The sequence below is a fragment of the Perca flavescens genome, chromosome 16, assembly GCF_004354835.1.
Source record: "Perca flavescens isolate YP-PL-M2 chromosome 16, PFLA_1.0, whole genome shotgun sequence".
In the NCBI taxonomy this organism is placed as follows: domain Eukaryota; kingdom Metazoa; phylum Chordata; class Actinopteri; order Perciformes; family Percidae; genus Perca; species Perca flavescens.
Window position 1 is genome coordinate 12,668,212 of NC_041346.1, and position 60,948 is coordinate 12,729,159.

The 60,948-nt window shown below is 40.5% G+C and overlaps 2 protein-coding genes across 4 annotated transcripts; one reads left to right on the forward strand and one right to left on the reverse strand.

Annotated features, from left to right (window-relative positions):
* Positions 1-34,452: 34,452 nt before the first annotated feature.
* On the reverse strand, positions 34,453-55,185 carry smad2 (SMAD family member 2). 3 transcript variants are annotated; one of them, XM_028600783.1, is made up of 12 exons: positions 55,036-55,185; positions 52,244-52,355; positions 51,810-52,130; positions 45,707-45,796; positions 44,497-44,690; positions 41,250-41,384; positions 40,938-41,012; positions 40,337-40,390; positions 39,892-40,104; positions 39,493-39,630; positions 38,196-38,340; positions 34,453-35,472 (listed from the first exon to the last, which is right to left on the reverse strand). In XM_028600783.1, the coding sequence occupies exons 3-12, from the start codon at positions 52,064-52,066 to the stop codon at positions 35,349-35,351; spliced, it is 1,425 nt and encodes a 474-aa protein (XP_028456584.1). In that variant the 5' UTR covers positions 52,067-52,130; positions 52,244-52,355; positions 55,036-55,185; the 3' UTR covers positions 34,453-35,348. The 3 variants fall into 3 exon arrangements, with proteins under 3 accessions (XP_028456584.1, XP_028456585.1, XP_028456583.1); XM_028600784.1 differs by having other exon boundaries at positions 40,950-41,012; positions 51,810-52,355; XM_028600782.1 differs by having other exon boundaries at positions 51,810-52,355.
* Positions 55,186-57,229: 2,044 nt separating this feature from the next.
* Positions 57,230-59,030, forward strand: LOC114570490 (N-acetyllactosaminide beta-1,3-N-acetylglucosaminyltransferase 2). The gene is made up of 2 exons (XM_028600785.1): positions 57,230-57,284; positions 57,410-59,030. The coding sequence occupies exon 2, from the start codon at positions 57,439-57,441 to the stop codon at positions 58,780-58,782; it is 1,344 nt and encodes a 447-aa protein (XP_028456586.1). The 5' UTR covers positions 57,230-57,284; positions 57,410-57,438; the 3' UTR covers positions 58,783-59,030.
* The last annotated feature ends 1,918 nt before the right edge of the window (positions 59,031-60,948 follow it).

A 60,948-nucleotide genomic window follows, 5' to 3' on the forward strand; every position in this document is an offset into this window, starting at 1 on the left:
ATGCACCTAAGCAAAGATTAATGCAATAACGAAAGAAAGTGCAATATAAAAAGGCACATAAGTTAGAAGGAAAGTTAACACAAGCATATTTATACATAAATAACTCATCTTTTCTTCACTTACTGTAGCTCTTATCACAAATGAAGGTTCAAACTAAGACACAAATTACTGTACTTAAACAGTTCAGCTTCCCACGTTAACAGCTTCAAATCAAATGCTGGAATATTCACAAACAGCCCTGTTATCACTTACAAAATTAAACCCATTATGGCTTTTACTTGAACTTTACAAGTCTACTTCTGCCGCTCCATTAGTGTAAGTGTCAACATTCATTTTCCTCTGTTATGCACCTCTGACACCATGCCAAGTAATGGATGATGATGTTTTTTTTTTTTTAAATGTCAACCGGCATACACACAGCCAACCAACAATCACATTAACCAATGTGATACAACAATTAGTGATGTCAAATCAGACATTTGGCCTCTGGCAGATGCAGAATACCTGCAATTTGACTGATGCTTCAGTACTTTCCTTTTAAGAAGACCTGGCAATCCTTGAAATGTCCTCACTTGTGATGGATTCCCTGATCTTTCTAGACATTTGGTCCTCAGAAGTACAGAAATTCAAATACTCTCTCAGACACATTGTACACTGTTTCACACCTTAATTTAAAGCACGTCTCAAGCCTCTTAGTGCATGCTCCTTGCATTGAGCACCATTAATACAGTCATTTAGTCCACTAATACATCAGCGTGGTCAGTGCTGTTACATTATATATCAGTTGGGGTCAGTGCACAATGAACTGTACTGGTGTCCACTCTAACCACATATTGTAAAGACATTATCTGTTTCCCACAGAAAACAACACCAACACAATGGTGTGGGATTTAAGAAGACACACACACACACACACACACACACACACACACACACACACACACACACACACACACACACACACACACACACACACACACACACACACAATGTTAGGTGTAAATATGCAGAATTCAGTATTTACATTGCTAAATAACCGCATGTATCTGCAGTATATTAATACATTTAATATACAGTATCTCTATATACCAACACAGTTACAAAAGCACAATAACACTTGCAGAATGTGAATGTCAGAATTCTATTTTGCAAATGGGAGCAGATTCAATCCAAAGCACCAACGGTATCAATATAGAGGAGACAAGACAATCATCAGTTAACGACACCGACAAGTGGATGCAACGGAAAGAGCCAAAGTACCAAACTTCTTTAAAAATATGTAATAACATAACATTCCCTGATATTTACCATCAGCTTTCTACTGTGAATTGCATGCTTGCAATGACCATTTACAGTTGGCAATAAGTGTGTGGGACTGTCACAAACATGTCAACATGTTGTTAGTTGGTAAATGGGGCATGGATCAGCAAAGGGGGAAAAAAAACCTACACCTGCAATGAAGATGCAGAATGATGATTAATGAGTGTGCACAATCTAAACTGCTCAACCATTCAGTTAACTAGTATGTAAATTATATACGGAGAAGGGAGTGAATGAACAAGAGTGTGATTTCAGACACAGCACTTGTTCAGGGTGTCTGGAGCAGATCCCAGCATGCACTGGGAGAGAGGCAACACCCAGGACAGGTGACTAGTATATCATATACACGGAGAGAGGAAACACATTAAAAGCAAATACCGCACAGACAGGCCCCATCGAGTAAACCCTATTTTCCACCGGGCGTGTCTGCGCTGCGTTTCGGAGGCGGCGCAAGCAATCGCTGCCATCCAAGTCGATGCTTTATATTCTACCAGCCGCGCCACGGCGCGTCCTAGAAGCTTGCGTGAAGCGGCTCTCCGTTCTACAAAAAATACGCGCCGGGTATATTTTCACGCGAGCCGTTAAGACAGCTGGGCAGGAAGTGAAAAAGCGAGTCTATCCAGTCAGTTCACCACCCCCCCCCCCCAAAACATGGTTTATGTTTCCTTTACAACACCACCGACAACAAGAGAATCATCTTGAAGGTTGAAAAATATAATACAACATCAAAGATCTTTTTTTTAAGGACAGTGTGACAGACACACACACACACACACACACACCCCTCTTAACCACACAGTAAAACCCCTTATCTTTTAATCACAGAAAACAACAGCGCCTTAAGGTAAAAAAAAACAAACTCTCTGAAGCCCATTAGCTATTCACCGCAGAGCAGAGCACTTTAAACTGGTGTTTTAGAGTTAACCACTGTTTCTAAAGCCCATTACCTACTTACCGCAGTGTGTGCGTGTGTGTGTGTGTGTGTGTGTGTGTGTGTGTGTGTGTGTGTGTGTGTGTGTGTGTGTGTCTTGTACAGTATGCGTCTCTGACTCATGTGTTTGACCATGTGTATGTGCATTTGAACATCTGTGCGAGTTACGGAGTATGCAAGTGTGATTGTGTTTCCTGTCTGTCTAACTGTGTGTGTGTGTGTGTGTGTGTGTGTGTGTGTGTGTGTGTGTGTGTGTGTGTGTGTGTGTGTGTAATATGACACTTTAATGAAAGGAAGAGAATGATAGGGTGAAAGAGACACGAGAGAGACGACAGAGGAGAACAATATTGAGCGACGTAAGAGGGAACATTTTTTGAGTATATAGACACAGATACACACAGACACACACAGACACACACAACACACGTGGACATCAATACTGTCAAACCACAAAGTCACACCAGACACACAAGACAATACCCAGACTTTGTTACAGTGAGTGACAAAAACCGGGGAAACGCTGCGAGAGTGAAACATACACAGAGACAGAGAGAAAGCAATGTGAAAAGCAGAAATACTGAGTTATTGAGATGTTAGAATGAAAGAAAGAAAGAACACAGAAATGCAAACCCTTAAAGAAACAGAATGGACCTAAAGAGAAGAAGAAACTAAGAGAAACAGCAGAGGCGTGGAGAGAGCACAAACTGTGTGAGAAAAAAAGAAACCATGTTAGATTTCTTTGGCATTTTTCACTGTACTTTTCTCCCCCTTTTATTACTATTAAGAGTAATATCTTTCATGTTGTCATAGTAATTAGTTTATTTGATGTGCGTTTTCTATTATTCTACTATTTCCTTATTTAAACATTATTTCTTTCTTTATTGTAGCTTTGAAAAGATGCCGAATGTACTTACAGTGAGGTCCACTGAAAATGAAAAGATGAAGACAAAAAAGAAAGCGTTTAGAGTTAAATTCAAGACAAATGAAAAGAGACACAGGGAGGGAGACAAAGACAGAAAAGGAGACGGAGTGAGGAAGAGAGAGGAGTGAAAGAGAACGAGTTAACAGTGAAATTCAAAGAGAGAAACTGCGACGAGGCGGCAGCAGTACATCTTGATCAACAGATGACTGATCATATCAGCGCTGGCCATCTTTCACCAGCCGCCGTTTGACGACACAACGTGACCCCCTGTACACACACACAATAATACACAAGCGCGCACACACACACACATACACACGCTCACATCCATTTCCACCGACGTACCCCGAGGCGGGAGCATCAATAACGTATGGCCTGGCCAGGGGCCTCCATTCACACACACAAACACACACAGTCACACACATTCATTCATTCACATGTGCACAAATACACCCCCATACAGTATGTGACATTCTTTCCCATATTCATGCATTCAGTCAAACACACACTCACATCCACAAATGGTGGTCAGGGTAGAGGAGAATAACAGAGGAATAAAAGAGATGCGCGCACACGCGCACACACGCACACACACACACACACACACACACACACACACACACACACACACACAGCCCTCAGGCCTGAGGTCTTTTACCCCCACCCCTGAACCACATGTCTTCGTGCTGCCCTTCTGCAGGGCCTCAGTGTTTAGTGAGAGCCAACATGAGGAAATAAGAGGTGAATTAATAGGAAACATAGTTGTTTCAATAAAGGACAAGGTGAAATGGAGAGATGAGGGGAATGGTAAAAACTGATGAAGGGAGGAGCAGGAAACAATAGGGAGAATAACAAAAAAAGGAAGTAGAGAAAAGATAAAGAAAAAAGGAAAACCGTAAATTGCTGTATATGCTCATGCTCACTTAGTGCACATTTTTTGAAATGTTAGAAAAAATGTATATCAGGCACTGGCAAATACATTTCCTGAGAAAACAATAACAAATCTATTAAAAAATATGTATGAATACCTGTCACGTCTATAAGTGATTAGGGGAAATTAGCGTTAACTAAAAGTACCATGCCTTTCTTTCATCAGTGGGCTGGGTATATTCTAGCATTTGTTAGGGATAGATTGAATAGTAAACAGTAAGGTTACATCACAGTGTATTATTTCACCACTAACCTTCCATGGCTTGTTTTATCTTAAGGACAGTAACAAGTCGGTGACTTTAGCAGCATACTTGCATTGTGGTTTTTAGTTTTACACCAGTGCTTGAGCTACTCGTGTCAGAGCTGTGGTGATGTCTTTCTTTAATTTATTTACCCAGATATCTGACTCAGATTGATTAACAATGAGAGAATCAAGGCCGTAGTGAGAAAAGCATGAACAGACTGATAGTGTTTAGTGATTTCCTACATTTCCCAGAATGCCTCGCATACACATGAACCCTTCCTACACTTCATCAGTCTGATGAATGTGCTACTTGTTTGATGTTAGCCTGTACTTCTACTGAAAAACAACAACATGGCAGCTGTTTTAATCATGCACATTTGTCCTCTAAGTTATCCACAGCAATCAGTAGAGAATGTGTAAAGAATTAGCTTGTAAGATTTAAATGTCAGCATTTGTTCTGCCACCAAGCTCCTTTGTTGCCTCAGTGGACATGACTGACATGATACAATGTCACTGTCCATGCAGCTACAGAAATACGAAAACAGTGACAGTGCTTTACAATCGGATGGATATTTTCCCCCATAAATTCCATTTTACAGGGATTAAAAACTACCAAACTTGTGAGTAAATTTAGCTTAAACTGCTGCTATACCGCAGAATTAATTGTGAATAAAGTAAATATGTAGAAGAGGTGGACTACATAGGGAGGGAGGTAAGAGCTAAAATGGGATTCAAAAAAAAGACAAGGGGAGTTAATGGAGGAGCATGAAATGAGATGGGCATAAAAGGGGAGATCAGGAGGTGGGAGGACGGTGGCTCTGTGTCTCCAGCCTTGTGTCTGAGTGTAATGGGAGTGTACTTTAACACCTGAGTCCACCAGATGCAAGCAGACACGTTGATAATATTCATTCGCTCTTTTTTCATCTTTTAGTTATATTATAGTCTCCATTTCTTGTTTGGTTCTCCTTTTTTCTTATTCCTTTGATATTATTAAACACACCTGGTGTCTAGTTGCACAGGCCACAAGGGTTACATGCACTCTTCAAACACAAGGACAGCAATGGATCAATTCTTCACAGCACACATCCAATCATCGTACATCTCGGTCTTCTTGCTTCTGTGTACGTCTCTTTGTTCGGTGTTTCTCCATGTCTACTTCTCTTACATTGTGCACTGTTGTCCACAATGATGTGCAATAGAATCTAGACAAAGACATACAGTAGGTCTAGACATGGGTCTAGACAAAGGAAGAGAATCAAACTTTACAAGCAGTCTGCGTTGTAAGCACACAAGTACGTAAATTAATAAATGATACTAATCATTCTGGGGGAAAATGTGTCTTTATTTAAAGTGCACATATGTGGTTCACAAAGCTTTTCTGAAGGACCCCCCCTTTTGTAGATATTTCAAGTCGTCTTCCCTCCAGTTAGACATTTGGTTTCTGTTTGTTTTCTTCCAGTTTTGCGCGAGCAGCATGAATCACCATCGACATGCTTGCTGTGAATTTTCACACTTTTGGCTCAATTGAAGATTACACCGATTTTGTACTAGGGAGCTAGACAGACAGACAGACAGACGGATAGATTTTTATTGATCCCAAAAAAATGCAGCAGCAAAATATCAGACACACAGCACACATACAGAATATACTTTAAATAATAGGATACAATATACATGAAATAACAATAGAATAGTATACAATATAATACAAGAACAACTATTTAAAATAGTTGGGAATAAAAATGTACAAATGTTTCACTAGTATTGATAAAGATGTAGATAAACCTAGTGCCCTTTATTTAGAGAGTGTGGCCAACTCAAATCATGGGCGCCATATTGGATACTAACGTCAGATGACTCTACAGTGTAACCTTATGGGGCGGATATGCTATCTTGAAATAAATCACTTATTTTCACCTTAAACAGGCACATGTTATTATCAATGTTTGTCAATATGTAAAAGACCCTTATGGAAATATTCCAGTGTATATTTACCTTCTATATTGTAAATGGGCCTAAAGAAAATGCCCATTGTAGTGAGTGAGCACGTCGCCTAATAAGTTTCTGAGCAGTGTTTACCTTTCTAATGTCCACTAGCATACAGGCTAACTATAGCTAGCTTTGTGTGTAACGTAACAAAAACCCACCAATCTCAGAGGAGCGAAGCTCAACATTTCATTCAATAAAATTATGGTACAAAAGGAGCACTAACGCCACAGGTCTTATGTTGACAACGTGGACGCAGATATAGGAAACTCCGAAGGGGGTCGTAATATTTAGGCTAGGCTAACGCTGTTGCGCTAACGTTCGCAAACATCGGCGTAGCTGTCTAAACTTGTGAAAAGCCGAACAACAGCCCCGTCCAAGCTGTGTTTCACTTTCCCTCCAATATTATGAAGATAATAAAGACACCTGGACTCGGTCGAGACCAAAAGCCATAGCTATGACCGTGGCAAGATCACAAGCATTTAGGTACATGGAGTGCTAGCAAAAAAGCTAACGCTAGCATAAGGCTAACTTCAAACTTCATTCATTTCTAAAAGCAGTGTTAGAACGTTTTTGAACAGCTCCCATACTTTTTGCCTCACGGGGGGCTTGTGAAATCTTTTGCCGCTTCCCTGTCTTTCACAGTTGGGCATTTTTTCAGTGATTTATGTCATTTTTTAAATTATTTATTAAATTTTTCCACTATTCCATGCACTATGTCAATGGGAATCAGATGAATGTTGGTATCAAACATGGAGTCCATGAAACACGTGACCACCTTGGAACCAATTGCATAACGGGATAGCTCAGAAAATTTGATTCCCTAGTTGGCCACACTCTCTAAATAAAGGGCGCTACATAAACCTATTGTGCAAGGTGCATTTAGTGTACCGTATTTTCCGCACTATAAGGCGCACTTAAAAGCCTTTAATTTTCTCAAAAAACGACAGTGTGCCTTATAATCCGGAGCGCCTTATATATGGATCAACCTCTCAAGGATCACGGTCACGTTGACGGGACACTGCGTCGCTGTAACCTCGATTAAACTTCCACTCATTCGCGTTTTTATAATTTTAGCATTACATCTTCAAAATATACAGCCATGCGACACACCAATTGAAAGCTTAGCCTCTAATGATTAATTTAAGCCCACATACAAAGCATAAGATGATTTATAGCAGTTACACAACTGTTACAAAGTAACAGAAAATAAAACAATTCAGCCGCAATCTGTGCAGGTGTAGAGAGTGCATCCATACCTGTTTTCGTTGTCCTTTCAGCAACAAAGTGGTATTTTGCCCAAAACGTGATTTTCATAAATCCACAAGAGTCCAAGGAAATGTAATATCCAAACTTTATATTCCAAAACGATCTGGTCGCCTCACAATGTTGAAGTTTCTGGCCGAAATCACAACGGAAAAACGTGAAACAGTTTTCCATTCCCGTACTTGTTATCGCCGCTAGCTTCTCTGCCCAGCTTGCTACATGATCGATGTGGGGGTCGTCATATTCCCTAGCTTCTCAGCTTTCGATTGGTAGCTCATATTATCCAATCGTTCAAGTTTGCCTCTGATATGGCCAATGGAAGCGGACAAGCCGATGACAACATGTCAGGGACCACGTTGAGACGATCGCCATTTTCTTGGACCACTTAGATTTAAATGCTATAAGACCCGTCTATCTTTTTAGCCAATGAGCAGACAATTCGATTGATATGCAATATGGGCATGACATTCATTAACATTAACAACGTTACCATGGGAGTGAACGGAGTTGTCAGAATGCTTAATAAAGTTTCACTTTATCTGACTGTTTTGTTGACATTCACAGCTCCATCTAGTGGATGTATAACGCAACCCCAGTCAAACGTTTGATTGCAGTATCTTCTATTCTATGCGCCTTATAATCCGGTGCGCCTTATAGTGCGGAAAATACGGTAGTTGTTATGTATGATTCTTATCTAACACTCAGTGATGAAGTGTTAAAGTTTAATTGCCCGTGGTATGAATGATTTCTTTTAGCGGTCCGTGCAACATCGAAACTGTCGGAGCCTCTTGAAGAAGGTGCTCCTCTGTTGGACCAGTTTGGTCGGGCTTATCTAGGATAGATAACAGTTTGTTCAGTGACCTCTTCACCACAGCTTCAAAAGCGTCCTGTTTGCAGCCAATAACGGAGCTAGACTTCCTGATCAGTTTGTTCAGTCTGTTTGTGTCGCTGGCTCCGATGCTGCTGCCCCAGCAGATGGTGGAGGAGAACAGAGCGCTGGCCACAACAGACTGGTAGAACATCTCCAACATTCTGCTGCACACGCTGAAGGATCTTAGCTTCCTCAGGAAATAGTCTGCTCATCCCCTTCTTGTAAACAGCAGTGGTGTTCACTAGGGATGGCCATTCGATTGCATTTTCTCAGTCGATCGTCGTCGGGAGAATTAACGATCGAATATCTATTAATCATTCATATTTTTATTTTAAAATTCATTATTTAACTTTTTATAAATTAAAAATGCAATGAAAATACAAAAATACAGCATGTTTTTCCTCTATGAGATCTTAATTACCAGAAGAACAACTTGTGGCAGTTAAACTGGAGGTTATAGATATAGATTATAGATATATGCACTGCGGTGCTCTGAAGCAGCAGAACCTGCAGCTGCGAGCCGGCGTTCTTAAACAGAGACCCTCGTTTGTTCCAAAATAATAAATCAAAAGAATCATGTTAAATAATAAATTAACCAAAAACATAATAATACTTAGATCTGACAAATGTAACTCAAAACTATCCAAGGCACGGACAAAGCCTAATAACAAAATAACCAGGCTAACTCAGATACAACTTCTGATTTTTGTTGAGAAAGATAAGCATGTTGACATGATCTGGGGTCAGACGCGACCGCTATCTGGTGACCGTCAGTCCAGGCGCCGAAAACACCCGTGTTGCCGGGATGCACACGTACTTCCGCGCCAACTTTGCCAGCCAGGGGAACCTTATTCCGTTCTTCGTAGTGAGTTTCTACCAGTCTGGTGATGGTGCGTCGTGATGGAATGTGATATACTGGTTCCAATATCCATGTCAATGAACTTGCAGGTCCCTTGGGTAATTTTCTCTGCTCGTTGTGCATTGCAGCTCCTCCGTGCTAATGCCGAGTTTATGCTAGGTTGAGACTGAGAGCAGGATGCACCGCAGCCGCCACCGACATTAACCAGGGTCGGATGCACTTTGTTTAGTGGTCGGCTACATCATTTGAGTCATGGCCGTGTTGTACTTAAACACCATCTCAGTGTTTGCAGTGAACAAAGTCGTTTTTTTTTTTAAATCAAAACGGTCCCAGGCCACACTTCACCGTGTCCTCTTCATGATTAGGCTACTTTTGAAATCGAAACGGAAACTCGCAGCCAGGTAACTGAGTATGGAGTCAAATATTATATATTATAATGTTTAATTGCTGCTACACTGTGAAATTGATTTCATTGCTTCAAGACTCACACTACGCAACGCAACCAGCATTAGTTTAATCGATAACAAATTAACGTGATCGACAAAATTCTTAATAATCAATTATCGATCGTCGAGTAATCATGGCCATCCCTACTGTTGACTTTCCAGTTCAGCCTGTTGTCGATGTTGACACCCAGGTATCTGGAGTGGTAGAAGAGGCAGGGAATGGCTGTGAGTTAAACCTGTTAAAGTAACAGTTCAGCTTGTTTGCTCTCTCACAGCTGCCTGGTGTTTGTCTTCTTCTACCCTCACACCCAGTGATCTCTTTCATCCCTGTCCACACCTCCCTCACATTGTTATGTTGCAGATTGGCCTCCAGCTCCTGTCTGTCCCATGACCTGAAAGCTAGCAGGGTAAAGAGCAGTTTATGTCCTATCCAACTGACTTGGAAATGTGTGCTCTCATGTACAGCTCTAACAGGTAGCCTAATGTCTACATAAGTTCAGAACCATCCCAAAAATACAATCTACATTACCGGTCAAAAGTTTTAGAACACCCCAATTTTTCCAGAGGGTACTGCTTGGCGCTGCGGTAGCCATTTTGGTTCAGGGTGCTTTTCACTCTGTACAAATCACCGACCCTGGATCCAGCAAAACAGCCCCAGACCATCACGCTTCCTCCTCCATGTTTGACAGTTGATGTCACACTGAGGAACCATCCTTTCGCCTACTCGACAGCGTACAAAAATCCTGCGTGATGAACCGAAGATTTCAAATTGTGATTCATCAGTCCATAGCACCTTCTTCCAGTCTTCAGTAGTCCATTGGCCCAGGCAAGCCTCTTTCTTATTCTGACGTTTTAGCAAGGGCTTTCTTGCTGTAACTCGACCTATCAAACCTGCAGCTCGAAGTCTTCTCTTTACAGTTGAAACTGGGACTTGCTTCTTACGACCACTATTAAGCTGTACTTGAAGCTGTTGTCCTGTGAGCCGCCTATCATGCAAGCTGTTGACTCTCAGAAACTTGTCTTCTGATTCTGTTGTGGCTTTGGGTCTGCCAGACCTCGTCCTGTCAGAGTTTCCCCCAGTTTCTAAGTGCCTTTTGATGGTGAAGAATACTGTACTCACTGACACCTTGACTTTCTTCACAATTTCTCTGTAGGAAAGACCAACATTCTTAAGTCTTATGATGGTCTGTCTCTCCATGAAGCTCTCTTTTCATTGTTAATTGCCTTTTTCCCACCATTTTTATAGCAACACACTACTTTCTGCAGTACAATACTGTTCAAATAATGCTCAGGAGGGTACGGTACCACAGTGTGTTCCAACAATACTTTTATACAAACAGAGGGGGTTGTAAGTAACCCAGACAAGTTGGAACACCTGTGGGAATTGGTAGCACCAACTTTCAAAGCTTGATCAACCTCCATTGCTGTAGAACAGCTTTACGTTGTTAACCCATTTCTTGTTCCCTAAAAAAGGCCTTTTTGTAAAATTCTGAAATGTACATTATTTTTCAGTTTTGGGTAACTTTACTTTTTTTTAACATCAGGCAGTTCACCACTTTTCTTTGTACCATTTCAAGCTATTCATTGGACTTGAACTGCTAAAATTTCAATAAGAAACAAAAAAAATTGGGGTGTTTGATCGGTACTGTAAGTCACCCCAAAATGAATGTGGACTGTCCCAAATTCAAATTCTTTGTTTTACTACATTATCATTAGGTAAAATAATTTAAAGTCACCATTAATATATAATAAAACATCATACAAATTAGAGGTGTTGAAATTAATCAAATAAGCAATGCATCGAATCGTGGACATGGACGATGCTGCATCGATAATCGGCAGGCTCACAATCGATTATTTCTGTTTTCAATTTAATGTAGGCCTAACAACATTTCTGTTTACATATTATGTTATGCACATTTAGGAAGTGCCATGTGCTCAGTACTGTACTTTTATGTACCGTCTGAATAGTACCGTGCTTTCGGACAGTTGTTGATGCTCCTCCGCTGAGGATTTTAAAATGAATGCGCTGTCGATTCTACACATCTCAATTCTCCAGCGGCAGCCACTAGACGGATCGTGGGTCGGACTTTCGTTCATTTTTGTCAGTTCTTTAACCGCTTAAGGTTAGTTAGCCTACTGCTAATGTTTAGCATCATCTCAGCCTCAAAAGCAAACAAACAAACATACTGTTGTGCTGTTCTTTCTCTACTAATGCAGCATCTATTCAACAAATGAATAACTTTATAATGATATAACAAACCTTTTTGCTGTCGATGCTTTAAACGCGCATCTTATGTCAGCCTTCTCCGCACAGCATGTGTTCTCCGTGCAGCGCGCAGTAACACTTGTTGAAAATAAACAACACGAGGCATCAGTGATAGTTTTTATTTCGCCTCTAGAGGCCGTTATTGTAATGCATGATGCCAGCAGACCCTTCTCAGCCCTCGTGTACTGTGTAATGAATGACAGCATGCGCTTCTCAGCCGCTCCAGCAACGGACGCAACCAGAAAAAACTATCGGCATGGATTTTTGCCGATAACGAAAGTTCCACCAATCAACTATCGGTCAACCTCTATTTATAAGAACTGTGTACTACACAAAATGTGCTGTCAGTTTTACCATCGCTGTTACAATCGCTGTTCATTGTAACCTAACATGGCTTTTTTCTTTCAACTATCATCCCAAAATAGTGTGCACAGGGAGAGGGGCTGTGTGTGTGTGTGTGTGTGTGTGTGTGTGTGTGTGTGTGTGTGAGCGAGACGCAAGTGATGGAGAGATGGAGGGGATCAGGGAAAGGAAATGCAGCTCAACGAATACACAGCGTGATTTAAATAGCGTTAAAAATAAATTCATTAATAACGATACGCAATGTGCGGCGGCAGGTGTTGATTGTGCGGCGCACTGCCACAAATTAGTCCATGTGTGGGAAACACTGACATATGAGGCAAATAAATTATCATAGAAGGTACACATAGCTAGCTAGGTTGACATCTGTCACTCAACACTCGAAAAAGCACGTGATTTGACGAATATTCTCAAACGACTGTAAAGCAGCCAAGTGTAGAAGCGGTCAGTACATGTGGAAGATGAGCCAGCGCTTGTATAGAGAATGTGTATGTGTGCATGTAACTCCTTGTACTTGGCATTTACCTTATTTATTACCAATACAGAAGCAAATTAAACTGATCTACAGTAGGAGAGGTCCAGCCTCCTCTGGTTAGCATGGCCCACCCGTGACTATTTCATCATAGAAACAAACGCGCCATACATAAAGCAGGCTCTGTTTCTTAATTGGACTCTTTAGTTATTCCTGTTAATGTTAAATACTGGCAGAGAGGGTTTAAAGACTCATTAACACACAGATTCACACGTACACACACCTTAAGGTTGTATGGCTGTGTGAACTATGCACACAGACACACACACACACAAAAACGATGCAGGAGGTGAGCTACCACACACACACACAGAGGATAATTATTACCTTCATATGCAAACGCCCGCAGTGCCCGCCTGGCATTTTTTAAAGTGTGTACTTTTCTTATTTAATTAATTAAAACAATTGTCAATGAACTTTAAATTAGTCCAGCATAAAATAATCATTTCCGCTCTTTGTGTGTGTACTGTATGTGTGTGTGTGTGTGTGCATGAGAGTGTGTGTTAATAATTAGCAGGCAGTAAAGCGGCTATGTTAATTGCATTTAGGATCCTGCCTGGGGAAAGAGGGAGGGGAGGAACAGAGAGAGAGAGAGAGAGAGAGAGAGAGACTTTATCTCTCATCTCTTGTTCCTGAAATAGAGAATTCCCATGTATTCTCAGATATAAAATGGAGCGTGGAGCCCCCAGGAACAGGAACACACACATACCCTGTCTCTCACACACTCTCTTTCTCTCTCACACACACACACACACACACACACACACACACACACACACACACACACACACCCTGGGAGGACGGAGCTAACCTTAATTAGCCTAACACTGTGGTAAAATTGATTGAAATGCAGAACATCAATTATTAAGCCTAACTGTTTTCATAACCCCACACACACCCCGCCATGTAGCGCATGTAGGGGGAAGGAGGGATAATAGGGGTGTGGAGGTGTGTGTGATGATAAGAAAGGAAAGGTGTGAATATACATACGTGTATGTGTTGCATGTGTGTGTGTGTGTGTGTGTGTGTGTGTGTGTGTGTGTGTGTGTGTGTGTGTGTGTGTGTGTACGCACAGTTTCTCATCGCTATGGACAGTAACAAGATAAGACTTGAAAACTTACTGTAGATTTTTACACCGTGAAAAACGCAGCATAATTCACATATGGACAAAAACAGACAAGCGACATGCAATAAATCACAAAAAGGATTGTGTGAGCGAACATGGTCACCTCCCTTTTGTAACTCAGGGAGAGGGATGCATGTAAAAGGTTGAAAAGGAAACTACAGAGTGTGGTGACCGCTTTAGATAAAGTCGAGACCATTCTGAAAAGGACCACGACAGAGTTTTGATGATTCTGAAATGCATCTGCACTTTCACCGACTTCCACAATCCTGACTTGACTTATGAATACAGTTACTCAACCTATATCTAAAGTGGCTTCCTTATTTATTTTTTTAATACAACCCAGATCTTTTCACTAGCTGTTTTTCAATGAAACCTAAATGAAGAATTGATAATAACTAATGATGTTATCAGTGTTGATATGAAAATATTGCTTTCAATAAAAAAAAAGTATAACTATAGTATAACTAGGTTGATTCAAGTCCTGATCACCCTGTCGGGGTTGTATTCGCTATAACAACCGCCTCGCTCTACATTATCCCTTACATAATCTGTGTGTCATTAAGCAAAATTAAAAAGGAGTGGGTGCCAATATATCATATATATAATGACTGAACCACCAGTAAGGCATTGCATAACATGACCATTAAGTGTATGCCTACACTTAATTAGTGCTTTTTCACAGCAGACATTTTGAAATTCTGTTGCAGGAAAAGCACAGGTGTAATTAATAACATTAGCAAAGGCTGCATTCCATTTAGGTGTCCCAGTTGCATGGCCTTGGTGCTATGCTTGATGGGTCCTTAGCATGGTTTACTGGGACACTTACATGAGGAAGACCCATCATTTCTGTGTGTTTCCTGCTACCACAGTAACATTGACATGTATGGTTAGATTGGAAGAACTTGACAAAAAAATAAATAAAAAAGAAGTGTTTTACAATTTTTCAAAGACAAGCTAATATTTCCCCATCTACATACTGAGCGGACATAAAGTACACACTACTGTCCGACCTCCTCTATGGCCCATCCTATGTCCCATCAGCCTCCTCTGTGGCTCCATTTCCCTAACAACCTGTCCAGTGACCTTCTGAACCCAACCAGAGTGCAGGTCACGAATGGGTCGTGGTGATGTCATTTCAACCACAGACACACACAGACACACACACACACACACACACACACACACACACACACACACACACACACACTTCCTGCTGGTTGATCATAATGGCTGTGGTTAGTTCAAAATGTAGAACTCACAGGTGACCAATAAGAATAAAAAATGTATTTGAACTCCACTTCCCAAACTGATTTGTGGCAAATGATTGAGCTTAAAAAAAGAAATAGACCAACAATGCCAGAACAATTTGGCAATTACTATAGTGTCACCGATTTAAAGATAGTTGGCTAGTAGGGAGCTTGGATATTTTTGAGTCATCCATTCGGGACTGTACACCGGCTGAAGGTACTGAAGTGGACTAGTTGTGGTTTACCTAATGCATTTAACAGTGACACCTCCAGGCCTAAACCATTGAGCATGGTCCTTAAACAACCATAAATGTTACGATAATTATCAGGAGCATGATATGCAAGTAGGAGCTTGTTTTTAGCATTTTTCAGGTTGTTTGCTGCAGGTTCTCTGCTGCATTTTGAAAACAAACCCACGGGTCAATGATCTTTCCCAATCCAAAGAGCACTGCACATGGTACTAGTGTTTTCATCTGCCAAGGCACAATATTCTTTCAACCAAATGTGCCGTTAGCAAGAGAAAGAGAGCCTATAATATCTAACAGTTCTGTCATTGGCTATAGACTTTGCTCCCACGGGTGGGTGCTTTGCATTGACACTCAAGGGGAAGGGAAGTTCTACCAAGTACACAGTGCAGATGCACATACATAAATTGAACAAAATATTTGGCATTTCGTATATCACCCACAGATTAAACATAGTAGACATTAATACAATCCAAGTTTGGTGTTTAATAGCTTGCCAAAACCTCAGTCCAATTCAACTACTATTGGATCGACTGGAAGACCGATTTCGCACCAGGCCCTATCAGCCAACATTAGTGCCCAACTTCACTAATGCTATTGTGTCTGGGAGTAAATCCCTTCAGCCAGAGTCCAACATCTTGTGGAAAAGAAGAGTGGAGGATTTTTATCAGTACATTAATGCCAGTGTTTTATATAACTGTTCCACAGATGCTTGCATACTGAGAATTATAGGAATAAACAGAATACAGACCAGACTTTTTGTCTTTAAGAATATCATGAAAAAGGCCTATTTTGAAAGAAAAGAGACAGTCCGAGTACATTGCTCAAGAAGGAGTCAAATCAGCTGCAATAAGTGAAATCCCTTGTGTGGTGTGTAACACCTTAAATTAAGACAATGATGGGAAGCTTTTCTCTAATGCAGCTCAATAAAGTGAAGCTGGTAAAATGAATGTTTTATTCCCGTAAAATCTCTCTTTGTACAGCTTTAAAGCAACGACGGTAATACAACTGGTATGGCGCATCTCTCCTACAGTTGCAGCATCCCTTACGGCGCCCCCTCTCTCTTCATAGGACTACAGCATGCCCCGTCTCCCTGACTCCATGACTCCCTGACCTCCAGTCTATCTTTGTCCCAGTGCTGCATCGCTACGACCCACTGAGTCAGTGGAAAACTCATTTAGGCCTAATTACATGGGCTAGGCTTCTGACTCTCTTACTTTCTTTCACTGAAGAGGCACTCTCTTTCTTTCTTTCACCCCTTCGCTGTCCTTTTCTCTTTGCTCTCTCGTTTCTTCTCTCCTTGTGCTCCAGTTACCAGATCAAGGCAGCCCTGCACTACCAGCCAGCCAGAGCACACACACAGGACATCCAAGAGGCCACAGCTAAACAAGTACAAAGGCTTTTTAGATGGTGCATTGTTATTTCCTCAGGGTCAGCCATAGGTTAGGGCCCAGTCTTAATTAGTTGACATAACTTATACATGATTACCCTTCTTCAGTTCCTGTGGCTCGAACACACACACACACACACACACACACACACACACAAAGTGCCTTTCTAAGACCTACAGCCAAGAAGTAATGAGTTTGACCAGGAAAGAAACACACCAACAGACGCACAAACACACACACACACACACACGCACACACGCACACAGTCTAAGGTTTAGAATCTAGGGGTCAGGCAGGTGAAATGTAAGGAACCCTTGGAGGAACCTTACCCCAGGACGTCAGGCGGCACAAAACAACGTCACAAACAAAAGTCATATCAATGATAGATGACAGTCTGGGGTCAGCGCGCCGATCGTATGTCAGGACCTACATTGCTATGTCACCAGGAATCAAAGATGACAGAAAGGAAGAGATAAATGTCCCCCCCGCATGTGACAGGTAAGATTTTTACCTTACATACAGTAGGATATATATACATAAAGACAGAGAGATGGATAGCAACAGATATAATAGTCACCGACGCATTACAAATGAAGCACAGAATTAAAATCAATGTCTTCCCTGAAATGTGTGAGTCAGGAGGAGCAGTACAGCTGAGCAAGTGAAGAAAAAAAAAAGAAAAAAAAAACTGTTCCAAAGCTGAAGCTGAAACTGAACTGATAAGAACAGCAATTCCAATCTAATTTCTTTAACACAGAGACCAATCAAAACCCATAATTACACTCTGATAATCTACTCTTAACGCGATATGATATTGACAGAAATATTGTCTTCTTTAGCAGCAGATGCTTTAGCAGCAAAAAGACATTTGAACCTGGCATCAATCTCCTGGATCAGCCAACCTTATGTTCATACACAATCCATAATACACTGTAGACTGACAGGCTGGTGTCCGCTCACTGTTGCAATATGTATATGCCTGTAATTTACCAACCTGAATTACTCTCATGGTTATTAGAGAGCATTTTGCATTTGCGGCCGATGCATGAGACGGCACGGTTACAGCCCGTCCGATTGATATCTAGGGCCATAAAGCAGACGCCACAGTCACAGGAATTAACGGGCTTGTGTCTTTAAAACGTTCAGAAGCATAAACATAAACTGAAATCCGTTCTGCAACCACAAGAGATAAAAATGACTGCCACTGTTGCCAGTCTATATTACACTTCCAGAAAGTTTAGGTACACTCAGGATATGGTATTAATTTGTTTGGGAAATGCTTACTGCTCTGTACTGTAATAGGGCTCAGGGGAAGGGATGAGATCCAAGGCCAAACCATAAGGAAGGAGGGCAAGCATCAACAACAACAGCTTAATGATGCTCCGGTAATGGAGCACCAGCGGGTCACTTACAAAGAGTATACTCACTCTGGCAGGCAAAAACATACTTTGCACACACATACGGTAGCAATAGGCGCACTAACACAGATGCAAATGGACAAACCCAGTTGCGGCCAAGTATTTGTGCGTGGGCATACAAACGAAACGTATAGGCGTATGCCCCTCCAGAGGGATGAGTAGAATAACGCACGTCAATCGATCCAGGGACTGCAGATGAAAATAAGCCATTTTGCTCAATTTGGTACATTTGCATCTTAATGAAGTCACCTAATGCGAACAACGGCCATAGACATGCACAAACAGACCCAGTCTCTTCACTCTCAAAGACTGGTCCCTCTCAGTCCTCTCAAACCTCTTAACTGCGATGGTTTTTAATGTGTTTTAATGTCTCTGAGATGTTTAACTGTGAGGCCATCATTTCGCTAAGTAGCCTGCTGCACTGCGCACAGAAGGGAGGGGTAGAGGCCTCACTCACTGACAGTAAACAAATCTAAATAATTCAGAGGGAGAAATGAACATTTTATTTGTTATTTATCAATTACTGTTTCAGTGTTGTGATCTGATGTGTGTGTGTGTGTGTGTGTGTGTGTGTGTGTGTGTGTGTGTGTGTGTGTGTGTGTGTGCGTGTGTGTGTGTGCGTAGGAAGAAAATGGAATCATAATTGTGAGTCTTAGAGGTGGAATTACAGCAAGATTGGATTTATTAGACACCAAGTGTTTATCTTTACTAAATCTGAAAAAGAAAAAAAACAAACATGGATACGACCAAGGATAACAGTTTGTGTAAAGAGATAACACTGACAAACAATAGAGACATTCATGTGCATCTACCTCCCTCTACTGGCTATTACAGTGTATTACATATAGCAACACTTCTATCTATCTACACTCACACTGCTACAACTGTGACTTGTGGTTATCCTGTTGTTACATGGATGCCTATCCATCTATATTAACTGCATTTAATTGTATATGTTGGATTTTTTTTTAGTATTTAACGAAATAATGAAAGAAATTATTCCTAAATTGTGCATCTCTTTATGAAATTTAATAGAGCAAGGCACAAACATTTGTAGTGTCCAATGTTTGTGTGCATCTCTACACTAAACATACAGAGGTAAGCTGACATGCATTTATAAGACCAAATATATATATATATATATATATATATATATATATATATATATATATATATATATATATATATATGTTAATAAAACTGACCTTTGCCTCATGCTGTTTAGAATAGCACTGTAAATGAACCACTGATAAGATATTTCTGTGTGCAATCACAATTACGTAATGATAACATAAGGTCCTTGCCTGTTTGTGCCTTCCATGTATGCTATGCCAACTTAATAGCAAATGCTAATACATGAGAGACACACAAACTGGGGCTACAAAGGTCATGTGGAGAAAAAAAGGCAGCTTTGTGTATGAACTTATTGAGTAGGCTATAGTGTTTTCTGATGACGTGACGTTGGTGTAATTTTCTGTTGTTTAATATATCAAAATAAAAGGCAGTATGTGTCTAGAGGGCTGTGGTCTCCCTTAACATAAACTGTTTGTGTATCTCCGTTGTTTATGTGGATTAATACGGAAGCGTATTGCATTCATCATAGAAAAAAAAATGTAGACACCTTATCTCATAATGAGAAAGATCTCGTAATTTTGAGAAAAGATCTCATAATTACGAGATCCTCATCTCATAATTACGAGAAAAGATCTCGTAATTACGAGATAATTTTAAACACCTGGAAGGCGGCATATCTGTCAGTAGGCCACGGCTCCGTGATCAACTGTACCCCCGAGAGGTAACGTTACATTCAGCTGGGTTAAGTTAGCGTGATACTTCTAATGTAACTTTATAGTATTAGTTAATGGACATGACTTTGCTCGTAGATTTACATTTTTATGATTTTGCTTTTAGATACCTTTGGTCGATGTGGTCCGTGGGCCACAGAGATGCGCCTAACTTTAGCTAACAGGCATGATTGAGTCAATGTTGACGTTAGCATATATCCTAGTCAGTAGCCTAGCTAACAAGAGAGAATGTTTGATGTAACGTAGTTTATGTTATGCCTCTTAACTGTTCGGTCACTGCAGTGGGAAACGGAATGGCGGAGCAAACGCCACACCAACATGATGGTCTGTGCGATTTTCTACGAAAGCGAGGTGTTGCTGAACAAAACATCAACCAGATGCAAGAAGACAAGGTAATACCACTTAGCTTAATTGGAATAACGTAGACTATACTTCCCTTGGAATTATTCTATTAGCCAAGGTATTCGTCATTAGAAGTTTTTAGAACAAACTGAACTAATGAGCAGCCACATTCATTGAATAACGTTAGCATTAGGAAGTTAGAAATTGGGCTGTAATTAGGCTCTGCTTGTGTTGAATTTGAAGATACCCTGCACCGTGGAAGCTGTGGACTAAAAAGTCTGGGGTTTTGTAAGTCCACTTAGCCTTTAGTCTGCAATATAACGTTATTAACGTTTGTAAATATGGAGAAAAGATTTGGAGCTGTAGGAAAACACAGACATGCTCATGTAGGTTTACATAGGCTTGTTTCCAACTGCACAATGATGCACTAATTACAGCGGGACTGCTTAGTTAGCAACTTTTTTACCTTTTATTTCTCTTTTTGCTATTTGGTTAAACTTTCTATGAAGACTACATATATGTAAATGTTTATGTATATGTATTATGAGCACATTCATAGTAAATTCTACTACATGTAATGCTTTATGACTAAACTCATAAACACACACAATGCTTTCTGACTCACTTTATCAACAGTCGTAAAGTCATACATGAATTACGAGGTCAAGTGTCTCTTGACTAGTTATTAGAAGTTGACTGATGGGGCTTCTAATAGTAGAAGGCTAGTAATAATAATACCCTGCAGTTAATAACTAGTCAAGAGCATACATGAATAACATAACATAATGCACTATACAGGGTGAAAGTGTTACCAAATAGGATTTAATGTTGGTAGGAAAATATCACATGTATTTGTTGGAAGTAAATGTGTAATAATGCATCATCATATCGTTGCCTAGGGCCTAAATGTTTGTTGGTGTAAATTGTGAATTTTCAATGTTAAAATATACTTTTGGAAAACTCATGATTACAACATTGTATATAAAAGTATAAATACTCCTGTACAAACTGGCAGTTAATTTAAAGCTAGCGCTGCAAATTTTTCTTGTGTGTCGATCTGTGAAAGTCTTCACAGATCGACACATCACTTATCAGAGGAATAGAAGACGCCTACCTTGCACGCTATATACCAGTGTATGGGGACAGGATTGCTACGAGGCGATACTGTCTGGACAAACAAAAACGAGAAGAAGACAACAGCTCAAAGATGTCTCTTCTGGAAAAACTGCGAAAGAGAATGAGGACATCAACAGCAAGCCATAGTGAGGATTCTGGACAGGAACCTTGGATCGCAAGAAAAGTAAGAGCTAATCCATCTAAAAATGCTTTGAAGACTTCAAGAAAAATTTAGTTGGGGTGGATCCATGAAGGAAAACAAGTGAGAAAGCGTTCTGGTGGGGGCACCAGGGTACTTGATGTAAACAAGGAGCTTTCAGGCTAGCTGATGCCATGGAAGCAAATAGGCCTACGTCTCACCTGTTTAGTTTAATTCGTTTTTATTTTGGTTTGGGTTTGAGACATTGGGAGATGCTAATGTCTTTAAGTACTATAGATGGGATTGTTATCAGTTTGTCGACTTTGCGCAGGCACCTCAGGACTTTGTGGCTGTTCCGGCGGAAAGCCCATTCTGATCTGTTGGACATTATAGTGTTTCTGCAGGATCAGTTGAACAGATATGGCATGCTTCACGGTTATAAGATGATGCATCTGGAATGCGTCCAGGCTGGCTACGTGGTGACTCAAGAGACAACCAGGCAATGTCTGAAAATACTGGATCCCCAGGGAGTGCAGCTACGGCACCGGAATCGCCTTCGGCAACGTTTGTATCAAAATCCAGGCCCAAACTTTTTATGGCATGTTGATTCATATTATAAACTGAAACCATATGGGATCTGCATAAATGGATCAATTGACGGGTTTTCACGAATGGTAATATGGCTACATGCATTCTCAAAAAATAACGATCCCAAGGTCATAGCTGGATACTTCATTGATGAGGTGTTATCAAGGAATGGGACACCTACTCGAATTCGATCAGACCTAGGGACCGAGAACTGTTACATGGAGCAGATGCAGATTTTCATGAGACATGATTATACAGACACATTTTTGAAGAACTGCTATCTGTATGGCTCAAGCAATCATAACCAACGGATAGAGCAGTGGTGGGGATTTTTAAGGAAGCAACACGCACAGTTCTGGATGAACTTATTTCAAGAGTTAAAAGATTCTGACAACTTCTGTGGGGACTTCCTAGATAAAAGTCTGATACAATTCACATGTCTTGAAATAATAGAGGTAAGATGTGTAGCTTTAGGTCTACATGATGTAGCCTACAATTTAAGTTGTGATATGTCATTCTACGTTGTCTTGGGCTATATATAGTGCCCTACGCCCTATGTGTAATACCTTACCAAAAAGGGATTCATTTTGCAGACTGAGAATTTACTTATTTTGTAGCAATTTCAGACAAAAATGGGAAAACTAAGCTATCTGTCATTGGCAGGTAGGCCTAAGGTTAATTGTTTTAATTTAAATATTTGCGATTTGTTCTTGTGCTAGAAGAGAAAATAGCCTAATCTGCAACATGCTTCCTTTTTTTTTTACTATAGGCCCCTATCTTACACCCGGCGCAAAGCAGGATGCAAATGTCTTTGCTATTTTCAGACCAATACAGTTGTCATTTTCCATCCTGCACCCATTGTTAAATAACAAATGCACTTGTGCCGGCGCCCATGGTACATTGTTGCATTAACAATCAGAGACAGATAGTGGTGGAAAAGGTATTCAGACAATTTACTTAAGTAAATAGCCTACTACTACACTACTACCAAACAAGTAAGTTTAAACTGCAAGATTTAGCTACTTAACAAAGGTAAAAGTAGGCTACTTTGCAGAGACATTATCACTGTTAGTGTACTGTTATGTTTTCATTTTTTCAAGAGAGACCTGGCCAAGATAGCAGAACAAGTGAGTTACTTATAAAAACAATTTACAATCACAAAACAAACACAAAAGAGGCAAAGCCAACTAAAGTGAAATTCAATTAAATGAAAGTGCCATTAATTAAAACATTTGCACGTGTGGATGGACTCATGTTCTATGGTTTTAACATAACCTTTATGAACAACTCTGTCCGGGTTTGAGGTACATTCAATGAAATAGTGTTTTGGGACTGTAAACCATAAGTACTCTGTGTAAAAGATAGAAATTTGGATATGTAACATGGGAGCCTGCCTATAATGCCCTCATATATAAAGATATAAAGGTGAGTAAGCCGACGATTTGACAGAGAGGGCAAATTTACTGTGGAGTAAAGTATACAGTGATGAGTGAGGGGTCTACAATTTGAAATTAACTTTAAAGCTCCATGATACACAGCATCCAACATCTGAAGACACTTTTATGGGGCATGCATATACAGCAAATCACCATAATCAATAATAGAGAGAATTGTGGCATCAACTAGCCTTTTTCTGGCAGAAAAAGTAAAACAAGATTTGTTCCTAAAGAAAAAAACTAGCTTAAATTTCAACTTTTTACCTGGTTCTGTATATGAAGCTTAAAAGAAAGGTGATAATCAATTAAAAATCATAAATATTTATAAGATGAAACTACCTCAGTTGTTGTACCCTGTACCCCATAATGCAACAAGGTTAACCATTTGTTACTTTCCTACTCTTTTTCTTTATATTTATATTTAGAGAGAACTGCAGGACGTTGTTCACCTTTGGAACACTCACAGAATTTGCCCAAGCAGAAATGCTGTGTCTCCATGTGGACGTCCAGTGATGATGTACACCTTACCTCAACTCTTTGGTGCTAGAGAGCACCTTAAAGAGGTATCCCAACAAAAGATACAGGCTTGCAGGGAGGAATGCCTTCAGTGAGGACCATATCCCCGTGATAATACTGTGTTTGACATTTGTTGCCCTGCCATGGCAGAAAACTTCATCTACCAACCTTCTTGGCCAAATTGTGTAAAGAGTCTTAAAAGTGTGTTTTTACAGTGGAGTAAGTTACACAACCTGACGTGATGTCTTATTAACTTATGTTTATTGCAGAGTTACTAACATTGTGATGCAGCAGTTATGCTGATCAGGGGTCCTTTTTCTCAGGATGTAATTTTCTGTCATGTGGTCTTCTTGGTGATTTTGACCTTGAATGGTGGTTAAACTCATGGATGTATTAAGAGAACGGTCACACCACCTTGACATTTCAGGAAGCTAGCATGACTGACAGGATTCCCTAAATTATTAAAATAAATATAAGCATAATTTTAAAATGTATAGTAAATATGTATAATAACCTTTAATTTAGGTTAATGCCAAAGTAGTTTATGGGATCTTTTATTAAGAAACTTGCCCTTTTTAAGCAAGCTAAAAATGTTGGTACAAAGTTTTGACGGTTACACCACTTACACATTTATCCTTCAATTATTCTCTTAAAATTGATTGAAACCAAACTCTTTAAAATATGGCCTCTGAAAAAGTATGTATTAACATAATTTGTCTGTTTTTTAAATTTAACATATTTAAATTTAATTTAACCTTATAGACACACAAAAATGGTCATCACGTCAGTGGCTGTACGGTGTTAAAATATGTTGCCTAAAATTTGTTGGTGATGATTCAACCATCTAGTTTTTGTAAAAATCCCAAAAGACAGAAACATATTTTCACAGCCAAAATGAACATAACATTTTATTAGGGCAGTCCATCAAAAATATTGGACCCATCCAGAACCACAGTATAAAATTCTATACAGATATATTCTGAATATAACTTGTTTGCTTAACAGGCAGTGGGTGAGTTAAATGGGATTATTATGTGAAAATCACCCATTTTTAAACAATAATTCTGATAATTCGGTTAAAAGTTAACCACCAAATGCACTGCTGTTTAGTGCTGTCAACGTTCAAGTGATGCTATGTGAGGGGCTACCTTGAAACCACCACAACAAAATTCCAACCTCTGGGTAACAACGTTTGAAAGGCTGCGGAAATCAGACAGACATACTGATAAGAACACAAGTAGACAATTATGAATTAACATGTCAAGAATTACATACAGTGCATCTGCAAAGTATTCCCAGCACTTCACTTTTTCCACATTTTGTTATGTTACACCCTTATTCCGAAATGGATTAAAGTTGATTATTTCCTTCAACATAACCCATAATGACGTGCTTTTTTCGTTTTTCATTTTAAATAAATTTGCTAAGATTTCCAACACATTTCTTTCACATTGTCATTATGGGGTATTGTTTGTAGAATTCTGAGGGAAATAATGACTTTTAATCCATCACGGAATATGTGTGTAACATAACAAAATGTGGAAAAAGTGAAGCGCTGGGAATACTTTCTGGATGCACTGTATACTGCTCCTTATTAATGGATGAACTAACTCCAGTACCCTAACACAGTGTTTTGTTTTCTGTTATACTGAATGAAATTGTCAAACACCCACAACTAACTTACCTCTGTATTTTTATGTCAGGCACATGACTTACTGCAACAGTTTCACATAAAAACATATGTGAACAATTTGAACAAATAATTCTGCACAGTAGACTACAAGGAAAGAGTTTTTCTGGAGGTTGCTGCGTACTTGTTACACTTCCAGAAGTTATTCAAGACTTAGCTTATTTCAGCAGATTCTTCATTTCTGATTTCTTTTTTTTTACTTCATTTCTTCAAGTTTACTTCTGCCTGAAGTTTAAAACCTTAAAGAGTTCATTACATTCAGATTGGTCACATGGACCCTGCCTGGTGTGTACAGTAGGCCTATGTGTATTATTTTACTACACGATATCCATAGTGTAGTAGTTACTGGTCAGTACATTGTCCATCGCTACACGTAGCTCTGGGTAGGAGTTGTATGTACAGGGTAGATCCAAAACTAACCACGTGCCTGGTCAACGTGCCAGTCCCTCCAAAGCTGTAAATATGACTTCAATCTGTGTAACACAGATGTATGATATCTGAGCCTGTTATAAACCTCAGCCTCCGTTTGAGACCCGGCTCATCCAATTGTCGTATGTACTGCTGTAGAAATCTGAAGGCTTGTTTCTCAGCTGGAGTAACTGGACTTGCTTCAATCATCTTCAGGACTTTCCTGCAAGTTGGTTTTTTGTCTTCATACATGACCTGTATTTTTGCTGTTGTGGTTATGGTGGTCCTCAGGAGTTGTCCTGCAAGTGCAGACATGTTGTCAAGAGCATACTTTGGTTGCTGAATTATTTGTTTGTCACTGTCAATGTTTTCCTGTAAAGCAGTCCCTATAAGATCTCTCTCACACTGACTCAGGTACAACAGCAAAGATTCAAACAGCAAATCAGGAGACACAGCATGCTCCCCAAATATCAGTGCTGTGGTAAATGCTAGGGCAAGGCGCAATGGAAAGTATCCTTGGTCCAGAAATCCCTTGGCTAATATTCGTCCCACAGCCTTCCATTCCTCTTCCTGCCACTTTGGTGACAGGCATGGTACTCTCATTTCTGCCCCCTCTGCTGCACAATCCAAAATTTCTGTCCAAAAAGCTGCATAGACATCCCTGGCCACGCCATCTGCATCTGTGCCCTTTTCATTAATAAAGCTTTACTTTAATGGGTAGTTAAGAATCAACTCATCTTTGAACTGACAAATCATTTCCTCTACCAGATTAACTCTATGGAGTTTGATACTCACTGTTACTAGCTCGTAGCCTGCATCAAAACTTGAATGTTCAGTATGTTCAACATGGCCCTCTGAGACAGGAGTGGATGTGAAAGGGGCAACACTGATGACTTCCTCTGTTGAATTGAAAACTGAAACAGTGTCATCCTGCTGGATCTCTGAGTGTGGGTCATAGTGTTCATTACCACTTAAATAGACAGCATGGTCAGCACAATCTCCTAAAACAGGAGTGGATGCAGTAAGGGCAACACTGGTGACTTCCTCTGTGGAAGAGAACACTGGAAGAGTGTCATCCAGGTGGCTTTCAGAGGATACAGCTACCGGGATACTTATGAAGACCTCTGAATCATGAGACAAGGAGGTAAGATCAATTAGGTGCACAACAGCTGAATGGGCACTGGAGTTCCCATTATTACAGTCTTCAGCTGTAGTCAATGGTTCTGTCTCTGATTCATTTAACACTGGCTTCTCCTGGTGCTGATCAGAATAATCCGCCCGTCTCTGCTGTGCTCCTTTAGTGTCACCATGTCTGTCCATCTTGTCCTCCTCTGTGTCAGATTCTGCTTTGCAATATTTTGTGCTTAGGTAAAAACGCAAAATCCCAAATTTTGACATTGTGTACAACTCACCAACAGTAGTGGTCTCATCAAGTTCTGTTTCCTTAAAGTCATAAATATTGTGCATGAAGTCTTCCCATTTTCCTTTTTTTGATTCACCATGTGGAAAAAACTGTTCTTTTGCATGAGACATAAGGTCTTTTTTGGATGAATCCTTGTTTACATCAAGTACCCTGGTGCCCCCACCAGAACGCTTTCTCACTTGTTTTCCTTCATGGATCCACCCCAACTCAATTTTTCTTGAAGTCTTCAAAGCATTTTTAGATGGATTAGCTCTTACTTTTCTTGCGATCCAAGGTTCCTGTCCAGAATCCTCACTATGGCTTGCTGTTGATGTCCTCATTCTCTTTCGCAGTTTTTCCAGAAGAGACATCTTTGAGCTGTTGTCTTCTTCTTGTTTTTGTTTGTCCAGACAGTATCGCCTCATAGCAATCCTGTCCCCATACACTGGTATATAGCGTGCAAGGTAGGCGTCTTCTATTCCTCTGATAAGTGATGTGTCGATCTGTGAAGACTTATTAAAAAATTAGCAGCGCTAGCTTTAACTGCCAGTTTGTACAGGAGTATTTATACTTTTATATACAATGTTGTAATCATGAGTTTTCCAAAAGTATATTTTAACATTGAAAATTCACAATTTACACCAACAAACATTTAGGGCCTAGGCAACGATATGATGATGCATTATTACACATTTACTTCCAACAAATAAATGTGATATTTTCCTACTAACATTAAATCATATTTGGTAACACTTTCACCCTGTATAGTGCATTATGTTATGTTATTTATGTATGCTCTTGACTAGTTATTAACTGCAGGATATTATTATTACTAGCCTTCTACTATTAGAAGCCCCATCAGTCAACTTCTAATAACTAGTCAAGAGACACTTGACCTCGTAATTCATTTATGACTTTAGGACTGTTGATAAAGTGACTCAGAAAGCATTGTGTGTGTTTATGAGTTTAGTCATAAAGCATGACATGTAGTAAAATTCACTATGAATGTGCTCATAATACATATACACATATACATAAACATTTACATATATGTGGTCTTCATAGAAAGTTTAACCAAATAGCAAAAAGAGAAACAAAAGGTAAAAAAAGTTGCAAACTAAGCAGTCCCGCTGTAATTAGTGCATCATTGTGCAGTTGGAAACAAGCCTATGTAAACCTACATGAGCATGTCTGTGTTTTCCTACAGCTCCAAATCTTTTCTCCACATTTACAAACGTTAATTACCTTGTCTTGTTGCATCTGGTTGATGTTTTGTTCAGCAACACCTCGCTTTCGTAGAAAATCGCACAGACCATCATGTTGGTGTGGCGTTTGCTCCGCCATTCCGTTTCCCACTGCAGTGACCGAACAGTTAAGAGGCATAACATAAACTACGTTACATCAAACATTCTCTCTTGTTAGCTAGGCTACTGACTAGGATATATGCTAACGTCAACATTGACTCAATCATGCCGGCCTGTTAGCTAATAATACTATACTACTAATACTATAAAGTTACATTAGAAGTATCACGCTAACTTAACCCAGCTGAATGTAACGTTACCTCTCGGGGGTACAGTTGATCACGAGATCTTTTCTCGTAATTACGAGATCAGGATCTCGTAATTATGAGATCTTTTCTCGTAATTATCAGATCAGGATCTCGTAATTATGAGATCTTTTCTCAAAATTACGAGATCTTCTATGGTGAATGCAATTCACTTCCGTAGATTAAGGATTAAGGAGTTCTGTGTCAGAGTGAGAGAAGTCTGGCTAACACTGGGTTGTTTTGGGCTTACCTCAAAATTAGCCCCGGGGCCACAAAAAGCAGCAGCCAGCACAGACGTGTTTTCCTTCAAGTTTTACTGTTAAACTCAGTCCGAAGACGTAAACATTGTATTTGCTTTAACATTGAGTTCTTCAAAAATGGGAGATAGACAGTTCTAGCAAGGGCTCCCAGTTAGCTTAATCCAAATGTCCGTTCAAATGCCCGCGAAAAGTGCCTTCACCTTCTTACCACACCTGCGGAGTGCGGACCGAATTAATTGATAAGCCCCGCCCATGGATGTATACTAATAACAGTCACGCCCTCTACCAGCTCACCATTGGTTGATCTGACAAACATAAACAAACATTCACATTGACATAGAAACATTTAAATAAAACAAAAAATTTAAATATTAAGACATTTAAATTAGGATATAGTGAGACATTGACTCCTATTTTAAGGCAATTGTTTTTCATCCTCTTCAGTGGGGAGAAAATTTAAATACATGTTTATTATTAAAAATAAATATTTTTTCCATGTAAACAAGGATGTTAAATTCCAGATATATATCTGCAATAATCTTGCAATGAGTGTCTTTGACTTAGGGTACACATGACACTTGTGCTGACCTAAATCGACAAAATGCCATGTACATGTTTAACAGAGAATGGAGTGATAAGCACATGGTAAAGTCAAAGTACAAAAGGCTATAATATTCCAAGACTTGCAAACTGCCCAAATGCTGAAGATCTCACACACACACACACACACACACACACACACACACACACACACACACACACACACACACACACACACACACACACGTTGAATTAAAACAGCTTTATTAGTGTACACTGTAAGAAGTTGTCTGTATATGTAGATGAGTTGGAAAGCCTATGAAGATCATCATCAGTGTTTGAAGAAGACAGAAATCCTAACAGCTTGTTGTCTAATGAAATATGCTCCATTGATAGCAAGGAAAAAGGAACAGCATGTATGGTAAAATAAAAGTACAACTATACAATAACATCACCAGTGACATGTAGAAATTTCACTTTCTCCAAAAAGCTACCTTCTTAGGAATTCATCAGAAAGGAAGCTTGTTTGGGGATACACAATTGTCATCACAATAAGAAGAAAATAAAATACAATATGCAAACTATAAATAGGAATGTGGACCCTCAAAACACGTAGATTTAGTCTACATGAAAACCCTCATTTGGTCTCATCTTTCATCTCCAAAACAGAATTCTCCAGAAGTGAGAAAAGCTGGTTGGATTTGGGGTAAAATGTTGGGTGGCACTCATTAAAAAAAAAAAAAAAAAAAAAAAAAAGGAACAAACAAAGGCTTTTGCTGGACCGTGGCAATATGCATAAAACCGCATGTCTAGTCATCAGAAAATACACTTTTGGGAAATGTTTTTGAGTACACAGTCCTGCATGGACCAAACATGTGGGTTAGCAATGATACAACAACCTTAAAAGGTAACACTATATTTCCATTCCATGTGTACTGACCTTGGGAAAGTCCAGTTAACTTTTCCCCTAATAATTGGAGAAAAAAAAAAAAAAAGAACAGCATAAAGACAGGACAGACAGATAGAAACACACAGAGAGACAAACATCACTGCATTCGGCTGGTCTCAGCCCGGTTACAAATGAGTACTATAACAATTTGACCCAGGCAGATGCTCGATGAATAAAAAAAAAAAAAAAAAAAAGTATAGTCCATGATTTGCCATGGTCAAACAAACATAAAAACAGGATTTGTTTTTTTTAAGTGTTGACCTTATTTCAAGTTTGGTCCAAGTGTTAAAGTACATCACCCTTTAGGAGGGGATGTCATTTGTCAAGTCTGTATCAAATGCAAATCCTGAATTATAAAGTTTCTTCAGGATATATTATATTCAGACAATATGCATTATTAAACGTCAGGATTTCTGGACGTCTTCATTATATGGTCAACTAAACCTTCGTTAAACCTTCATTTGGTGTTCTACAACACGTTTTAAAACCAGCATTTCTCCCACATGTTGCAGCAGGGAGTGATCAAATAGAAAATGTGTATGTGTGTACATGCACGCCGGCGTTACTGTGCACCAAGATAAGACCATTGTCAGATTTTTGTCACAGTTTGGAACAAGTCAACACACACTATATGGAATGTGACAGCATGAGGCACATATACACCTCGTCCAACTGACCTAAAATGACATGTCCCACATACAAGCCCATTATTGTGCTAACATTCTGTTTATGTGTTGGGATACACGTAAGAGCAAAGAGGCCCTGAATGAGATAGAATATCATGTGTGCATGTAAACCTGCTCACTGTAATTGTAACATGTACACCCATACATAAAAAGGAGTGGTGCGAGTTAAACCTCTGCGGATCTGAAATTGGCAGCAGCTTTTACATTGCGTACTGGAATATCCTATGTTGGCAACGTAAGACATAATTCAACAAATTCACCTTCCAGCGTCAGAGCTTTTTGAAATGAATACCAACCACTTTGATAGTGGGAAATAACACCATTATTGCCCAGCTGCTGGATTACATCCTAATAATCCAAAAGGTCTGGATTTTAGTTTAGCTTGTAGGTTTTTTAACAGGTATCTTGATTTGTAACTATCGAACTTAACAAACTCCAAAAAGGAAATTGGCAAGTTTAAAACTTTACGACTAAGCCAATAAAATTCAATACCGAAAATATGAAGCTATTAGGTTTTCATCAGCAATTAGGTTTATGACAGAGTGGATCTGCGGTGTACAGGACATACTAGAAATACATGCATTCAGTCTTTGGAACAGCACTATCATAATTTGGGTCACACCCATACAGCTGAAAAATTAGTAAGAGTAAAGCAAGGAACTACCTTTTTCCACCAGCTGTAACAGCCGTTAGATTCACCGGCCACTTTTACCATTTTCGTAGCCAACTCGGGTTTTGAAGAAAAGAGGATTGTAATTACTATGACCTGGCCTCTCAGTCACAACATTTGAACTGTGGTAAATTCAGTGAAAATGTTATATCCTATGCTAGATACTTCATAAATCATCAAAGCTGTGATCACTTCAAACAAAGGGCATGTTCTAAAAAAATACTTAATTCTAATAAAAAGGAAGGAAATCTTTGAAGATTTTAAATATATTCATATATAGAAAATACAAAAATGGAGCAAAAAGAATGAGTAAAGAAAATAAAAGCTGTGTCTACTAGCTTGTCAAATAGTTAAAGCTTAAATACTTAAGATGTAATATACTGATGTAGGTACCAGCTGGCTTTTTAGATTGGGGCAAGACATTAAAATCAAATGAATGCTCTTTAGTAAGCCAATTGAGACGAGACATATGGAAAAAATATAGTGAAGATTCTTAAAAATATTAAGATATATTTTGTAATTGTCATGACTTTAATTGGGCTTTTTTTTAACATTCCTATCTGTACATTTCAAAAGCATATCTTGCTGTATTTTTATCAAAGGCAACTTTCTTGTGGCAATATTAAGTGTGCATTATTTGGGGCAGTGCAAGTACAGCGTAGAAGCTAATTCTTTCAAAGTCCCATATAGCAGGACTGGTATTCCTATCAAAAAAAATGTCAATAATGGGGAAACCGCACAACAGTCCAAGCGTAAAATCAAGAGACTTGCGCAATGTCTACATCACTGAAACTTAATGATGGTATCTTTTGTTCTTTTACACAGCAGGGGCTGACATTGAGGCTAAGATTATTAAAACGCACATATATTGAGTCCTAATCCTACACATCTCCAAGTCAAGTCCGACATTCAACTCTCCTGCATAAGCAAGATGATGTAATTGTAAAAACGTTAATGTATAGAATGTAAGAGAGAGAGAGGGTAAGAGCGTGCAGGGGATGGGGGGAAGACACAGAGAATGAGTGCAAATTGCTGGGCCTCAAAAACCAGAGGGGGCAAACTGTCAACTGGGGCTAAATCCGTATGCCTTTATTACCGTCTGAAAAGAAGTTTAAAAGATTGTATGAAGTTCAAGAGGAGGGACATTTGCACTGATAATTACTTACTACTTGCTGAGGTTTTAGATCTGATCCAAACTCAAAACATCTACCCCACTGCACACTCACAGTTGAATGGGACCAATCAACATTAAAAACACAGTGATGAGTTGTCGTTCTGTCAAAAATAGCAAGTTAATGTATGTATGTGTGTGTGTGTGTGTGTGTGTGTGTGTGTGTGTGTGTGTGTGTGTATGTATGTATGTATGTATATATATATATATATATATATATATATATATATATATATATATATATATATATATATATATATATATATATATATATATATATATATATATATATAACTCAACACTAATGTCTAAACCGCTGGCAACAGAAGTCAGTACACCCCTATGTTAAATTCCCATAGAGGCAGGCAGATTTTTATTTTTGGGGTACTTTCCATAAAATCATGTCTCAATGCAAATCAAACTAGCTATTAGGCTAACTGACATAAAACCATGCCAATCTCTAGGTATGGTGAAGGGTATGTGATGATGTGGGGCTATTTTAATTCCAAAGACCAAGGGAACTTTATCAGGATGCATAGTATCCTGGATCCATGAAATAACTGGCCTTTAAAAATAAAAATCTGCCTGCCTCTATGGGAATTTAACATAGGGGTGTACTGACTTTTGTTGCCAGCGGTTTAGACATTAATGGCTGTATGTTGAGTTATTTTGAGGGGACAGCACATTTGCACTGTTATACAAGCTGTAAACTTAATACTTTACATTGTAGCAAAGTGTCATTTCTTCAGTGTTGTCCCATTAAAAGATATAATGAAATATTTACTAAAATGTGAGGGGTGTACTCACTTTTGTGACATACTGTGTATATGTGTGTGTGTGTGTGTGTGTGTGTGTGTGTGTGTGTGTGTGTGCGCGCATTTGACCATGTGAAGACAGGGTCTGGAATATTAATTATAGACATCAACATGCTCTCCCCAGTGGTCACCCCTTTCAGAGCTGAAGTCTATCACTGCAGCGTCGGCAGGTCTGAGATAACGGCACATGCCTGATTTAGAAGAAGAGTGGAAATTTCAGATGAAAACGGAATGGAAGTTCGGTCATCAAAACCAAGAAAGAATTCATGTCCAGGCGTGGAGCTGACTTTGGTTGAACGTGAGCCAGTGAGTGGCAGTACTACTGCTGGTCAACCTTGTGTAAAAAAAAAAAAAAAAATCCTGACGCTGAATCAAAGTTGCGCCGCGGCCGGTAGGTAGTGAAGCAGTAAGGTGGACTAGTGGTTGTAGAGAGACAGCCCTGTAGCTAGGAGGTCACACGCGTGTCCCCGAAACGGCCACTGCCGTGTCACTTAGCAGGACAGCGAAGCAGTTCCTGGATCAGAGCCTCAGTCAAATACCAAAAAACATGAATGCAGTCTGGTCCATTACGACATTTTTATATATTGCAGGAAGATTTCAATTACTAGATCCATGATTACTGGAATGTCATCCTAACATTAATCCAACGGAGCCAGAAAGGATGATCAGGCCCACTGTGACATCATTGTTAACATCCCACTATTGTCTTATCAGCGATGTCGTTCTCCCGTCCTCCAGGTGCATTGTATAATTTTTTATTTTATTTTTTTCTCTTTCTTAAAATGATAATGTTGGTGGTGCATCAATTTAAGACTGCACGGTGGTCTTCCTTAGGACATACAGGCAAGGACAAATGTTGTGAAAAGTCAGACTGACTTTGCGTAGGCAGCAGCAGGACCTGGTTTAGGACATGCTGGAGCAGCGCACTGATGGTGAACCCATCTGGGTCAGCACCTTATCCAACCACTGGAGGGGGCCATTGAGATGCAGCTCAATCCAACAGGGAGTGCTGGTTACGGTCTGACGTCTGTAGGGATAACATGCAGCATGAGGGTAAAGAACAAGTGTTATGGCATGGCATGTGACATGTTGTGGGCCTATTATGATTATTATCACAACCCCATAGTAGCATTTGTAGATAAGAACAGAATCTCCCCCATTTTCTTTCAGTACTTTCATACATTCATACCAGTTCCTATCCCAGTTATTAACTGAATGCTGACATGCTTTAACATTCTGGATTATATAAATAAATACATGTTAAACATATAAAAGAAACAATAGCCTAATTTCTTCTTACAAGAAGAAAAGTAGTGGCAGTAGCATTGTTAAATGTGTAGTGGTAGAGCACTTTTCTTAAAAAGGGATTTGCAGAAAAAGTGAATGGGTGCTTGCATTGCCCAGATCTCACCAGATGATCAAACACAGCTGACTCTGCTGTGGTCCAGCCAGGCTTGGTGAGACACTGACCGCTAACCAGACAGGCTACATAGCGGCTTAACCCTGGCCAGTGAGGACAAGCCAAAACACCCCCCCACAAACACTGCTGTCTGGCCCCTGGGAGGGTGCAACACAAAGCAGAGCCAGGAGCTGAACAGATGTTTGCTGGGTGGATGGTTGGAGGGCCACAAAGACACACAGATACAGACAAATGCTCTGTAATCTCTGACATTTTCCAACAAAAGGCGCAATATAATAGAGATTATAAACAAGCAGTGCAGATGATAGCATGCACAAGCTCACCCAAACCTTTTACCTCTCAAATGCTTGTTTACATTGTCCCGCCCTAGGTTTTTATGTAAAGATACACCTGTATTATATTGTTCCAGAGTGAGGGGACAATGGAGCGGGAGATTGGTCGGAGAATCGGCGCAGCGGGGGTTCGGTTTTACATTCACTTTATCGCACCGTTGTGACAAAAAGAGAGCTAAGCCAGAGGGCAAAGCATTTGGAGAGTCTGCAGGCTTTGCTGGGCTCTAGCCAGACCAACATGAGCTCTGCCAATCCAGGGTATGTTATGGTTTGCTGCCAGTTTTTAGCTGCAAACAAACCTGCCCAGGGCAATCATGAGCATATATAGCTGATGTTTCCCCCCAACAAAACATGTTAAAGTGAATAAAAAAAAAAAAAAAAAAGAAACCTTAAATAACCTTTGACTCTTATTCCACAAAAGGTACACCCTAATAAAGAAAAAAAAAGGGTAGACCTAAGAGCCACAGTAGCCAGAAGTTAAAGGTCCCATGACATGGTGCTCTTTGAATGCTTTTCTATAAACCTTAGTGGTCCCCTAATACTGTATCTGAAGGCTCTTTCCCGAAATTCAGCCTAGAGCCAGTCCCACAATGAGCTTTCCTTAGTATGTGCCATTTCTGTGTCTGAAGCTACTGAGGTGGAGGGTGGGGGGGTGTAACCTTGACCAACTGCCACTTTGCTCATTTGAAAGCCATGATGTCTCTTTCTCATGGGTGGGCCAAATTCTCTGGGCGGGCAAAACAGAGAAAGGGGAGGTAACCTTGCTCCTTATGACCTCATCAGGAGCAAGATTCCAGATCGGCCCATCTGAGCTTTCATTTTCTCAAAAGGCAGAGCAGGACAACCAGGGCTCGGTTTACACCTATCACCATTTCTAGCCACTTGGGGACCATAGGCAGGCTGGGGGAACTCATATTAATGTTAAAAAAAAAACTCATAAAAGTGAAATTTTCATGCCATGGGACCTTTAAGCTTCAGTCACACCAGCATTTACAACAGCAACATTTCCGTTTTCAATGGAATCACTGCAGTCAGTGGATTCACACACAGGCCGTTAAATCGATTGAAAATTTGCAATTGCAAACATGAACTTGAGTACATGGAGGGTGTCTAAACTGGAGGAGGCTGTATCTGTAAGCCATGTCACACCATCCAATTTTATAGAACAGCAACCAACAGTAGCCCCTTGCCAAGCCTGCAAGTAGTCTTTTTATGTCGCCTCAAGCTTCCAGAATGGCCACCTCACGAGGACTAGTGCTCGAATTATCATTTTGTCTTTAAGGGGGTCTCTCTATCTTGTAAAAAAAAGTTGGTACACCCCGCACATAGCCTAACAAGGCTATACAATTAAATAGCCTAGGCGCGAGTGGCGCTTTTTCACAATATAAGCGCACGGTAGGCCTATGCTATAACTTGACACACGCACACAACAGAGATTTATTTTTTTTTTTTACAGAAATGGATTCCTTTTAATTCATTTAAACATATTATTGATTGTAATAGTCCATATTTCATTTCAATTTTGCAATACAAAGAAATAGACTACACGGTTTAGTCTGAGTGTCCTTCTCAATTTCACAATGAAATAAAACGTAACTCATTTGAACCAGACCACCGTCTCAGATATCCCCAGTGTCAAAGACAATGATGCATGTAGTCTTTAACTTATACACAGGGGAAATTAATAAAGCTGCTGCACAGCCAAACTATGTTCTAGTCTTATAATGTACACGTAGTGATAACAACACCTGGGTGTTCACTCGTCTCGTGTGTTGAACCGTGGAAATAAATAGACAAACTATTTTGGAATTTGCACTGAGATGTTGTCGGGTAGCCTATTCACTGAATATTCCGCTATCAGAGATTGCATTGTATTACTGACAGGAGTTACTGACAAATGCATTTCACTGTGCCACTCTACGGTCTGACCAGACCACCCTCCACCCATCATGGCTGATAGTAAGAGAGAGAATGATGCACGTAAGAGCATTAACATACCTGTACTCCGCTCCCCAGCCCTTGACGAAGCTCATTCTGATGGTGCACATCCTGGTTAGTTGGTAGACTGCCTCAAACCCCTGATTGACTGACTGGGCCAGCAGTGCAGCAAACTCCTGGTTGTTAAAAATCTTCAGATTGCAGCCTGAGAAAAAGAAGAAGGAGAAAGAAAAAAAGAAAAAATAGGTGTGAGACATATGCCGGTCATCACTATCAGAGAGAGTAGACCTAGAACACCTTTCTCCACCTTGGTAGAGAAGGGTGGACTGACAAAAGACTGTGGACAACAATGGAAATACTTCCAGGACTTCTTATTTCAATCCCTGATATGTTTAAATGTTATTAATGTGTCAGAAAAATAAATAAAAATGATTTGCTTTACGACTATGTTTTCAAAAACATGCCATTTTACTTTGCCGTTTATGTGAACATGACTTCAAAGCACCAAGCAGATACATTGTGAGGTGGGGGTGTGTTGCATGTTGGCGATTATTCTCCACCAGGCTGACAAGTCCAGCCCCTGAATGTGTACAAGATCCCCGTTTCATTTCAGTCCAATCCTGTGCCACTGTAATTATACTGTTCACACTGCTCATTTAAAGTTACATGGGCTAAGATGAGTCAGTGTGTGGGTGAGAGTCTGAGAAAAGATGTCACATCGTGGAGGGCATTAGTGCTCCTCCTCGAGCTGAGACCGTTATCATAAGAATATTTTAATTAGCCATTTATAATAGGTGGTGATTCTTGCTCCTTCTCCTCAAGTTGCCGGATAAGTTTCAGTGGGAGCTCAATCCACTTTTTGACAATAACAGAGTTTCTGCAGGTTTCACCAAGTCCAATTTTAAGACTTTTTCAGACCATTATGAATGAAATTAAAAGACTTTTATCACACCAACTAAACCCTAAATTAACATTTTTTTTTTTCAAGCCAAGTAACGCTAAACTTGCACTTCCCCATAGCTGAAGAATAAAATCTGTTTCATGTCTGTGGTACAATCCAAAAGAGACTCGCACCAATAACACGTTGCATGTTGGTCTCATTTGTAGTCGTAATACAGCGAAAGCTTCCTCCTCTAGACGACTTAAAAAACTCCATCCCCGAAAATTGCTATCTTTAAATGTTGTATGAGTGCGGAAGCCCCCAAATATATATATATATAAAAAAATAAAAAATAAAATCTCTCTCTCTCTCTATCCATCTATCTCATTAGCAAACCAGAAAGGAGGCTTTTGTCAGTTGTGCAGGATTCATCTGGCTCGAGAGGAAAAGGAAGAAACACTATTTGTGTGTATGAACCTGGCGGTATCTTGCAGACTGTGGCAGGGTGCCAGCCATATCGCTGGTTGCAGTTGGGACTCTGGACAAAAATGGCACTGTCACTGAGGCACTCGGCGAACACCTCCCCTCCGATGTAATACAACCTTACACCGCGACCTGCAGAGCGGGAGCCAGGAAAAATGTGAAGATAAAAAGGGAGGATGACATATCATGAAGAAGAAATCCTGAGTCTTGAGCTACAGAAAATATCATGTTTATTCAGCAGTTTATCCATAATAAAATGTTTATTTTAAACTCTCAAAAACTTCCTTCGCTGCAAAAATACAATTCACTTTTCTCTAATAAATCAGTTTACATCTGTACTAATAATAACTGATGAGTTACTGTCTCTGTGTGTAGAAGAGTGTGTGTGTGTACTTATGTGTCTCCTTGTCATTTCAACAGTTGCGTTCCTGTTAACATTGCTGAGAAGCCCTAGACAGAAGCGTTCAGAGTTGGAGGGGTCGGTGAAGCCATCGACTGTCAGCGATGGCTGCGAGGCGTGGAACGTCTCTCCGACCCGCTGGTTTAACTCATAGTAGGCTATCGAGCACCAGAAAGCTGGTTCACTGTAGGTGACTGGCTGAAGGTCTGGAAAGAAAAAAATAAATAAAAATAAATCAAGTGGGACACATTTCACATGTCAACAACTGTTTCTATTTACCAAATGGAATAGATTTTCAAGGCCTTTTTGTAGACAAAATGTTCAAAAAATGTCAATAATACAAATGGCAATGATTTTCCCACTATTAGAATTATCTCGGCTCTACAATTTACTTTTAAGAGCTATACATCGAAAAGATAAAAAAAGTGATCGTCTTACCCAGAGCATGACTGACAGGTGATAGGGTGCCGGGTGACATTTCTGCTGGTGAGCCTGGGAGGAAAAAAATAAAATCACTTAACATCTTTTTCTAATCTATATTACATTTGATTTGCAGATTGTGCTGTTTAATGCTACTGACACCGTGTGTAGTGTATAAAAGTGTAGTGTATATTAGAGGTGTGAATCTTCACTGATCTCTCAATTCGATTCGATATCTCAAGAACAAAACATTCTGCAGTGCTGTAATACTAAATAAATTGGATTCATAAAACTACAGCACTGAGCACATGCACTTCCTGAATGTGTAAAACAACAGAATATAAACACACAGAACATGTAAACACAAATGTTGTTAGGCCTACATTAAATTGTAAACAGGAATAATCGATCATGAGCCTGCCGATTATTGATGCAGCATCGTCCATGTCCACGATTCGATGCATCGATTATTTGATTAATTTCAACACCTCTAGTGTATATCATTTATGTACCCTGCTGATGTATGATTTTAGGTTGTCAAAACTGACCTTCTGAAACTTATAGAGTGTTTTTTTTCTGTTTTTTTAGATCAACAGTGGCATGTACACCACTAGTCTACCTGATTCCATACTTTGATTCATCTGCTGGTCGCTGGTTTCTCCATCTTCACTGATGTAGCCAGGTGGAGGAGTCTCTGTAAAAAAATAAAAAGACACACGAACAAGCAATAAGAATCCATTTTAAACAGCAAGACTGATGTCTCGGTGTGTTCTTGTAAGTCCACTTACGGTGATGCGAGTAGGATGACATTTACAATCTTACCTTTAATTACCAACTTTCTATTGAATACACATCTAGTCGGCTTGTATGAAAGCTAGGGTAAGAAGTGAATGAGAACAACGTGTTTTTGCTTCCTGCGCAGCATACAGACCTGGTATATAGTTATTAGGAGGATCTATGCCGGCAGGGAAGTTGGTGTTTTCGGGGATGGAGTTTGTAAAGTCGTCTAGAGGAGGAAGCTCTGTCAGGATCTCTGTGTGGCGTGGCACCAACACCGGAGGCAGCACTGGAGAGATAAGGAAGTGTCACTGACGGAGGCAAATAGGATTTGCTATACAAATCTAAATTGTATAATTAAATGCCTTTTTTTTCCCCTAAGCAAGGGTGCTCCTGCAACAACATTCTGCTTCTCATGCACACACCAGAACACTAAGAAAGTAAACACTTAAACACATCTAGACTAGAGATGTTCCCATACAATGTTTTGCTTCCCGATTCCTGAACTTGCGTATCGGCCGATACTATGTTTTAACTAGGGCTGCCACCTAATCGGTCGTTTTGGTCTTAGTCGACTAAGATTTCTTTAGTCGATTAGTCATTTTTTTATGCTTATTCATGCTTAATTACTTATTTCCAAGAAACTTCTGAGCACATTCATGGTAAACACAAGATTTAAAGTGGTGCTTTTGCAGGATTAATTGTGGAGAAACTCAGTTTTACAGATGGTTAATTAACTACATTTATATTGTGCTTTTCTAGTCTTAACCACCTCTCAAAGCGCACAGCTCTGTCAATTAAATCAACTAATTGATTAGTCAACAAAATCCTATAAGTGTTAGTCGCCTAAGAATTTATTTAGTCGAGGACAGCGCTAGTTTTAACAGCAGCATACTACAATCCCTGTATGGATGTGATGTGATTTCTATCATTGTTGTATGGTCTGGCTCAGGTTAAACCCTTTGTAGTCTCACTTTGACAGACCCTCCTCCAAAGCGCGTTGACGGAGGGTCTGGCTCCTCCACACAGCATTTAAACCAATCAGAATAGTCATAGGCGGTGCGAAACTCCTCAGAGCCGCTAAATAGTGGTGCGAGAGAAAACTGAGATTGGACAGATAGTCTAGCTAGCTGTCTCAATTTACCATGCAGAGATCTGAGGAGCAGTTACCCATAGTCCTCATAAATCCACCGGATTTAAAAAAGGTCCCATGGCATGAATATTTCACTTTATGAGGTTTTTTTAACATTAATATGCGTTCCCCCAGCCTGCCTATGGTCCCCCAGTGGCTAGAAATGGCCATAGGTGTAAACCGAGCCCTGGGTATCCAGGTGGTTTTATAGTAATCAATACATTGTTATTGTCTTGTAGAATATAGTAGTCGATTTGAAACGTTACAGTGATCATTCAAGTCCTGGGGAAAAACGTGACAACGTCGACATTCGCAATCCTTCGGCGTTTGGGTCTGCTAACTGCCGTTCACGTTCAATATTACCGAGTTAACTGTCGGCTAACAGGCTACGCTACACGTTTTATATTACAGAGTTATGGGTCGGCCGGCGTTCACGCTCAATATTAGTGAAACCAAACTTTCAGGGTCGGCTAACTGGCGTTCACATCTGTCCTGAGGGGCGCGAGAAAGACTTCGGCGTTTTCTGCCATGAGGGCTACGTCGAGGTGAGGATGTGACGACGAGCGGACAGAAAAATATGCATACATTTTGCCCCAATCCAGCATGAAGCTGTTGTGTTTGATTTGCACAGAGACCGTCATGATGAGTGGAAATGTTAAAACGCCACTATGACACAAAGCACAGTTATTTCAAACAGCAATATATGCAAAACTGGCTGTGTGAGCTGTATGTAGCCTGGCCGTATGTAGCCTGGCCCATGACCGCGACAGCTAGAGAAATGACTATAGTACGGTATTTTTTCTCTCTCATATTGCTCCTCATAACCACTGAAAACTGTCAACAAAAAAAAAAAAAAAAATCAATCCAAACGTCCAATTATTATGGACGTTATCTGACATTAAGTCTTTCTGCTTCACATTTTCAGCAGGTCAGCAGAGCGGTTTTAGAATGTCCCTGTTGAACTCAGAGTGAGGAGATGGCTCCGTCACCGAAACTACTTTGCTAAAAGGGCCTAATAATATTTGGCACTTAGACTCTTATGACAAACTGAAGCCTTTTGGCATCTATATAAACTCCTCTTTAGCTGTCATCCTTTCTAACCGCAGTTCTTTGCTGCAGTGCTGCTGACTGTGGCACTGGCACAGTTTCATAACAGCGCAAAATGGGTTTCAAAGTGGCGCACATGAAAACAAACCTAAAGTTTAGTTTCATGTGCTCACCTGAAACTTTCAAGTGCGCACATGAAAAGGTTTTGCGTGCGCACATCAAAGTTTCACGTGAGCACATGAAACTAAACTTTAGATTTTTTTTTCCCCCTTAAGGGGCTCCGTAGTTTCTTGATATTACCATGCCTTGTTGTTTTTAACCTCAGTTGGTTTAATCACTTGTTTTAGGCATGAAAACAAAAACAGTTTGCTTATTTAGTTTGTAACATTTACTCTTTTTAGGCATGAAAAATCAATCAATGAAGATTGTTCTCTTTTTGTTAATATTCCTTTAAAACTATACTGTACACTGGTAAATTTTAAAAATCATAAATGTTGGAGCTGCTTAGGTTCAAAAGCAACCATCTCGGGGCAGACAGTGTCATTTTTTTTGCTCTAGTTTGAAATGTAATGTTTGACACTTGAATGTAGGTTGCTTTTTAAAGTTAGAGTTGCTTTAATTTAGGCAACAGATTGGAGTCAAACCGTGACATTTTTCCACTAGGTTTGAATGCAAGTTTTCTCTGACCTAACAAACTTATTGCTTGTAAGTTATAAGCAAGTTTAATAAAAGTAAATTGCTTATCACCAATAGTTCCGGACCTTTGACCTTGTATATAAAGCCGATATGGACCTTTGAATATAAAGTTTGAGAATCCCTGATGTAGACTAAACCCTTTGTAAAACAAACCAATACATACAGAGAAAGAATGCCATAGAACTTTCTTTTATTATCTACTTTGACAGTCATAATGGAAAAAGAACATAAATAAACTACTTTAAAATTACGTGGTATCGGATCGGTGTTTAAACTTGCCTCCTTAACTACTTGCCGATACCAGCACTTTAGGAACCATCTGAGGCTTTTCACAAAACTGGCATCGGCACATCTCTAATCTAGACTGGTTTCCACTACACAAACTAACACAAATTTTAGTGACAATGAAATTTCTAATTCTTTCCGTTGCCATGTCCAACGTCATCATAGACTTATTAGAGGCACATTGAAGGCCTCAGTCAGCAGTACTCCAGAACAGGAACACACAATTCTCAAGGATCCTTACCCGGCGTCTCCACTCTCTGGTAATGGTAGGGATTGACACACACTTCATCCTTTTTGAGGTTGAAGGCGAACTGGCAGGAGTCGATGGCCCTGAGCTCATGGTGGCTGTGGAGGTCCGGCCATCTCCACAGGCGGCAGTAGATGACGTGGGGCAGGCCCTTGCGATGGGACACCTGAAGACGCCCGTCCAGTGACCTGAAGAGGATAGCAAATAGCTCAGTGATGGGTTTTATGAAACTGGGAGGGATGCCTGAAGATAGTTGTGCTTTCTTCAGTTTCTGGTCTGGTAAAAAAGAAAGGCCACTGACTTGCCAACCAGTAGAGTTCAGGACGCTGCTTAGGTCTAAATACTTTACTTTAAGAGAGGTGGAAAGAGCCATGCACGATCAGAGTTTCAGATAAGATTCCATCTTTGCGGCTCCTTTGCAATTCAAGCCTATAATTGAATAACCTCATTTTACAGAAAGTCACAAAGCATCTCTATGGAAATGACCATGAAACTCAACTTGAATGTATTCATGTATTTTGATGAGTAATCAATACTACCACTTAATCTGCATAGGCAGTGAACATCTCTCAAACTATGTACTTAAAGGTTCAGTGGGTAACTTTTAATAAAATAACTGTCATATTTCCTGAAACGGTCACTATATCCTAACAGCTTGTGAACTGCGATCAAACTGTCAAATTAGTCTGGGCTGATGAAATGTGACTCGAGATGCTGTTACCACATTGCCTATTTCTTGTCTCAGACTCCTCGGCTCCGATTGGTTGTTTTCCTTATGCCATTAGGAGCACCAGGAGGATTACCAGATTATTTGACTCAGGTAGTGCTGTCAGGATATAGGGACAGTTCAATCAAATACGACCAAAGGCTGTTTTTTTTAATCAAAGTTACCAACTGCAGATTTAAAGTCATAGCTTTTGGCTATTGCAAGGCAAATACAGCTCCATTATTTCCCTATTGCCTGCATATATAAAGCAGTAATACACTAATGGCAGTGATCACGTTGTATTATGACTGCCAATTACATTACAGATAGTCTCAAAGTCTTTCGATGGTCTTAATAAAAACAGAAACAGGCCACAAAAACCAGTGTGTAGTGATACTGCAGATTACAGAAAGACAGATGAACATTATATGAATGCACGACAAGATGTAGAGCAATTGTTGACTCATTGGGTGTTTGAGTGTGTGCGAGTATATTCACCTGCCGTGGTCAGGGTATCCGTACATTCCTGTAGAGTCCCACTGCTCTATCGTGTGGCCTGAGCCTAGACCCCATAGATCTGAGCAATTACTACAGACATACACACACACACACACACAAACAATGTACACACACAAAAACACACACACACACACACACAGGACAAGTGCAAAAAGGATAAAAAAAAATAAAAATAAAACAGATGGTAAACATGAGGCGTTTCATTCCAAATTAGTAGGATGAAATCACAAACATGTACAGTTGGGTCTCTTATTGGCACAAAAGGGGAAAAAAAATGATCCTCCCTTGCACTTATCAATAAGAGACACTAACTGGATGACAGGTGATCATGTACCAAATCCAAATTGGACAGACAGTGAGGTGGTGCAATCAAGTGATGCGGGGGTAGGCAGTATTGAATTGTGGCTACCTGTTAAAGGTCCCATGACATGGTGCTCTTTGGATGCTTTTATATAGACCTTAGTGGTCCCCTAATACTGTAGCTGAAGTCTCTTTCCCGAAATTCAGCCTTGGTGCAGAATTACAGCCACTAGAGCCAGTCCCACAATGAGCTTTCCTTAGTAAATGCCATTTCTGTGTCTGTAGCTATTGAGGAGGAGGGGGGGGGGGCATTGTCCAACTGCCACTTTGCTCGTTTGAAAGCCATGATGTCTCTCTTTCATGGATGGGCCAAATTCTCTGGGCGGGCAAAGCAGAGAAAGGGGAGGTAATCTTGCTCCTTATGACCTCATAAGGTTAAGATTCCAGATCGGCCCATCTGAGCAGAGCAAGATACCCAGGGCTTGGTTTACACCTATCACCATTTCTAGCCACTGGGGGACCATAGGCAGGCTGGGGGAACTCATATCAATGTTAAAAAACCTCATAAAGTGAAATTTTCATGCCATGGGACCTTGAAAACTTTAAAGGCCCTGACACACCAACCCGATAATCAGCCATCGGACACTTTCGGTGAACTATTTTCGTAAAAATATGGATCGTATTTCGAACGAAGCCGCCATTATTGTCGGCTGGAGAAGCCAGACCCACGTGACGTGTTCGTCGTTTCATTTACTGTTATGGAGACGTATTACGTGTCACGCAGAATGTACACTCAAGTCGGCGACACTTCGGTGTGTACCGACGCACTTTTTGGACATCCGGGCCTTTAGATGAAAGTTGATACCAGATAAATTTATCTTCTAATTCCTCTTTCCTGCTCTTGCATGTGATCATACAGGGCTGACCATTTTACTTGCTTTTAAAGGCTTGTAAAAAGTTTAAATAAGCTCCTGCAGCGCCAACTACACATGATTCACATTTCTGCAATTTATTAGGAAGACATCTGTGGAAGTGTGATGCGTCTACACAACAATGATATGTGAATGAGGAAATAAAAGAGGTTTAATAGACAATACAAAATGTGTCAAAATGTGACAAAAGAAAAAAAAACACAACACAAATGTGTGTTTACAAATACAAAGTGTGTGTATGACTGAAGAAAGCACACACAGCCAGACTGTTGCTGACTTGTTCTCTAGAGAGGAGAGGAGATTCTGCCGTCTGTAATTGCCAGACCTGTCTGTACAAGAGTCCTTCTATCTCGACACTTACCTGCCTTCTCAAAGTGTTCTACAACTCCCAGCCCCATGGAGACTACCTCCAGACACAGCTAATGTCTTGCTTTCTTCCTTTCTCACCTAAAAGGTCACCAGTACAAACCCACAATGTCTGTCTGTCTGTCAAAAGCCCCCCCCCACCCCTTTCTGAGCAAGACTCTTGATCTTCCTCCACTCACCTATAAGTCACTGTGGATCACAACTAAAAAGGGTAGACTTGTAAGGGGTCTAGTTATTTGCAAAACATCATGAGGATATTTTATATCGTATGTATGGCGTTTAAAAAAAAAGAAAATTAAAGTAAAACACGAAACCGTTCTCTTTCTGAGGTCATCCACATTTCCGACACTACTCAAGAAGCTGCTCGTGCCCGATATCTCTAGACTCAGTTGAGCTGTTGGACTCTTCCTCTGTCACGTTTCTTCTTATGTCCACTCAAATAGAAATCTACAAAGCCCCGCTATCTCGTGACAATCCTCCACCACCCAAAGAAGAAAAAAAAAAAAAAAAAACGACAACTTCTTCAAAAGCCAGGGCAATTTTATCTTTGACTTTTAACCTTCAACCTTACTTCTCGGTGTTCAAAGGGAAGCAAGCTGTGCAACAAAGGCCTTGATTGTTATCTCCCGAAAACTACTGAGCACTGTCAAGTGATACATCCGGACCTACGACTCAAAGGCAGGGGCTGCCCCTGACATTTCAACCAAGCCACTGTCAATCTGTGAAGAAAAAAAAAAGAAGAAGAAAAATCACTACTATTCACACTATTTTTGGACAGCGATACTTCAGTTTAAGTTCCCTAATTCCAAGGTTCACAATCTGATGAACACAGGACAGGCTACCCGCCTACCTGTAGTTGCCTTATTCACAGATTGGTTCAGCACAAGCATGACAAGTAGCGCAAAACCAGTGACATGATTCAAGTTGAAAGAACATAAGCATGTTGTATGGTGCAAGCCCTGTAAACAAACGTCTTCTTCCGAGAAGTATTCGAGTAAATACTCAAGTCTAACAAGAACCAGGATCACCTTATCAGAGCCACTTCAGAAGCTACTATCAAGCCCACATTCCTCAGAATGAAGGAAAACAGAGAACTGGCATCATGCACTACGCATCACATGGTTCTACTTCTGCACTCCCCCCCACCCCTCCCCTCCCTTTTGGACACATACATCTACAGTTGAGACCAGTTTCAGATATACTACTCAGCAAACAGCATATAACCACATGCAGTATATGGTGACATATGCTGTAGCTTCATCTTGGATCAATAGTTAATAGTTATTTATTCGTTTGAGCATCTTCTAGCACGGCCCTGCTTCATACTTTACCTACAGAGCTTCACAACACTCACGCACTCCGTACCAACTTATCTGGTGAGCTTGCTCCGCCGGGCTGCACTGACCTGAGCCAGTACTTGACGCTCACACTTGTTCAATTCTATAACTTTGACAGTAAGACATATACAAGCAGCATGTCGATGCCAGGTGCAAATCTACTCAGGATGCATTAAAGACCGCAATGTGATTAGATCTCCCCGACCTCAGCCAGGAATCCGTACGGAGAGTGCTTTGCTGAGAAACTATCCACCCACCAGGAACACCTGGCACCCATCTGATATTACAAAGAGTCGTGGAGGATGAACACATTCGTGATAAAAAGGAAAAGTAAACACGCGCAGTACGTGCCACCTCTGCTAACCCTGCACCTGCCGTGTGTATTTGCCCTGCCACCTCATCACCCGTTTCAATAAACGTGTGGGGGAATGAATGGTGTCAATACAATGCTGTAAATTCAAATACACTTATCGGATTATTGTCTAACCAAATGCATGCCAGATTTAACAAGATCGCATTGTGAGACCGGGTATCTAGCCAGGTTCGGAGGTATAGGACGGGTTAAATGCCGAGGACAAATTTCATCCTGTTCTTCATCTCAGATATCCCAACTTCCTAGTTCAACTGGAACGCACCGTAAATCCCCATCATCTCCAGGTGAACTGTGGCCGACGATGATGGGTGTGCTGTCGGGTCATTCGAAAAAGATAATTTCTCTGCAGGGACAAATTCTATTATTGATACTTACTCATAATCAAAAGGAAACTAAGAGAGGGAAAGAAAGAAGGGGTAGATTAGAAAGAAAATTTGAGAAGGGAAGCTCATAAAATCTTCACAGCGCAGCCGAGTCGTTAGCTCTCCTTTCTGCTGATCCTCGGTGGATTGATTGACATGAATCGCATGCTTCTCATGGGGCTCACCTTGACTTTGCCACCTTTGTCATGATAAGGTTTCACCTGGTCTGGTGACTTGGCTCGTGTACCTTGTCAGGCGACACAGGAGAAATCTATACTGACAGACACATGACCTGTATCCATTCAGGCTAAGTATCTACAGTATTAGCAGGTTTAGGTGCACAGGGGTTCCTTCAGAAAGGAAAAAAAAAAAAAATGTATACAAACTAAATTGTTTTTTTCCCCCCAAAGTCTTTCAAATGACTTGAAAACACTTTTTTTTCCCTGTGAAAGAAATTGCAAAGAGTTCAAGGTGTTCCCTTTTCAGAGCGTATGTAGAGATGTACAGATATAATTGAGAGAAAGCAGTTTGTTTTCCTCCTTCTGAGAATCTTCGCAAAGACTCTAAAGTCCATCTTCGCATTCAATGGCTTCTTTACTGTGCAGTGCTTGGCGCATCAACATTCGGTTTCATTATGTCTTATTTCTAAAGCGATGTCTCTGCACTTCCATTTTGTTTTAATAAATAGTGCACGACTTCTTCAAACTTCACCACATATCAATACGTCTTTGTGACTGAGGTGGCTGGTGTGTGCACCAAAGCCCAGGGCAAATATATAATGCTAAACTGTTACCAGCCGGCCAGATTGCACCGTTTCAGTTTCCTTCCATAAATATTTTGTTTACTAAACGCCAAGTCTGCCTGAGAAATGCAAGCTTTCTAGTTTATGGATTTTATTACCAAGTAGAGGTGCGCCTCTACTCTAGCGTTTTCCTTCCGAACAGATCCAGGCACCGAGTACTTCATTATTAAGTGGAGCGATGCCAATGCAGAGGCACCGTTCCAAACAAAGTCGTGCTGTAGTCAGGAGGTACTCAAATGTGCGACATTAGACACACCTGCATCCTTGAAGTGAGGAATGTTTTATTAAGCCAAGAGGAACATTTTGATCAAAACCATGGTATCTAAACAAAGTTTTAATTACAGAAACAGCTGCTGCAGAGTGTTATTTACACTTTAAACTATTTGAATACATTAAAAAGAATGTACTCTAAAATGATGATGTCCCCAACTGTTGGAGTCAACGAATAAGCTCTCATGTCATATCATTTTTTCGTTTGATTAAAAAGGTGCAGTAGTTAAGACTTATAAAACGAACTTTCTGTCATATTTGCTGAAACTGACCCTATGTTCTAGTAGAGCTACATGAAGCAGGTCATTTAAATAAAAAATAAAAAAAAAATCCAGCTCCTCTGGAACCACCTACAGCCTGTAGTGTGATTTGCAAAAATCCACAGCTCCCTGTTCAGATGCACCAATCAGGGCCAGGGACACTGCGCATCAATCACTGCTCATGCACACACAGTCATTCTCCCTTGTGGGGGGGAGGGGCTTAGGAGACCGTTTTGGCCTTTAGCGGAAAGGGGGGAGGGATTGAGAAGTTGTTGATGTTCAGAGTTTTTGGCTAAATCCTGGATCTTTGCAATCCTACCTACGGCACCTATAAATTCCTTTGATCTTAGTCTAATTAGCACCTTCTAACAAGCTATGGCAACGTTTCTGAACAACGTACAGTGATGTGACGAAAGACGAAACTGAAAACCAGGTCTGGCGGTTCAGAATTTGGTAGCTGCAAACGACCCTGGCGTAGGTGTGATCAGAGCCTGTCACGCTTCCAGCGGCTGCTCAGAATAGAGCAAACCATCAACAGCGCTGCACGCAACGGGAACGCACGGATCCGGTTTGTGCATTATAGCTAATACATTCTAACCAAGTTCATGAAGTGTACGAAGCGTGGCTGGCATCATGTGTTCGACATCTGTTTCCTCCAAAATCGGGTTTCACTTCTGCTGCATGCTAATGTATGGAACAACAGAATGAGGAAGTGGACCTGTTGTTGCACAACAAAGATTGTTCTTTCTGCAAGCCTGTGGTTACCCGTCACCCTCGTTCTTACTTTCATGTGTGTTGACACACCTCGCTGTGCTGATGTGCGTTAGTGGTATTGTGGTATACCAGTGACATAGGCACTGCGGATGTGTGGATGTGAGCACGACTTAAAAAGCGTGTTACTGCTGTGGAATTTGTCAATATATAAATTTTTTTTGATAATTGATTTTTTCCAAGATATTTATCAAACTTGTGTGCGCATGCATGTGTGTGTGTATGTGTGTGCGTGTCTGTGTGTGATCACGTACAAGACAGAGCCAGAAAGTCATAGACATGCCGGATGGGTGCGTGTCCTCAGCTCACCTGGGTATGGTCACACACTTTGTGTTGCTGTTCTGCGTGCTGATGGCTTTCTCTAGCTCATCCAGCTGCCCAGTCTTCTTCAGCTTCTTCACCAAGCTCTTTACAGCTTTTTCACACCACTTGTCCTCCTGCCCCCCTCCATTCTGCTCCCCAACTCCTCCGATGCCTCCTCCGGCTCCCCCACTCCCTGCCGGAGTCTTCTTCCATCCCAGGAGGCGCTTCACTACCGGGGGAGTGAAGGGAAGGATGGAGGACATGCTGGCCTGTGCGCGTTATGTGTGCGCCTGTGCGTCTTAAGTGGGTTTCGGTGCCCCTCTTAATCTGACGTCAGAGAAAAAGGGAGAGGGGAAGGAGGGCGATACAGGTGATGGGTTGTTGGAATTCCTGCTGGAGATTTCTTTTTTAAGCTTTGTATACTGAATGCATGAAAGTACTTTTTTTAATGAATGTCTAGTCAGAACTAAGACATTGGTCTTGAGGAGTCTTGGGAAACATCAGATGGACAGCACAAAACGTAGGGAGCCAAGGGAGTACATCCAAAGGAACCTAAACAGAGAGGAAACAAAGAGAAAGAACACATCATAAAGAGTAAGATAGTTCAGAAGATAAAAAGTCTGTTGAACAACTCATTGCATAACATTTTCTTCTGAAATGACTACATTAATTATGCCCACACATCCAGACTGATTTGTTTTATTGTCCATTGCCATACTGTATCTCTCACAGCCCCCTGCTGCTAACTCTCCCACCGTGCAATACTGTATGGATCAGTCATAGCACACAGTGTTGAAGCATGACCCAATTCTGTTTAATGTTCAGCATTCATTTCTCTGTTGGTCAACCACTGATGATAACACATTCTACTGCTGGTGCACACTTTGCTGTCCACTTGTGCAATAGTACTGTCTGGTGCTATTTGATAACAACAAAATTAAGCTCTTTGCACGAACAGGCAGCCATCCCACAAAACCATTTCAACTCATGTTCATCCTTAAACACAGATCTATTGTGAGGGGCGCATGATGTACTGGTCACTTAATATACTTACTGGACAATAGTTGCTTACATACCACATATCGTATCAGAATTTGGACTTTTGGTAATATTGGAATTTAAATGATCATTCTGGTAATGTAATCGGTTCACATGTCCCATTTATAAGCAAACGTTGAATTAATAGCGTTACATTTCTGCAAACTTTAGTGATGGGTTACAGTGAGCAGATTAGGCTTTTATTCACAAACACTTTTGTTTTACAAGTGGCGACATTCACAGATGCTGTCCATGCAGCTGTAGCTCTGCACAAATCACTTGAAAACTTATATAAATATTGTTTTTACTCTAAATGGCGAGGGTGTGGATGACCCCGTGTCAAAACATATGGTTTCTTTTCTTTGTTTGGTCAACCTTTAAAGACTCATTGAAGACAACATAGCATGCCTATTCATGTTCAACCATTGTTTTTTACAGAAAAAAAAGAGGAATGTATGTATGTATGTATAAGGTGATAAATCTTTGTCCTTATCTGTACTAACCCTATGCTAATCCATAGTAAACCTATCCTTGTATCGAAACCAGCGCTCACTCTCTAAAGCTGAGCCGTGTAAGGCTATGTTAAACCCTGGTCAGGAACAGGTGAGCAATTCACGGATTTTAATGAATGAAGAATTAATGATCACAAAACACGCTAAACATTTAGTTCTGGGCGTTGACATGAGCTCTGACTTCCATATGTAACCATATCCTATATTGTAGCTTTCATTGCCAACATCCATTTTCCAGCCTAATGACAAAACAAACAAACACACACACACACACACACACACACACACACACACACACACACACACACACACACACACAATCCAGAAAGGATCTACAGAGAATACTCTAATTTAATTGTTAAAATCAAATTTGATCTCTTTACTCATAATTAAATAAATACAGATCGAACCACTCGGTGACGCAGATTTCTCAACTTAGCTGTCAGGAAGGAAGGGATAATTGTCCTTAGCATGTTACTCTGAAAGTCCAAGCTCCTTCTAAGAATTCATTTCACAGGCTTAACCCTTGGACTGCTTACTATTAGCGCAAGCGTATGAATGGCTTTCAGAACTAGTTAGACCATTCCTGAAACTAATTAACTACAATCTCAGTACCTGCCGTAGCCAGATATTGCCTAAACATTAAAGCATGGTATCGATTAGGGCCAGCATTCACTACATAAATAACGAATTGGCTTTGATGCCAGAATAACAGAAGGCTGTAAAAACATAACGTGTAAGTACAATGATACAGGTTTAGTCACCTTGATTGGGGTCATTGAAAAAAAAAAATGGTTATTTAGCTAAATAAAGGATCACTTAAGTGCAGGAGCGTGGCTATTCGTTTAGCTAAAGGTTGAAACGCAAAGAAGGAGAAATAAACTCCTAAAACAACAAAAGGGTTTGCTGGTGGGGGTTTTTACAGGGATAACATCTTGTCGTATGTGGAAGCCTTCGCAAACTGAACAGAAAGTCTTACTAATGTAAGGAACAAAAAGCAAAATGTAAGGAACAAAAAGCACAAAACGTGCTGTTGTGGCCACAATGTATACGTCTAGTCGAAATGCTGACCACGGCTATCAGGGCCTTGTGAGCAAAATAAGCAACGTTATTTTGTCTACAACGTCTCGTCTTTTTGTGGGAAATTATCTGCTTGGGTTAACGTTACTTCTCCTCCGAAACCATACAGATAACACACACACACACACACACACACACACACACACACACACACACACACACACACACACACACATACACACACATATACACACATATACACACATATACACACACACGGTTTGAAGAATAAGCTAGCGCTAACAGCTATTCAGACTTAACCGCCAGTGCATGCAGACTTTGACAAGCAACAAAAAGCGAGTTCATTTCACTCCTGGGTGTCATGTGTGTGTGAGCTACAGTTACAGTGAAAATATTCAGATTTCTTTTGTCTCGAAATGACTGATAGCACCCCCCCTCCCATCTCCTCTCCTCTCCTCTCCTCTCATCTCCTCCTCCCCTCGCCTCCAAAAAAAAAAAAAAAAAAAAAAAAAAAAAAAGAAAGAGTATGAAAAAATCCGCTAGCAAGCTTGCTACTTTGTGTCAAAGACAAATAAACAGGTCTGTTGCATGTTTTGTCGCTTAAGAATCAAATCCATTTCTTTGTCAAAAAACACACTTACCCAGCGAGGAAATGAAAGGGCGCTGGACGGGCATTCAGGTGCCTGTCAGAAAAGCCTGCTTGTTCATTTTAAATGCATCCAGAGAGACTTTAAACTGTATTTTTTCACCTCCGAGCCGCCGGGATGATGGCCCCCTCTTTCAATGCTCAACCTAACATGTATCGCTTCACGCTAAACATGATAGGTAACTTGACGCCACCATGTCCCGCCTCTTCTCTTCTCCCATTGGCTGAATTCCGGGGTTCCGCCGATAAACCTGTTGCCAGATGTGGGTTCGATTGGCTTGAGGGCGTGTCCGTCATATGTTGTTGTGTACGAAGGTATGTCGGTGATGTTTATCAGCGGGTACCTTGATTGTCCTTTTACAATTGCATAACACTGTAGCTCGTCAGTTGAATAGATTAGAATAGAACAAAGACAAATCTCATAGATAAAAAGAAGAAAAATCTGTAGGCTTTGCGCTTATCTTTACAATGATCCCTTTTCAAAACTGCCATTAACTGGTTTACCAGCCCTGCACCGCATCACTCGCATACTTGTATGACATTTTGAATTACAGTGAAAGCATATATGCCTAGCATTAAAAATAACGTTACGTTGTTAATTAGGTTACAGTCTAATCACTGGTCACAAAACGGAGTATAAAGATAAACATTATACTATAATATATATATTTTTTCTTATTTGATTTTTTTTTTTAATTTGCCTAAACTGCTTTATTCATGCTATTTATTAATTAATTTAAAAGGCTATAAAAGGACACTGATGCCTGCAGAGGAGTATTAGGTACTGGACCATAATGTTGCGGTTAGGTCACCTCATATGTCATGTGGCCACATTATGCAAATTGACACATGCTCCTGCAGCACCTGCACGCAAATCAAAGTGTCTCTCTTTATGGAAAAATCATTAGCTGATGAAGCTGCTTCCCGGATTTTAATCAGTCTTTGGCAACATAGGTAGAAAGCCTACGTTAATCCTGTGAGTATTTTCCTCATCATACACTGTGGAGCCAAAGAGGCGCATGCTCTGTGCGCACTGTCACCTGGGACCTGTTGCTCAGCTGCGGCTAGACGCGGCCAGAGGACTCCTGTGTTAGATTTAAAGGATGCTTGTCTTTATCCTTCGTAGTTATGGACATCCATGATGCACAGAAGATCAGCAACATTATAACCAGACTATAGCCAAGCCGGATGAAAACACTACAACAAAAAGTGGACACCACAAGTCACTGTGCTTGTTATCTCAGTCGGCTTAACCATCGAAGGCAGTTCACACACTTGTAAGTAATTGTATGCTTTGTCTTTCATTCACTGCCTAAATAAGTAAGGATTTGACAAACAGTTGTAAAAAAAAGGTAGGTCAGTAGGCTCCATGAATTATTACAAGTTTATAGAGAAACAGTATGGTGGAGAATTTAGGCTATAAGTTAGTTAGTTAGTTAGTTAGTTATATTTTATTTCTGTGTCATGCCAAACATCTTGGCCCATCCCACATGGGATTACAAGACACCACAAATTCACTTATTCAACAAACATCTTCCCGTTGCATATACAAATCCTTCGAACAAATACATGAATACAAATATATAGACATACACATACATACATGTATATACACGTACACACATACCACACACAAACAACTAGTTCTCATCTACACTCGATAAAGAGCTTTTTTCCTCTTCTCCCAGGCTTTATCCAAATAATTAGCCAATTTATATGTTTCGTATGTGAATAGCCATCTCAATCTTTGAGCATCATCCATATTTACCAAATCAATCTCTGCTTTTATCCTACAAAACAAAAAATCACGCTGCTCACAATAAAAAGGACAATAGAAAACAAAATGGAACTCATTTCATTATAAGCTATTTTTCCACCTGTTAACAGTCAATATTTTTCATGCGGTGGGAATAGATCATTTAGAAAAATCACAGGGCTGCTGTCAAAAAGAAAAGGGAACAGACCTAGATATCAAGCTGTTGAAGCCCTAATAAAATACCTGATTGAAAATCCAAAATAATGTGACAGTATTTACCCAACTTTTAGGAGCTAAGGAAAGAGGGAGATGATCCACTATTGTTCCACATTGTGTCTACAGGGGCTGTGTGCCTATCAGCAGGTAGGCACGGGATGATGCTTTGAGTGTGTAGACAAGAACAGATAAAAACCCTCACTGGACCATCACCAAGGAGACAGAAACTCCCGAGGGTTGCTTGCAGTGTTGGCTATACAAAAATCTCAAAGGTATACTTATGCCACTGCTGTGGTCTGTGTTGAGTGAGGGAGAAGGGTAAATGTTTTCTCTTTTATGATTATAAAAAAATAAAAAAAATGATCCTTATGTGTTATTTTTTTTTGTGTGTGTGCAGGTGTGTGCCTGATTTCTACACTACATGCAATGGGCAGACACTGCAGACGCAACGGGAGACTGCTGTGCATGTGCCTGCTGCCTTGCATGATGACCGGCCACCTTTTGATTTATATCATGGTGTCCATATTCGTCACCATCTCCTACTCTCCTCCAAAAATAATCACCCACTATATTGCCTCTGGGACTTCTACTAACTCCTCTGCATTGGCCTCTCACCCACTTGGCCCTTTCTGGAACCTTCGTCTTGAGGACAGTGCACTGTGGAACCAGTTGCAGCATGCTTGGGACCGTCAGCACAATCCAATACTGCGAGGAAACGCAACTGGGATTACAAGGAAGCCAAAAGCGAAGCTTTTAACAGACATCGAAGATGAATGCCTTTCTGACTGCATGTCAGGCCATTGTTCGGTCCCTCGCGTGCATGATTTAAACAGCTTGCCAGAACAAATGAGGGCATTTCTATGGTCAATGCACTGCAGGGAGTATCCTCTCCTTATCAATCAGCCTGTCATGTGTGGGAGGAACAATAGTAGCTTCGGTCTGGATTCTCCCATGCTCCTCATGGCCGTCAAGTCTCAAGTAGGGAACTTTGAAAACAGGCAGGCCATCCGTGAAACATGGGGACGCAGTGGTATGGTGAAGGGGGAATCCATTAAGAAGGGCGGATTAGTGCGCACAGTGTTTCTGCTTGGAAGGCAGGACACAAGTACAGGTCCTCACCCAGACCTCAAAAACCTCCTGGAGCTCGAGAACCAGAAATACGGAGATATCCTACAGTGGGACTTCAGCGACACTTTCTTTAACTTGACCCTAAAGGACTTGCTGTTCTGGCGCTGGCTCCAGCAATACTGCCCCACTGCCATCTTCGTGTTCAAAGGGGATGATGATGTCTTTGTTCGAACAGGTGCCCTTCTGGATTACCTACACAAGCAGTGGGAGGAGCACAACCTGTGGAAAGCCTATACAAATGAAACTGACATGGATTTGTTCGTGGGCGATGTAATCACCAACGCAATGCCAAACCGTGAGCCATCCACTAAATACTACATACCCGAACGTTTCTACAAAGGCGGGTACCCACCGTACGCTGGTGGCGGAGGGGTGGTGTATTCTGGTTCACTTGCATTACGATTGAAAGAGGTGTCAGAGAGGGTGCGCCTTTTCCCAATAGATGATGTGTATCTGGGCATGTGCATGCACAGGCTCGGGCTCTCTCCAAGCCATCACCCGGGTTTTTTAACATTCGATCTCCCAGAAACAGACAGGGGAAATCCCTGTGCTTACAAGTCTGTTCTGCTCGTTCACAGACGGAGTCCCAAGGAGATGCTGACACTATGGAGGCAGCTCCAGAGTCTGCCAGGTAAATGCTGAGGCTCATTTGCCTGACAAATAGGATTCATTAAGTGCAGGACGAATGCTGCCACCACACTCATTTGGAAAACCTACACTGGGACTGCAAGCAGGCGGAACCCTATGGAGGTCACATGCAATGTACCATACCTCTGAAGAGTTACACAGAAGAGGAGACTGATCTACCTCAAAGGGTACTTTTATTATGAGGGCATTACACAATAATGGCGCATACATGGTCAATAGATGTACGCGCCTTTCAAAATCAATACATGTATTATATGTATTTCAACCCTTTCAACTTAAAAGTTTTATTTTACTGCCTAATAAAGAAAATAATAATGCCTTACTGTACATATTGTTTCATAATGTGTGAAGAGAATACGTTATAGATATATCTGTGTGATATGTTTACTGGTGAACATGAATTCATTTGTGTTTTCTCTTGTTACTCAGTTTTAACTCAATTGCAAAATGTCTCACGTCCACTTTGCCCAACATTTAACCCTCGTATTATGTTGAAAAAAAATTACATTGATGATGTTACGGGTCAAAATGACAGTGTAAATACACTCAAAACAAACTTTTTTTTTTCCTCATCACAAACATTTTTTTCCCCAAAACTGTTTTTACCAATTATTTATTGAAAATATTTCCGGTATACACTTGCATATTTCATGCATAGCTAGATTTGGCATCCTAGGATGCCCATATTTTGATGCCATACTTGGCAGGCTTGTTGGGCATGTACTGTCAGAAGGGACACACCCCTGAATGGAACAAGGTGTTCATCTACAGTGACATGGGGACCAGTATTGTACAAGACAGGTACAATTTCGACCCATTTATCCCATACATCTCTGATCTCAGCTAGTTTGTCTCTTTCACGTCGACCAGCTCTGGTGTTGTGGAACACCCAAGCTTTTGTATGAATTGACTCCAAAGACATTGTTGTTAGAAAGATTGCCTTCCACTCTCGTCATTCCACAGACTGGCAGTTGCTTCTCCCTTTGACTTGTACACTCCAGCTAATACTATTCAATTTAATTCAATTCAATTTGATTTATAGTTTCAAATCATAACAAGAGTTATCTCAAGACACTTTACAGATAGAGTAGGTCTAGACCACACTCTATAAATTCCAAAACCCCAACAATTACAGTAATTCCCCCAAGAGCAAGCATTATCAGTGGCTGTTGCGACAGTGGCGAGGAAAAACTCCCTTTAGGAAGACCCAGACTCTTGGTAGGCGGTGTCTGACGGGGCCGGTTGCTGATGTGATGAACAGTGGCAAATAATAGTCACATTAGAGATAATGGAACAGTGACTTTGAGGTAGTCATGGAAGTTCATGTCATAGCAGGGCACATCGTGTCGTACTGAGTAGTGCAGTCTCCAATACTGGATCCTGAATACTCTGTGCGTATGAACATCACAGCAGGGTGTTGCGGGATGTAACGTGGCGCTGCAAAGCATGGGTGGATGCTGCAGACGCAGCAGGACTAGGATTTCAATGTATGCATGCAAGTCAATCTGATCCAGTGGCTTCCATTTCTCTTGAAATACACACCTCCACTACAAGTTGGTCATGTCCACTATGATCCTATCTGTTGGTTGGGATATGAAGAGATGAAATGGTGATTGAATATCATCAACTAGTGTGGCAGAAAATCTTGTGTGGCTTGGAGTCATTTTGATGACAGTCTGTGTGGTGATGTTGACCATTTTATGTTACCATCTTTAGCTGTCCATGTTGAGGATGATTGCTGTCCATTGTTTTCAGCTAATGTAGAGACTACACCAGACTAGTCCCCTGAATCCTCTTCATCATAGGAAAATTCACAATCTGGATTGTCAATAACATTGTTCTCGGTCTCTGACAGATCCTCTGATATATATATATATATATATATATATATATATATATATATATATGAAATCTCTTCCTCTACATCACTATTACCATCAAAAATCTGTGCTAAAACTTCTTCAGTTGCAAACCTTTTGGAGCTCATTTTGTAGTGTAGTGTAGTGTGTACAAAGAGATGACATTACAACAGAGAAGAGGACAAGCGCGAGAAAGCTCCTCCTCCTTTACACACACACACACACACCTCGTTCTAAATGGGTGTTGAAAGTCTCCGGGTCAAAATGACCCGCAACATCATCTTTGTATACAAACTCTGAA

Coding starts and splice junctions, on each gene's coding strand:
- LOC114570490 (XM_028600785.1), top strand. CDS start 57,439: ATGGGCAGACACTGCAGACGCAACGGGAGACTGCTGTGCATGTGCCTG.
- smad2 (XM_028600783.1), bottom strand. CDS start 52,066: ATGTCCTCCATCCTTCCCTTCACTCCCCCGGTAGTGAAGCGCCTCCTG. Junction 41,385..44,496: donor CCAGAGAGTGGAGACGCCGG/GTAAGGATCCTT, acceptor TTATCTCTCCAG/TGCTGCCTCCGGTGTTGGTG. Junction 38,341..39,492: donor AGTCTGCAAGATACCGCCAG/GTTCATACACAC, acceptor TCTTTTTCTCAG/GCTGCAATCTGAAGATTTTT.